The sequence below is a fragment of the Silene latifolia genome, chromosome Y, assembly GCF_048544455.1.
Source record: "Silene latifolia isolate original U9 population chromosome Y, ASM4854445v1, whole genome shotgun sequence".
In the NCBI taxonomy this organism is placed as follows: Eukaryota; Viridiplantae; Streptophyta; class Magnoliopsida; order Caryophyllales; family Caryophyllaceae; genus Silene; species Silene latifolia.
This window is the reverse complement of record NC_133538.1, coordinates 171,720,604-171,792,692: the sequence shown is the minus strand read 5'-3', so window position 1 is coordinate 171,792,692 and position 72,089 is coordinate 171,720,604. Positions and strand designations below refer to the sequence as shown.

At 41.2% G+C, this 72,089-nt stretch overlaps 2 protein-coding genes and 1 long non-coding RNA gene across 5 annotated transcripts; 1 reads left to right on the top strand and 2 right to left on the bottom strand.

Annotated features, from left to right (window-relative positions):
* Positions 1-24,861: 24,861 nt before the first annotated feature.
* LOC141633926 (electron transfer flavoprotein subunit alpha, mitochondrial-like) lies at positions 24,862-39,275 on the bottom strand. The gene is made up of 8 exons (XM_074446269.1): positions 39,066-39,275; positions 31,426-31,608; positions 29,178-29,389; positions 28,655-28,809; positions 27,929-28,087; positions 27,494-27,546; positions 26,340-26,480; positions 24,862-25,921 (listed from the first exon to the last, which is right to left on the bottom strand). Exons 1-8 carry the CDS (start codon positions 39,144-39,146, stop codon positions 25,844-25,846), a joined length of 1,062 nt encoding a protein of 353 aa, XP_074302370.1. The 5' UTR covers positions 39,147-39,275; the 3' UTR covers positions 24,862-25,843.
* On the bottom strand, positions 24,997-25,650 carry LOC141629417 (uncharacterized). Its single transcript, XM_074442422.1, has one exon. The coding sequence runs from the start codon at positions 25,648-25,650 to the stop codon at positions 24,997-24,999; it is 654 nt and encodes a 217-aa protein (XP_074298523.1).
* A 1,401-nt stretch (positions 39,276-40,676) lies between the features above and the next one.
* Positions 40,677-45,126, top strand: LOC141633927 (uncharacterized). Of its 3 annotated transcripts, XR_012538698.1 has the most exons (7): positions 40,677-40,737; positions 40,868-41,016; positions 41,335-41,389; positions 42,294-42,410; positions 42,506-42,578; positions 42,651-42,714; positions 44,801-45,126. It is a non-coding gene; the product is annotated as an uncharacterized LOC141633927 (long non-coding RNA). The 3 variants fall into 3 exon arrangements; XR_012538696.1 differs by lacking the exon at positions 40,677-40,737 and having other exon boundaries at positions 40,771-41,016; XR_012538697.1 differs by lacking the exons at positions 40,677-40,737; positions 41,335-41,389 and having other exon boundaries at positions 40,771-41,016.
* The last annotated feature ends 26,963 nt before the right edge of the window (positions 45,127-72,089 follow it).

Sequence of the window (72,089 nt, the reverse complement as noted above, 5' to 3'; positions counted from 1 at the left end):
TATATATATATATATATTGATTAGTTTCTTTTCAATGAATATATTCTTATAAGTAAACTCTAAACTTTTAACTAAATTCATAATTATGAATTTTTCATTATAAAATAAATTTGGTATTAAACTATAAACTATAAGTTGCTAAATTTTTCAATAATTCAATCAATACATATATATAAAGCGGGAACTTTTCGAGCGATATTAGAGAGTCAACTTTTTTAGAAATCCTAACAAGAGTAGATTTCGAAAAAAAATTAAATAAATAAAATTATCCTAATAAAAGTAGATTTCTTTGTATTTAAAACAAATTTTAATAAAATAGGATAATATAAGTAGATCAAATATATTTTAATAAAATTATTCTAATATAAGTAGATTAAAATCATCAAATAGATAATTGAAGTTCATAATAGTTCAAGTTATCGTATTTATTTTCCCCCACTTATGGTCTCATAGATTTTTAGTTTGTATTCTCGCATCAAAATTCAAGAAGTTGGCGGATAAAAGATGAATTTAATTTATTAAAGTGTTATGTTAAGATGATGTAGTGTAATCTTACGTAGTTACACGAAGTATGAATTACGATTTCATCAAAATGTAATCACTAAATAATCATTGGAGTGTGTGTATAGAAATCATAAACATAAATGCCTCCATATACGTTCAAGTTATCAATACATAAAACAATTCATTAATCTATATATGTTACTATTTTTGTTTAACTAATTTACTTTCTATAAGAATGTGGAGATCATTAGATGGAGGAATGAAATCGAGAAAAACTGAAGTAGAATTTGGGGGCTTAAACAACTCAAAGCTTTTGTGTAACAATGGAACAACTCATAGCGTTATTCATATGATGAATTGATGATCGGTTCTAGACTCAAGCATTAGTAGTATCATCTAATTTCATCTACTACAAAATTTCATATATACCGCCAGCATATATCCAAGTAATCTAACATTCTAACCATTACGAAATAGTAGGTGCTACATACTCAAAATACACTATGTAACTAATTATATGGTATATTAATGTCATAGACATTATTCATATATTATATCTCATATTTCATTATAAAAATTAACTGAAACCTAAAAAACGAGCTTAAAAGATAACTGCAAATTCGGAACCGATTAGTTAACCGATTAAATAAAAACTGCTTTTTAAACTAACCGGAAAGATTGATTTTTTGATAATATGGCATAAAAGGACATAGTAAGTACTCCATAGTTAATACTATAAATTGAAGTATTAAAAAAGTAGGTAGCTTATTTCTCACATTCTTCGCTTATTTTGGTAAATAATATATCCATCAAATACTTACAACAAAAAAGATAAATGAAATTTTGGTCAGATAAATTAAAGTTTATTTTTTTCGAAACAGAGCCTAAATATGAGATTTTTAATTTCATGATCTCTTGACCTTCATAATACCAAATTAATTTCTTTTTGATATTTTTTTTTGCCCATATTCACCTACTTTTGAACCTATTATTAGGAGTTAATCTCATGTTCCATTTTTAATTTTATAAACTTGATTAATAAAATAAATAAATATTGGTTCAGAATAAATATTAGTAATGAGGCATTGTAACACAAAGTACGTATATATCATAATCATGAGAAATAGAATAAATAGGCAATTGGTTCAAAATAAATAGCGTTCCATATAAGAAAATTGTTAACTATACAATAAGAAAAAAACCAATTTGATCGAAAGGAAAATTTATCACAATTGTCCAATTATATCTCTTTTGTCTTGGATGCAGCGAATATAAATAAAGTTTCAGAATCAAACTGTATTTTAAATCATGTCAACCATAGGTGTTAGCTAGACATGGGTAAATAAAATATCAGAAATATTTGAAAACTATAGAATAAGCGAGAATATAACATTTATATGGAACGAACTATTTTAAGATCTACACAAGTTGATCTATGGTTTTTAAACTTTTTACTTGTGACAACTAAGGGCATGTAATTTTTCTAATTAATATGGTTATGAGAAAGCCTACATTCGTCCTGTCCCCTCGCCCGTATGACATCCTTGCTTTTAGGAGTCGTTTTTTTCCTATTATTCGAGACTTGGTAGAGTATTTTAGTCTTGTTAGACTTTGGGAGCAAAATTCATTATCTTTTAGGAATTTCACACTAAATGTATGTTATCCTCTTCGCAATGATCCTATGTATTGCTTTTGCAGAGTCGTCAATACATTAGTTTGACCATGATTTTTGAAATATTAACGGTCAAAGTTATAAACGACGTTTGACCCTTGAGAAGCAATGGGAAAGATGTTTATTAAAAAGGGAAAACAGTATACATGATGAATTTTTTAACATAACTCATAACGGTATGTTCTACCAAGTGTGGTATGTCGGTTATATTGTTGAGGAACATCAACTCCGTAAGAGGACTATCTAAAGAGACATTGTCTTATTATCAATAGCTTTGGGAAATTTGAAATATAAAGGAAGATAATTACGGGTTCTAAAGTTGGCAAAAGGTACTGAACCGAGCATAGCTAGGAATGACTTCCTCGGATACAAAGATTCCTTTAATTCTTAAGCGGAGATAATATACATTGAGGCTATGCTACGCTAGACAATAAACAAGAGCCAGGGACGATCACTTATCATGTTGGAATTTATGTGTTGAAACCAGTTTTTAGTAATGACCACCTTTACGTAGAAGAGTCAAGAACAACGTCATCCAAGGGATTAAAGTTCTCATCGTGATAGAGACTAAATGTATCAAGGCCAAACGAAGAACATTATTTAAAAAGAAGTTTTCACAAATTTATCAAATTATGTGCCGTATTATATATTTTGCATGATGCTTTTAAGGACAAGTAATCTTAATTGTAAATAGTCAAAGACTATTTCTGTTAAAAACCGATGACGCATGAGATTATAAGAAAAATAACTCTACAATCCAATTATATCTGTGAATTTTATACAACTGATATAGTCAATACCAAATGCCAACATTTTTGTTGCATTTTTTGTGGGAAATATCGGTATACTTCATCAAGAAATTCGGATTATAACGAAATTATAATTATGAAATTACGAGTCATAAACGAAATTGCATAAACAAAAGTATAGAGATTAGATTTAACCTTTGGTCCTAGCAATTAGGCCTAAGAACAAATATCGAGATCGATATTCTCCTAATTATTGCACCCAAAATGCTCCAAGAAATGCCTTTCTTTTGCTAGAAAAGAACCCTAATTTCACTAATTATTTTTAGGGTTTTGATGAGAGTTTTTGTGGAAAAAAAATCAAGTGAGAAAAATTATCTCCCTCTCTCTCCTTATAACCGTCCAACAAGAGGAGAAAAGAGAGGAAGATTTTTTCTTCTCTTTTTTTTTTATTCCAAACCGAGAATCCCTCCAAAAATAAGGAGAAAATATCTTCTTATTTTAGGTTGGTTTTATATTGTATAAAATGTGTATATTTATCAAATGTCATTTATGTCGTCACGTATTTAATAAGTCCACACACAATAGTTTGTAGTCGATTTATTAATACCGATCTGTCAACATTTATTATGACAATGTCGTATAATATATACTTTAACTATAAATATCGCATATTTATAATTTGCTAATTAAATATAACCGTTTACGTTTAGTTACGAATTAACATCTTAATTCGTTTAAGCTAACATTATATACATTAATTAAATATGACAGTTTATATTCAATTTACGAATTAACAATTAATTCGTCTCAACTGATATTATTTAATTGTATTAAATAATCGTCTCATCACATTGACTAACTTTTTAGTCAAATACATGGACTAACCTTTTAGTCATATAAGGCATCAATGTGATTACATTTTCATATAATCACATCTCTCAAACACATCCTTTAGGTGTGACTTTTAGGGACCAGTTGATCACCGCCATCAGTATGATAATAACGTCAAACTTGTAGCAAGCCAACCGTTATTAGTAAACGTTAATCAACTGATAAAATACTAAGTATACCCTGTGAACCTTGAAGAGATTTATACATGTTATCACACTAACTGTGGAGGACACTAGCTCTAACAATCTCCCACTTGTCCTCACAAGTGTATGTGCGATAACCGATTCTCATATCCTTAATTTCTCCCACTCAATGTAAAACAATTTGCAAAATCTGTATTCACAAAGGTCGTATTTTACAAGTGATCAATATCAAGAGTAGTTTTCCCGACTAGAGAGTAACTTAACTGATAAACGAATCATCATTCGAGCATGGCCATGCATTTCAGTTACAACTCCTCGAGTGGCCTTGAGAAATGACTAAACCTGATAAAGGTTGGATATTTTCTTCAACTCGAATCCTACAGATATAAGCACAGTATGAAATGACCCAGTAAAAATCTGCTTAGCCTCCTGTTACGGTCGACCATGAGAAAGAAACCAAAGTCACCCAAAAACTGCCTTAATCTCAAGAGACAGCCGATAGTCAAAAGAATCGACTCTAGGAACACAATGGATGTCCAATCCACGACCTGGCACCGAATGTTTTTAAACATTTAGGCTTCCATTACGTTGTCACAATGTCCTACGAGGTATCGTTATAACTCGCATCTGTGATCGATCAGCCAACCGTTTGACTTATGGCTCGTTGAACCCACCATAAATCAACTTCACAATATAATAGCCAGAGTTATCAGCTCATGTAGGCGATTACGGACCAAAACAAATATAATGTAATTCAGTTCACTTTGTGGCGTTCAATGTTGTCGTACAATCCACATGAAAAACAAAATATGAAATAATACGATGAAGTTATAAATAGCATATGAAAAGAAAAAGTATCGAATTCATAAGCAATTAGTACAACTCAGGAACACGTTTAATTCCCATGGAAATTACGTGCCCTTCATGCTTATCATATTTCAATGGTTTAGTTAAAGGGTCCGCGATGTTGTCATCCGAAGCAATCTTGTCAATCACTATCTCCTCTTGCTCCACGTAATCACGGATCAGGTGAGCCTTCCGATGTACATGTCTAGACTTGTTGCTAGACTTAGGCTCCTTGGCCTGGAAGATGGCACCTCTATTGTCACAATAGATGGTGATTGGGTCATTCGAACTAGGAACTATGGATAGTCCTTGTAAGAATTGACGCATCCATATAGCTTCTTTTGCTGCTTCTGAAGCGGCATAGAACTCGAATTCAGTAGTAGAATCTGCTACAACTTCCTGTTTGGGATTTTTCCAGCTGACCGCAGCACTATTAAGAGTAAAGACGAATCCAGACTGAGATTTCGAATCATCTCGATCCGTTTGGAAGCTAGCATCTGCGTAACCGATTGCACATAGCTTAGTATCTCCTCCATAAGTCAATACCCAATCCTTAGTCCTCCGTAGGTACTTGAGGATGTTTTTAACAGCCATCTAGTGTGTTTCACCTGGATTACCTTGGTACCGACTTGTCATACTCAATGCATATGCCACGTCTGGACGTGTGCATATCATGGCATACATGATTGATCATATGGCTGATGCATAAGGAACACGACTCATGCGTTCAACCTCTTCAGGTGTCTTGGGTGACTGAGATTTGCTCAAATGCATCCCAGACGTCATTGGAAGGTTCCTCTTCTTGGAGTTGGTCATGCTGAACCTTTCAAGAATCTTATCTAAATAAGACTCCTGGCTCAGTGATAACATCCGTCGTGATCTATCTCAATAGATACGGATTCCCAATATGCGTTGTGCCTCACCCAGATCTTTCATCTGGAAATGGTCCTTCAACTATCCTTTTACCGAAGATAAGAGAGGAATGTCATTCCCAATCAAGAGTATGTCATCGACATACAATATCAAGAAAACAATCCTGCTCCCACTCGACTTGACATATAAGCATGGTTCCTCGATCGATCAAGTGAAACCATACTCTTTTATCACCTGGTCGAAACGATGATTCCAACTCCGAGAAGCTTGCTTAAGTCCATAAATGGAACGTTTAAGCTTGCACACTTTCTTAGGATTTTCAAGATCTATGAAACCTTCGGATTGTACCATGTACAATTCCTCCTCCAAATAACCGTTTAAGAAGGCGGTTTTCACATTCATCTGCCAAATTTCATAGTCATGAAAAGCGGCAATCGTTAAGATTATTAGAATGGAACACAGCATAACTACGGGTGCAAAAATTTCATCATAATGCAATCCGTGCACTTGAGTGAAACCTTTTGCCACTAGTCGTGCTTTATAGGTATCTGGTTGCCCCTCTACAGAATGCTTTATTTTGTAAAGCCATTTACACTGAAGAGGTCGTACCTTGTTAGGTAAATCAACAAGATCCCATACGTCATTCTCATACATGGAGTCCATCTCGGATCGCATGGCTTCAAGCCATAGCTTAGAGTCGGAACAGGTCATGGCACCTTTATAGGTAGCGGGTTCATTACTCTCTAGGAGCAAAACGTCATTTTCCTCGACCATACCAATGTATCTGTCTGGAGGATTAGACACTATACCCGACCTCCTAGGTTCCTGAGGAATATTAACCGTATCATTAGTTGAAGGAATAACTTCCTCCATCTGTTCCTCGGTTGTTGGTTCTTGAATCTCCGACAGCTCGAAGGTTCTATTACTTTCTTGTTCTCGAGAAATTCTTTCTCTAAGAACTTTGCACTAGCCGCAACAAAAACTCAATGTTCGGCAGGCGAATAGAAGTAATGACCAAACATTCCTTTTGGATAACCAATAAAGTATGTCTTGACCGATCGTGGGTTGAGCTTGTCTTCGTGTCTCCACTTGACATAAGCCTCGCAGCCCCAAACCCGAATAAAGGACAAGTTAGGGACCGTTCCCTTTCATATTTCATACGGAGTCTTGTCGACATCTTTAGACGGACTTCGGTTAAGTATAAGACCAGCTGACAAAAGAGCAAAGCCCCATAATGAATCAGGCACTACCGTGTGACTCATCATGGATCGAACCATATCCAGTAGTGTTCGATTTCTCCGTTCGGACACACCATTTAATTTAGGTGTTCCAGGTGGAGTTAACTGTAAAACTATTCCACAGTTTTTAAGGTGCTGATCAAACTCATTTGAAATATATTCGCCACCACGATCTGAACGGAGTGCTTTAACCTTTCTACCCAGTTGGTTCTCAACCTTATTCTGGTATTCTTTGAGTTTTTCAAAAGACTCACTTTTATGCTTCATTAAGTAGACATATACGTATCTACTCAAATCATCCGTGAAAGTGATAAAATATCTATAGCCGTCTCTTGCGGTGATTGACATAGGTCCACATACATCAGTATGTATGAGTCCTAATAGGTCATTAGCGCGCATTCCAACACCTTTGAAGGAAATTCGAGTCATTTTGCCGATAAGACATGATTCACACGTGCCAAACGATGAGAAATCAAATGTGGAGATAGTCCCACTCTCAATGAGTTTCTTTACACATTTTTCGTTTATGTGTCCCATTCGACAATGTCATAGATAAGTTTGATCTTTATCACCAACCTTTAATTTCTTATTATTCACATGTAATATATCTGTGGTTTGATCTAAGATATAAATTTCATTCATGGAAACTGCTTTGCCATAAACCATTTCATTAAAAGAGAAAATAAAGCTATTGTCCTTTATTGAAAATGAAAAACCGTCTTTATCAAGTACGGAAACAGAAATAATATTCTTAGATAAACTGGGTACATAGTAACAGTTATATAAATATAACTCAAAACCACTAGGGAGCTGGATTACGTATGTTCCCTTTGAGACTACAGCAACTCTTGCTCTATTCCCGACTCGCAGGTCCACATCACCCTTTGCGAGGAGTGTGATGTTTTTTAGGCCCTGCAAATGATTACACAGATGAGAACCACAACCAGTATCAAGTACCCAAGTTCTGAAACTTGCATGGTTAATCTCAATCATATGAATATAAGATGACATACCAACAGGAGTGACGCGGCCTGCTTTTATGTCCTCACGGTACACGGGACAGTTCCTCCTCCAATGCCCAGTCTTTTGACAATGGTGGCACTCAACATTACCGTCCTTGCTCTTTGCCTTGCCTTGTGAGCCACTAGTCTCACCGGGCCCACTCTTACCGTTTCCTGACTTCTTAAACTTTGGCTTTCCTACAGTTAGGTCGTCGTGAGCTTTGCCCTTACCCTTATTCTTGTTGGAAATCATGAGAACATCTTGCTTCATGCTCCCACTCAATTTCATATCCTTCTCGGTCTATACGATAAGTGAGTGTAGCTCATGAGAACTTTTCTTCATGTCATTCATGTAGTAATTTGCCCTGAAGAGGGCAAAACCATCATGAAGTGAATGAAGCATACGGTCAATGACTATGCTCTCACTGATTTTGCAATCAAGTGCCTCCAGTTTCTCGACATTCTCAATCATGTTAAGAATGTGTGGGCTAACCGGTTGGCCCTTCTGGAGTTTCGCATCAAAGAAGCGACATGTATGATCATAAGTAACGATTCTCGGTGCTTTTGAGAACTCATTAGTGAGCGTGGTGAAAATCTTGTTTGCACCTTAGGCAATGAAGCGTCTTTGCAAATTGGTTTCCATTGAAAAAATGAGTACGTTCTTTACCGCACCCGCTTCCATGACGAAATCACTATAAGAAAGTGACTCGTTAGCTCTTGCATTGGGGCCTGGGTTTGGTGGTATTGGCTCAGTTAAGTACTTGAGCTTACTGTCAGCAATGGCAGCATTCCGTAATGATGCCTCCCAGTCCGCAAAGTTGGACCCGTCATTCTTCAGTCGTGTGGACTGATTCATGTGGTCCATGAAATTTTTGAGCCAGGACTCGCGTGCAAGTGTGGCACTTGGCATAGGGATATCATTATTTCCAGCCATTTGTTGTAAGCACTATTATCAATATAAAACGAATTCTACACTGCGAAAAGAAGAAGAAAAATATAATAAGCATACTCATCGTTATGATTTAAGTCTAATGCAAAACTGTTATAATGCGAAGACTCATGCATTTATACAATTGACCTCCCTCAAGAATTATATAAATGATCCCAAGACTCAATTATCTGTAAATTGATAAGCCAACCTCTTGGCTAATTCTACTATTAGAATTCTTGGTTGATAAATTTCTGTAAATTCTATCTATAGTCCATCATAATCACGAGAAACTCTTCGGATTATAATGTTGAGGTAAAATAAGTCAACACAAACTACTTACCCAACGTAGAAGGGGTCACATGGAGAGTAAGGTCCTATATGCCTGCCGACGAAGAAGGGATTCATAGTTGTTTACCCTTATAAAGACTAGTCTCAATTTTAGTTTTAGAGGAAGATCCCATCAACTTTATTTTAATTCATTTTAAGTGAACTAATATCTAGTATGCGAGAATGAATAAACTAAGATGATGGCTTAAAATAGTGTGACATCTTTATGTCCATGATAACTAACATTCAAACTATATGAGTCAATTTTCATGCATATAAGTAGGTGGTTTGGTTTAGGCGGAATATGATGCACTAACTATCATGCGAGGAAAAGCAATAAGAATGGAAAAACGTAAAACAAAAATAAAGTCCTAGTGTGGCCTATCTATCAAAATGAACATAAATACAACTTTGGAATCCTTCCTAGGACCCGAGAAGCTTGTCTTGATGTTTCATCTTGTTCCATGTAGCGGGAGTGAGCAATCCAATCTCCATCTTTAGTCTTCTCAAAATTACAATTAATAAATTACAAAATAAACTTATTTACATTCTAATTTCAAAACCATAATACTAAAGAAAACCAAAGGAGATTCGAGATCTCAAAATTACATCAAGACTATGTTTCCATCATTACGAAAACATAATCAACTAAGGCCACACTAGGTAATACATAAATTACAACCGATTGCAAAAATACGTTGATGGGGCATATTCTGCACCCGCTGACCGAGTCAACATATTGAGCAAGGTCAAAGATATCCAAAGCAAGTCAACGTCTTGGACAGCCTAGCCGACGCAGCCTGTCGGCCTGTCCCTTGGGTCTCGGCCATTCAACTAGCCAGCCGGGACACACATCCGCGTACTCACATCCAAGACCCCTCGGCATGGAGTCAACAGGGCCCGCCGGCCTGCCATGGGTCCCTCGGCCGAGGGTAGAACAGTCTTTCCACCTGCTCTGCCACTTGGCCACTTGGCCGCTACGTGACAAAAGGTGAAAGTCTATAAATACTCCTCAACCCTCATTGAGGAAAGGATCCGCAAAGAGTCAATTAAACATACTAATATGGTATAAACTCCCTTATCTCTCTACAATATACATTGTGCCAAGTAACACACAACTTAATCCCTTTGAGTTTACTGACTTGAGCGTCGGAGTGAGTTCGCTCGGTACCAAGCCGAGCCCTCAGTTTGTTCATCGTTTCAGGAGAGGCCGAAAGGAAGAGTCAAGCAATGTCATCATTCTACAAGCTTACGTGGTAACAAATCTGCTCTGGAACTACACTCGGAACAATTGGCGCCGTCTGTGGGGAACACACTTACTAAAAGCTGATTAAATCTCTTACAAAAAAAAAACAAAACAAAACCCACCTATCAAGCTAAGAAGATGTCAAAACAACAAGAAGCAATTGTGACCGACGAAACTGCATTCTATCAGGATGACACAGTCCACAATTCTGAGATCGGGCGCTCCCCCACCGGCCGAGTGATTGAGCCGGTGAAGTACGGGATGCCCTCTGAACCAGAAACACCGCTGCCTGCCGGCCAAGTCACTATCATGGGACATGTGGTCGATGCAGCAAAACTAAAGCTACTCCTGGACCTGATGGGTAATACGCCGATCACCCCCGCCGCAATGACGGTGACGGCAGCACACCCACAGGTGAACAGGGCCCATAAAGTGACCCCGAACAACTTGTCCGGGGCAATAGAAGGAGCCCTGCATACTAGGACGCCGGCGGTGCCCGTGGTGCTAGTGGCAGACCGAAGTCCTTCCCCCACTTACAGGAGGACAGCGTCGCCACCACAGCAACGAGGCCACCCCCGAAGAAACGAAGAAAGAAGTCCGACTCTCCAAAGTCGGACAACAAGAAGCCCTTCCCGCCACGGGGAGAGAATCCTGACTAGGAATGCGAGAAGCCGATCGCCACGTGTCATTCGGCACGTGGTCAGACAGCCCCTCAGTGCCTACGTCCTCGGAGTCTCCGTACCGACCAAACTGAAGCTGCCGCCCCTATCGTACAAAGGGGACAGTGACCCAACCGACCACGCCGAGGCTTTTGAGTCTTACATGTCGGTATGGGAGCAGCCTGATGAGGTCTGGTGCCGAGTCTTCCCAACAACCCTTCATGGAATGGCCCAGAGTTGGTACAAGGGGCTGCCTAATGATTCGGTATACTGTTATGCCGACCTAAGAGACAACTTCGTAGCCCAGTATTCTTGCAACAAGAGGAGGGCCGTGGAGACATCCGATCTCCTCACTATCCGACTAGGGGAAGACGAGTCCCTCCGGAGCTACATGAAGAGATTCGACGCAAAAGCTCAGCAGATCCGTGAGCTAAACAGTGAATTGGCGGCCTTCGCACTGATGAAAGGCCTGCCGAAAGGCGACCTCAAAAATGAGCTGATCAAGTGCGAGGTCCTCAACCTGGACTCCGTCAGAAGGATGGCGGACCAAGCCGTAAAGGTGGAGGATTACCACAAGACCTGGGTAGGCCACGGTGAAGCGGGCACCAAGAAAGGAGGAGCCGCCGGGAGAATATCGATGAAGGTCATCGTGACAAGATGTCGGTCACGGCCGAAAGATCTAACAGAAATGAGCTCGGCGGGTGCCGGGGAGTTCGGGACCATACACCCAGGTAAGCGGTACCACGGTCTCACCCCCCGGTCAAATCACCGGCCGAGGTCTTTGCCCGAGCAAGAGTGAAGGGCGTAAATGGCCAAGATCCCCAAGACGAGGGCGGAGGGCGACGCAAGCCAATTCTGCGATTACCACGGCCGGCCGGCCATAAGACCGACGATCGTCGGCATCTCAAGAACGCCATCGAGGAGCCGATCCGGAAGGGGGCCCTCAACAAGTACGTAGCGGGAACCCGAATCCGGCTCCGACGGGGCGAATAGAAATCGGTGTTCCGAGGATAGGAGTGATCCGGTGGTTATCGGAGGTAACGAGAACGGAGGGTCCGCTAATGGGCACAAACGGCACCTAAATGAGCTTTACCAAGCCATCAACTTTGTGCCCACCACAGCGATCCCCGCTTCCACCGTCCCCGATATAACCATCGGAAAGAAAGACTACGAAGGAGTCGTAGCCCCACACAGCGGACCGCTGGTGGTCCACCTTGACATAGCCAACCACTTGGTTAAGAGGTGCCTAATTGATACAGGCGCCTACACAAACATCATGTTCAGGGAATGCTTCCTCAATCTCGGTCTGAAGATTGAGGACCTGAGCCCCTGTACCAACCCACTATACTGACTTTCTGGGGCCGGCCTTGTACCCCGGGATCAATCAAGTTCCGGTGATGTTTGGCCAGGAGGATACTGCCAAAAATGTTTGGTCTGAGTTCGTGGTCATTGATGGTTCGTCCGCCTACAACGTTCTGATAGGCCGAGTCACTTTGAGCGAGGCCGATGCTGTAATGTCCATCCGGGCCCTGACATTGATGTATGTCTCGGACCGGGAGGAGGCACAAAAGCTCGTCTCAAAGGACGAGAAAGACGAAATTGTCAATGTCCAAATATCTGCCAGAGGGTGTAACATGCAGTCCCTCAAAGTGGCGAAGAAATCAGAGAAGGGGAAGAGCCCATCCTTACGACAGGAGAGTGATCCGATGAGCACCAACAGCGTCAGCATGGTCGAGGGGGCCGAGATCGAACAAGTAGAAATTGACCCAGGGCGCACCGTAAGAACGTCGGTGTCGATGCCCGGGAGCCAAAGTTCGAGCCGACCTCCTAGACCGTTGAGAAAGAACAAAGACGTCTTCGCGTACTCCCGCCGAGATGACAGGAGTGAGCCGAGAGGTGATCGTTCACAAGCTGAACGTGCTCTCCAAAGCTCGCCCGTCAGCGAGAAGATGAGGAACTCCTCGGCCGAGAAAGATGAGGCCATCAAGGCCGAGGTAGACAAACTATTAGAGGCAGGCTTTATCATGCCTTGTACTTACCCTGAGTGGCTAGCAAATGTTGTAATGGTGAGGAAGTCATCGGGGGGTGGAGGATGTGTGTGGATTTTACAAATATTAATAAAGCATGTCCTAAAGATTGTTATCCCTTGCCTCGAATAGATAGTTTAATAGACGCAACGGCAGGCTACACTATGCTGAGCTTGCTCGACGCCTTTTCAGGGTACCATCAGGTATTCATGGCCGAAGAAGACATGCCTAAGTGCGCATTCATCACCATACACGGCACATACATGTATAAAATGATGCCGTTCGGTTTGAAAAACGATGGCGCAACTTACACTAGGCTGGTGGACAAAGTGTTTCAAGATAAAAAAGGGTGAAACATCGAGGCTTACGTCGACGATGCTATTGTAAAAAGCAAGTCTGACGGCGAGCACTTGGGCGACTTGAGCGAAACGTTTTGTTCACTAAGGAAATACAAGATGAAACTTAACCCAATGAAATGCAACTTCGGTGTCCGGGCAGGTAAGTTCCTCGGCGTGCTTGTCAGTGCCAGGGGAATTGATGCCAATCCAGAGAAAGTCCAAGCAATACTGGACCTTCCGGAGCCAAGGAATCGGAAAGAGGTTATGATGTTGACCGGGAGAATGGCGGCTCTCGTCCGTTTCATCTCTCGGTCAGCCGACAAAAGCACCCCATTCTTCAAAGTGTTGAAGGGGAATAAAGACTTGGTGGGGAGGAACAGAGCACGGCTTTCAGCAACCGAAAGCTCATCTTCAAACTCTCCCGACCCTGTCTGTGCCGATCTTCGGGGGAGACGCTATATCTATACATAGCGGTTACCTCGCCCACGGTCGATCGTAATCATCAGAGAAGAAGACAAGCAGCAACACCCAATCTACTTTGTCAGCCATACACCGTTGCCCGCCGAAAGAAATTACCCACTGCTTGAAAAAGCAACCTTTGCTGTCGTCGTTGCCGCAAGGAAACTAAAACCTTACTTCGACGCACATCCCGTGACGGTGTTAACCGACCAACCATTGGAGAAAGCATTGGAAAAATTTGAACAATCCGGGCAGCTCATCAAATGGGCAAGAGAGCTATCCGGCCGGCATTCAATACAAGCCGAGGCCCTCGATAAAGGGGGTGCACTTGCGGACTTCCCCGGCCGAGTGCACATATCAAGAGGAACCAAACCCCGGAGTTTGGGAAGTATACACCGACGGGTCCTCCACGGCAAACACTCAGAAGCCGGCATCCTTATCATCAGCCCAAACGGGGACGAGTTTGAGTACGCCTTGAAATTTACCTTCTCGGCCTCAAACAACGAATCCGAATACGAGGCGGTGATAATCGGAGTCGAGCTAGCTAGAGTCGCCAGAGCAGAGCACATTGTGTTGAAGACGGACTCACTATTGGTTACTAACCAAATCAGAGGAGAGTTTGAGGCTCGGGACGACGGGATGGTAAGATACCGGGAAAGGGTAAAATCGACACAAAGAAAATTGAAATCTTTCCAAATCCAATGCATTCCTGTGTCCGAGAACAACCGAGCCGACGCTCTCTCAAAACATGCCAGTTCTACCATCAAGAATGTCGGTAGGACGTGTCTTGGTGGATATCAGGAATGCTAAAAGCATCACCGAGACCGTCGGCATGGTGGGCGACATAGAAGCCGAGACGACGTGGATGACTCCGATAATGAAGTACAAATCGACAAATGAGTTCCGGAGGCACGCAGTCTCTCCCGAAGATAAGAAGGATCGCCGCAAGGTACTTAGTGTTTGAAGGAGAGTTGTATAGAAGGTCCGTAATAAGGCCACTTCTGAAATGTGTCGGCCCAGCCGACGCAGAGCTCATACTGACAGAGATTCATGAAGGCATCTGTGGACATCACATGGGGGCAAGAACACTAGCCCACAAAGCTCTCCGAGCCGGCTACTTCTGGCCTACCATGCTTGAGGATTCCAAAGCTAAGACCAAGAAGTGTAAAAATTGTCAAATGCATGCTCCGGTGATACATGCACCTTCCCGAGACCTGCAACCGGTGCTTAGTCCCCTTCCTTTTGCACAGTGGGGGATGGATTTATTAGGGCCATTTCCAATGGCCTCTGGAGGAAGAAAGTACCTGATCGTCGCCGTCGACTACTTCACCAAATGGGTCGAAGCTGTCGCGGTACCTGCCAAGACGACGGCGGCCGTAAGAAAGGTAATCTGGGAGAACGTCATAACTCGATTTGGGTTACCCCAAGTCATGGTGTTTGACCACGGCCGAGAGTTTTGGAGTGACATAGTGATGAACTGGCTAGAAGAGCTCGGTATCAAGTTTGCATACTCCTCCGTCTGCCACCCTCAGAGCAACGGGCAGGCAGAGGCAGCTAATAAAACAATCCTAAACGGGCTGAAAAAGAAAGTTGAAGATCTGAAGGGAAGGTGGGCTGATGAACTACCCGGCGTCCTATGGTCCCTTAGAACCACGGAGAAAGAAGCAACGGGGTACAGTCCATTCCACCTAGTCTATGGGTCTGAAGCCGTACTGCCAATCGAAGCATCGGTGCCGACATTCAGAAGGCAAACCTTTGACCCAGTCGAGAATGAGCAAGGCCTGAGAGTCTCCCTAGACCTGGTCGAAGAAAGCCGAGACACGGCACGGCTTAACTTGGCAGTATATCAAAATCGAATGAGAAGAGCATACAACCGAAGGGTCCACAAAAGAGACTTAAGAGTAGGAGATCTAGTCCTAAGAAAGTCAGCCGCCACCAACAAAGGAAACATCCATGGCAAAATGACAGGCAACTGGGAAGGACCCTACAAAGTGGTTGAAGAAATGAGGCCGGGTACATACCGGCTGACAGACATTGGGGGAGTGCCTCTAATGAGCCACTGGAACACCGACAATCTTAGAAAATACTTTGTATAGCGGCGGAGGTGTCCGAGACCGTTCTAGGCACCCCAACGCTTGATTATATCTAATGAAGAATGTTCCAAGTTTTCTATCAAAGTGAAATGTCCCTCCCATAGTCATACCAAGATATTTACAACAGCAGTCAAAACGTAAACTCGATCACCTAGGCCAAAGCCGGGGGTGACAAGGGAAACGCGACTTGCCCCACAGCAGTTGATTCAACATGCTTAGGAACGTATAAGTACGGTTGAGAAACGCAAATCGGACGCCTCGGCTAGACCGAGAGTGAAAGAGGAAGCGATCAACACGTCTACAGATACGAACGCTGTCGCGCCGTAACCCCGATTGCCTCGGCCAGACCGAGAGTGACGGGGACACAACGACCGATACGCTAACATGTTCACAACGGCGGTTGGGAAACGCAAATCTGACTGCCTCGGGCGGTGGAGGAAGCGACCGACGCGCCAACATGTTTAAAAAACGTTAAGTACAGTTGAGATACACATTCTAACTGCCTCGGCCAAGCCGAAGGTAGAAACGAAAGAAAAGCGCTCAATTAATAACGAAGGAAGACAACTCAGACAAAAATGAGAAAAAGACCTCGGCCAAGCCAGAGGCAAAATAAACAAACTCTTACTGAAAATGTTTACAGGAAATACAAGGAAGAAGTCGACGGCCGTCCCCATAGGGATAGCCTAAACACTACCTACCAAAGTTTACAAAAAAAGAAGGAACAGCAAAAGGGTACAGACATAAGACATGAAGTGCCAAAAGATGGCAGGGAGGAAAGGCTTAATAGTTGGCCCCGAACAGTGGCTATCCGAGATGCCGGTGAACCCGGTGACGACCGCCCGTCTCCCTATGCTCGTTGCCTGCTCGCCACCGGCGACATCGAAGCATCATCTTTGGTGGGCGACCCAGAGCGACTTGGCGGCTTCAGCTGCCTTTGCCATCTCAGCTTCTTCCCTGGCCGCCTTCGCCTTTTCGGCATGGGCCGCCTTCTCCGCAGCCTCCTCTTCCTCCTTCTTCACCTTTGCCTCCTCCGCAGCCTTCTCCTCTGCGGCCTTCGCCTTAGCATCAAGCTTATCATCAAACAGCTCGTCAAATCTTTGCCACGGGAAGGAGCCTTCAGGAAAGAGCTCTTCGATCACTTCCCTGGCAGCTTCTTCGGCCAGGTCCCGGTATTGGGCGCACATGTTAGGGAGGACGACGCTTTGGAGCGTCTCAATGTCCTTATCCCTCTGGGTGAGGATTGCCTTTGTGTTCCTGTGCGACTTCACCTGGGCCGTAAAAAGGGACTTCCATTCCTCCCTCTTCTTGGCAGTGAAGTCGACGGCAGCCTGAAGGTGGTCACGCTCCTCCAGCAGCTTAGCGGCATCAGCCTCCGCAGCCTCAACCTTGGCTCTCTCAGCAAGGACCGCCTTTTCAGCGTCCTCCCTAAGTTTTCGCTCGGCAAGGACCGCCTTTTCAGCCTCGACCTTGGCCCTCTCGGCTTCCTTCTTCGCAACAGCGAGCTCAAGCCTGAGCCGCTCAAGCTGTGGGGCAGCTTCGGCCATGACCTTTTCTTGCTCCATAATATGAGCACCGGCCATGTCAGCCCACTTCGCTAGCATCTTCCTAATCAGGGCGGGGGAAGGCTTCTGGGAGGAGGAGATGACGGCGGCATCTTTATCACCCGTCTGCGCAGGTCGCTTCTCAATAATCCGTTCAGTAGGACCGGTAGACGGCGGCGGTTGATCTACAAAAAATGCGAACAAAGCATCCATGTCAACATTCATTGACATGCCGGAGAGCCTGTCATCAGGAACGCCTAATGAACCAGCTAAATCTGAGCCACAGGTTAGATCCGTACCAGTCCTGGGCTTCTTAGACAGAGGGCCGGCTGGCCCCATTTCTTTGCCGGCCTCGGTAGCGAGCGATGTGCAGCGAGCGATCTCTTTTCTCTTACGTAAGAGAGGAGATTCCTCTGCCACGGTGACCTCCTCATCGGTAATATCGACGACCACCACCGTCTCCTTTTGGACTGCAGGGATTGGAGGTTGAACTGAAGTTGACGCCGTCGCCGCCGAAGACGTTGCTTTTCGCTTTCGGCGCGGCACGTTACCCGCAACCTTCGCCTGGGCCGCCGTCACATCTAGGGCCTTCAACTGCTGATCCATGAGGTCGTTTGGCGCCGGTCTGCGATCACGTGTCTGGGCCTTAGGATGCAAATCAACAACTTTCTTGTCCTTGTCAAGTCCCATCCTCTTGAGGATTTCCTCAGACAGATCCGGGCCAAAATGGTCTGCAAAGGAAACGAAGCAAGAGTTAAGTAAAAGAAATAAATCAAAGTTCAAAAACAGAAACATTAAAAGCAGAGATGGGCCTCACACCGACTCCACTCACCCTGTTCGAGGGCCGGTATGAGGCCGACGTGCGTGAGCGACTCATCCCGAAGAATGATCTGCGTCGGGGCATCCATCCCTTCGGCGTCCCATCCTTCTCAGCCTCAAAAAGCTTTATTGCCCGCCTTTCGTCCTCATTGAGATGGACCCTAAAGGCATCCATCTTGAGCTTACTCCGGGAGACATATTTCTCACGCTCCCCCCGACTCTCACACCGCAAATTGACGCAGTCTTTGGAAGGACCAAGGCGTGGATAATCCTTCGGAACCTCGACGTATACCCACCGCCCCTTCCAGTCCTTACAAGATGTAATTTTGGACACGGTAACGTAGCCCGGCTCCGTCTGCACGCTGTACCACCCCGTGCCACCGGGGGTTGATGGCCGAAGATGATGAAGCCGGCGGAACAAGTTAACCGTTGGGGCCTCCCCCTTGAAAAGACAGAGCCACACAAAGCCAACTATAGTCCTAATGGCCAACGGATGCAGTTGGGCCACGGCGACGTTCATAGCTTTAATTATGGCCATAACGTATTCATTCGAGGAGGAAACCGGAGCCCATACTCCGTGTGTCCGATGTATACGCCGATACTGACCCTTGGGAGGGCAAATGACGCCCGACCTTCCTCAGGAATAACAATTCTATACTCCCTGCCAAAGGAGTAATGGTGTTCAAAAAACTCAGAGCCAGAGCAACTGGCGAACTTGTTTGTCCAAGCACGATCCAGACTGATCTTACAGGCGTCGCCGTGATCCAAGACATGTGGCCTCTCCTCATTGGAATGAGTCCTTTCAACATCACCACCTTCATCATCAACATCATCATCATCATCCGAGAAATCCTCCAAATACTGATCGTCAACCTCAGGAGAAGGAGACCTAGGGCCCCCGGACCTTATCGGGATGGCGGCCAGCACCTCCTCTTCATCAAGACGCGACGGGGAGCCCCCCGACGCAGGGTTACTAGGTCCAGCATCAGCAGAAGACATGAGAACAAATACTTAACAAATAAGAGTTGAAAAATTTGTTTGTTTACCTTAGAAAAGTGTTACGCCGAGTAACGCTTTGAAGACTAGAGAGAAGTTTCGTCAAAGAAGGCTAGAAAGAAGAAATTTTTTGAGAAAATGAAATTTTGATGGCCAAAATTTCAGGCTAACTGCTCTATTTATAGAGCAAAGCCCATGAAACGGACCAATCAGGGCAAAGCCCATGAAGCGTCAACCAATCAACGCCGAGCCACGTGTCAAGCATGCAGCCATGGAATGTCAGTCGACAAACAGTTACAAAACTTCTTCAACACGCTCCTTGAGAATGCCAATCGACGTATCTTCTTCAACACGCTCCTTGGTATCTACTTGCCAAAACGGCCCGCTGATTCAACCAAGCTTGGCAAAGACCGGGTCGGGGGCAATCAAAAGCACACGACACTCACAACCTCGGTCTCGGCCAGCGCCACTTTCTTTTCCACATTTGATGCCCTTTACACATCCATGTGGAGGGGGGATACGGTACGGCCTAAGCAGAACCAAGCCGAGGTAGAAGAGGCTGGGGCAGAAATTTTTACTTGCGCAGAATACGCTCAACACTCATCGAAGGTCCATACCACCACGACATAGACTACGCTGGGGGCAAATTGATGGGGCATATTCTGCACCCGCTGACCGAGTCAACATATTGAGCAAGGTCAAAGATATCCAAAGCAAGTCAACGTCTTGGACAGCCTAGCCGACGCAGCCTGTCGGCCTGTCCCTTGGGTCTCGGCCATGCAACTAGCCAGCCGGGACACACATCCGCGTACTCACATCCAAGACCCTTCGGCATGGAGTCAACAGGGCCCGCCGGCCTGCCATGGGTCCCTCGGCCGAGGGTAGAACAGTCTTTCCACCTGCTCTGCCACTTGGCCACTACGTGACAAAAGGTGAAAGTCTATAAATACTCCTCAACCCTCATTGAGGAAAGGATCCGCAAAGAGTCAATTAAACATACTAATCTGGTATAAACTCCCTTATCTCTCTACAATATACATTGTGCCAAGTAACACACAACTTAATCCCTTTGAGTTTACTGACTTGAGCGTCGGAGTGAGTTCGCTCGGTACCAAGCCGAGCCCTCAGTTTGTTCATCGTTTCAGGAGAGGCCAAAAGGAAGAGTCAAGCAAAGTCATCATTCTACAAGCTTACGTGGTAACAAATCTGCTCTGGAACTACACCCGGAACATACGTAAATAAACCATTCAACAATTCATACAACTAAATAAAAATGCATCAACTATAAATTAACCATTCAAGACATAATTCCTTAATTATGTAGAGTAATTTATCCAAATCACCTATTTTAAAATTATCAAAATTATGTGACAATTCCTCAATTACTCACAACAATTCCAATCTTAATTCACATTAACTTATAATATGAATTAATCTAACATTATTTTAAACCTCTTTAAAATAATTTCGGTATCTAAAATTTGTGAACTTTTTCACAATAAACAATCATACATTATAAATGTAATGTATAATTATTATTGGCAAAAAACAAACATAAAAAGCGAATTTTTTTTTCTCTCTCGACATTGTGCCCTAAAAAAAACAAAAAAACAGTTTTTTTTTTCTCTTTTCTCGACATTTAGCCCTAAAACAAAAAAAACAGTTTTTTTTTGTTTTATTGCTTTTCACGAAAAAAAAACTTTTATGTGAACAATTTGTTTAATGTTGCTACTATAACAAGATTGGCATAATCATCAATGTTTAATTTAAACATAGATCCAAACTAGATGATTCAATTTAACCTCTTAAAAAGAATATCCAAATTATGATTAAAACGATCATCACAATTGATTTGAACATTATTAAATTAACTTGTATGCCAAAACTATATAGCAAAAACAAATGAACATCAACAATCAAACCCGATTTCCATTTACATTTTAATTTAATTTTTATTAAATCAAAACATCTACAAATTTATCATATTATCATCTTAACATATTAAAACAACAATATTAATAAATCAAAATGGAAATAAGGCATCAAAAACAAAAACAAAAATTGTCTCGACAAAAAAAAAAAAAAAATTAATTCGGCCGAAACCTTTTTTTTTCTTTTCTTGAAATTTTGTTAAATTCATTTATGAAAATCATATAAAATAATTTCATGGCCTATGCTCTGATACCACTTGTGGGAAATATCGGTATACTTCATCAAGAAATTCGAATTATAATGAAATTATAATTATGAAATTACGAGTCATAAACGAAATTGCATAAACAAAAGTATAGAGATTAGATTTAACCTTTGGTCCTAGCAATTAGGCCTAAGAACAAATATCGAGATCGATATTCTCCTAATTGTTGCACCCAAAATGTTCCAAGAAATGCCTTTCTTTTGCTAAAAAAGAACCCTAATTTCACTAATTATTTTTAGGGTTTTGATGAGAGTTTTTGTGGAAAAAAAAATCAAGTGAGAAAAATTATCTCCCTCTCTCTCCTTATAACCGTCCAACAAGAGGATAAAAGAGAGGAAGATTTTTTCTTCTCTTTTTTTTTTTATTCCAAACCGAGAATCCCCCCAAAAATAAGGAGAAAATATCTTCTTAATTTAGGTTGGTTTTATATTGTATAAAATGTGTATATTTATCAAATGTCATTTATGTCGTCACGTATTTAATAAGTCCACACACAACAGTTTGTAGTCGATTTATTAATACCGGTCTGTCAACATTTATTATGACAATGTCGTATAATATATAATTTAACTATAAATATCGCATATTTATAATTTGCTAATCAAATATAACCGTTTACGTTTAGTTACGAATTAACATCTTAATTCGTTTAAGCTAACATTATATACAATAATTAAATATGACAGTTTATATTCAATTTACGAATTAATTAACAATTAATTGTCTCAATTTGATATTATTTAATTGTATTAAATAATCGTCTCGTCATCACATTGACTAACTTTTTAGTCAAATACATGGACTAACCTTTTAGTCATATAAGGCATCAATGTGATTACATTTTCATATAATCACATCTCTCAAACACATCCTTTAGGTGTGACCTTTAGGGACCAGTTGATCATCGCCATCAGTATGATAATAACGTCAAACTTCTAGCAAACCAACCGTTATTAGTAAACGTTAATCAACTGATAAAATACTAAGTATACCTTGTGAACCTTGAAGAGATTTATACATGTTATCACACTAACTGTGGAGGACACTAGCTCCAACATTTTTGTGAGGGGAACTGATGATTAATCACTCCTCATCTAAATTAACACCCGAAATTTTGTTTGCTCTCATTTTCTGCATGGTTTGACTTTTTGATAAATTTAATAGTTTTCTATTACCAGACCATGGTAACGTAAACCAACGTTTCAGCGTTGCCATAAAATACTAACTTGATAAGTCAACGATTTTAAATGATGTCATAAAACTAATAAATGATGTTGCCCCGTGCATTCTATGCAATAGAATCACAGATATTTTTTATTGTTGTTTAGAGACTAATAGTTCTAATGGAATTCAGTTTGGATTTGATGTTGCGAGAAGTTTATAAGGAGCAAATACTCTTATAATCAAGGTAAAATTATGTTTAAGAGATCCAACATTTTCTTTAAACACAATATATATAATTATGATAATTGTTGTTTTACGTAACATCATTCAATTTTACATTGTTGTAGGTTAAAATAATTTACAAGACTCATAAAGGTTTGTCTCCGTTATTAAGGATTTATTTGGTGAGCTGTACCATGTTTACAAAGAGAGCGTTTTTTATTGAATTAAAAATCAGTTGTGCCTGCGACAATAAAAAAGCAAAGTACATATTATAACTAAATCACTTGATGTTATAAGTACTATTGAATGTCAAATTTTTATGGTAAAAGAACTAATAATTCATCAATCAACTATACCAACCATGAATTTTTTTTCATCAATGATTCAACATAGTTGGACATTATTGTTAATTTAAAAATATATTTTTACAAATAATCATAATAGGAGCTCCGTGCATCGCACGCGCTTTCCAACTAATAATTATTATTGCAGATAATAACTTGACACATACTTACTATCAGTTTCGTGACAGAAAACAAATTCATTAAAAAATCACAACTTAACTTAATTCTCTTTGATTAGTTTTCCATTTCTATTTTTTTTGTTTCATATCAAAATACAATGAGGTGAAATATTAAATATTAATAGGCTGCAAAAATAAAAATTACAAATAATACACTAAAATAAAATTAAAAATTCTATATACCGTGCATGCATTACGCGAGGTCTATACTAGTACAGTATTAAACAAATCGGAGTTAATCAAAAATTCAAACTTGTTAAAAAAGAAAAGTTAAATGCACATCTGGGGAATCAAACCCTGGTTAGTACAGTGGGAGGGTAGTATGATACCACTACACTAGATGCGCTTCGTTGACTAAGATTCATCAATTTCATTATAACTATCAAGAGAATAGTAGGAATTCTCTTACAAGGCTCCCTCTTCCTTTAGAATTTAAACCCGGCAAACAGGTCGGGTTCGTGTTTGTGTCACCCTTAAATAGGTCATGACCCCCTCAACCCTAACCTGACCCAATTAGATAAATGGGTCACATGCGTCAACCCTAATCCAACCCATTTATTTTTTCAATAACCCAGCCCGACTTGTGTAACCCATTTAATTTTTAACAGGTCAATTTCAACCCATTGAACCTGTTTAACTTAGCTAACCTGTCCAACCCATATAATGCATTTCAAAATTAAAATTTACAGCAAAATAAATTCAATCTTAAATTTATTAAGAAATACCAATAATATAATGTTAATGACTTGCCTTTGATTTTAAACGGGTTGAGCAGATCAATGGATGTATCATAACCCGATTATAACCCATAAATTATGGGTTATTCGTGTCGGGTTCATGTCGCAAGAACTCAACCCTAATTCGACCCATATAAGTTCGAGTCGTGTTCGTATCGATCCAATTACGTAAACGGGTCGAAACACCTTGACCCTAACCCGCTATTTTCGTGTCGGGTTCGTATCGTGTTTTCGGATCGTGCCAATGGTTGCTACCTCTAATTTAAATGATACGATACATTTATGATCCGACTAATCTGGTTTCTCAATCCCACGCCCCACTGTATATAATTATTTTTCGGAAGTTCCTTGGAGAGTTTGAAGATATATATAGCAGAAAAGGTTTTACCGCAGTAATCACGTAAACGATAAGCCGCATTTATGAAGGTTTTACCCCAGTAATCGTGTGAATAATAAGCCGCATTTACGAATCCACTGTTACTTTTGTATTATACTAGTCTGAATGTCTTGTTTGTCCTAATACGCCTAAGAAAAAAATTCAAGGATGGAGGATTTCGAGATTTGTTATGTAGCCGATGTTTGACAAAATCAAAAGGCTAAACCCTGTTGAATAACAAATACCGCATGTGTGAAGAATTTAGATTTCATATGAAAAATCAAGCATCCGGCACTCTGTAGCTCTCACTAATGTAACATACAATGCTAACAAAGGGTGCACAGCTTGTCATTTTTTCATTAATGTCACTTTGCAATATTTTTTTTTTTTTTTTTTTTTTTTGACAGCTGTAAAGAAAGGTACCCTATCTAATCATAGCCTTATAAGCAAGGCCATGAGCAAGCAAATTAAAAGATCTAGGAATAAAACTAAATGATAAACAATGGAAAAAAGAGCAAAGAAAGCGAATATCATCAAGGGTTCCTGAAGCCGAGTGGTGAGCTTGTTCAATCCCTGCAAGATGACCAATAATCGGAAGACAATCTGAAGAAACTTCCAAATGCCAGTATCCGGAGCTCTTTGCCCACAAAAGAACCTCTTTGACACCCAAAGCCTCAGCCTGAGTAGCAGAGTCTGCCACAATAACCTTACTAGCCTCAAAGAATATACTCCCGGTATCCGTCAACGCGACCCATCCAATACCTGCCTGACGAACAGATTTCCAGCTCGCATCAACCATAATTCGAATGCGTTCACAAGAGGATGGCGTCCCAACAACATGAAATGGGTTACTATCTCGGATCCACACAATGCCATTTTCACCCACGTCATTCTCGTTTATACCAGAATCATCCTTTGCCTTAGTCACCCAATCCATAGCTTGGTCAGCCGTCCTCACCAGTAAATTCCATGAGTTAAAGAACATAATGGGGTGGAAAGGCTCCTCCTTAAACAAAATCCTATTTCTGGTACACCACAAGCACCACAATGTAGCAAGGAACCAAACGAGGACCCGCATCGCTCAATTTATCGATATAGCGAATCCAATTAACGACCAAATTCGCTAGTCGAATAGAAGCGCTTCCCAGCGTACGTATTCCAAGATCAGAACACGTCCAGATTCTACTAGCCACCTCACAATCACTTTGCAATAACATTATTCAGGATTAATTCAATGAGAGACTAAGTTATCATGTGCAATATGTTATTGTTTATTTTTTCTCGGGAAGCTTCTCCAGCAACTCTGGTATGATCTCAAAAAGGTCCCCAACCAGTCCGTAATCCGCCACCTGCAATATCAGCAAACAAATGGCAAAGTTATTATTCCATCTATCTAACTATTATTGTCACTGCTTGACTTCAGTGGTTGAACACAGTAACTTTAACCTATATTTTAAAATGACAAAGTCAGTACAGTTAAAGCTGAAGTTGACGTCTCTTCATCAATGTAGCTGTGTGCTGCTATTCCAAAGCCCAAACCACCCAATTAATAGGGAAAAATGAATTGGTGAAAATGTATATCATGTAGCATGGATACACACTGATATCTATTGGGGATTAGGGGTTCAATGGTTTAACGAATCGATATTTCTCAAAAGCAGGGGAGTGTTGTTAATTTGTCATCTAGGAAGAAGGGTCATACACATATTTGCTTTTACTATACCCTGTGCGGAAGAACGGCCGCAAATTTGGGGCAGAAGGCATTACCTGAAAGATAGGCGCATCTGAATCCTTATTTACAGCAACAATGACTTTGGAATCTCTCGTGCCTGCTATGTGTTGTATTGCTCCGGAGACACCAAAAGCCATATATAATTCTGGCGCAACGATCTTTCCTGTTTGCCCAACCTGATAGAAATATGACAGAAATAGAGCCTAAAGCTGACCTGTAGCTTACAATAGGCTAAAAACTGTATAATCTTAAAAGGAAACATTGACGCGCAAGTGATCTGAGCTTCTAAAGCCGTTGAGGGGTCAGGGGTTGTACATCACACACATTACTCATGACGTAATTTTGAACCTCATTGGTATAAGAAACTGCCCTTTTGGCTCCCTTTGAACCGGAAAAAGAAACAGAAATTTTGATGTTATATTTTGAACATCTCCATCAGAACCGAGTCAAAATGCTACATCGAAATACTGACTCTTATATCTTGCTTCACTGCATACAGGAAAATAACTGGTTGCAAATGAAGCTAAGGGTCCGTTTGGATTGAAGGAATTGGAGAGAAGGGGAGGGGAGGGAAAGGGAGGGATTTAATTTCCTTTATTTGGATAAAAAATATGGGAGAAAGGAAATGGAAGGGGAGAGAAATGAGAGGACTTATTTTCCCTTCTATAGAACAAATTATAATCTTTCCAAGGGTGGCAAGATTTGGAAAGAAAACATTATGTGGACTCTAATTATACCACCACCATCCTTCAATCCTCCATCCATTCTTCATCTCCCTCCTTCCTCCCCTTCCATTTCCCTTCATAATTTTTGTTATCCAAACACCCAAATCCCATTTGCCCTCCCCTTCTCTCCCCTCCCTTCACCTCCCCTCACTCCCCCTCCCCTCCCTTTCCCTCCTAAAATTGTATCCAAACGGACCCTAAAGGATCGCAGACAAAGCTAGTGGTAACTCCGAAGTACTTCAATTTCTATTGGTGGTATGCCTCCAGATATCATGATGTTCTGTTGAATTATGATGGATAGAAAATTTAGCGTTTCAAAGGTTTTGAGGTCTACAACTAAGTGGATGCTACCGTGTTAGCTTTGCCACCCTTCGCATACACAACACCATCATTCAATAGGTAGAGATATCACATGATACCACATGCTCCTATTATAAAGTAATATAATAGACACATCATCTAACCTGTAATTCATTGGGAATGAATCCAGCATCAACAGCAGCACGTGTTGCTCCAACTATGTAAAAGCAAAAAAGGAACGTGTTATATTACGAACTTAGAAGGAATTAATAGAATATGAATAATATTCACATTCTATTAGAAATACCAACAGTGGATAAATGCAACATGAGGCATTCAGTGCTACAAGAAACACGACGTCCACTTTCACTGGTATTTTCTGAAACAATACACAAGTCAATACTTTTTAAAAATATGATAACTTACAAAAAAGTAGTTTAAATAAATAAAAAATGACAAATTTACATGATATCTCAGATCTCTACATATATTAGGAGAAATTAATTGTCAAAATTGAAAATGATTGACCAACAAAGTTGACTGCGGATAATGAATTTGGGATGATGGTAGTATAATTATGCAAAAACATAGAAAGGCACCTGCTGCACTAAGTTTCTCAGCAAGCTCCTCTATCATTTTAAAATTCTCAGCACTTTTCAGACCCCATCCTCCAGTCACTACAATGCGGGCATTTCCAAGATCTGGGCGCTCCGTATCTTGGGAGCTTTGCTTGACATATCGTGATTTATCTAAAACATCTGCAAATGAGGCACTAAACTAACTGTTATGGCAAATAAGAGCTCACAGAAAGTCAGAAAGTACAATCTGGTTGTTAAAACTATTGACTTCATTGCTGGGGAAAAAATAATAACAATGAAGAATTTGAATATGCTGAATTGCTGGCTACTTGGCTTGGTGCATAAGAGCTAACAGAAAGCATAGTCAGAAGGCTAGACATGCTGACTTTATGCCTGAAAAATGTAGATAGACACTGCAAGTTTGCTCCTTGCTATCAGTAAAAGTCTTCTTATGCACATATAGAAATATACTGTAGTCTATAATCGGCCAGACGGACACATCGTAATACTTTAGGCAGAGGGCTGGACATACACTATAAAAGGGCAGCCCGGTGCACGATGGCGTCCCCGCCAGGGAAGGGTCCCACCATATGGGTGTAATTGGGGCAAGCCGTTCCTTGCCATTTTGACAAAAGGCCGCTCCAAGGACTTGAACCCGTGACCTCAGTCACAAAGCAACACCTTAACCGGTGCGCCAAGGCTCCCCTTCGGCTGGACATACACTATATAGCATGAAAATGCACATACCTTCACTAAAGGTTGAGAGATCGACCTGATGAATGGGAGCAGCATTAGCCCTCGCTCCTGATGTAATAGGAAAGGAGGTAGAACGGACCGTCAACATGCATGGAGACTCCCCAATGTATCTCACTGTACAAAGAGCATTTCCAGCGTAAATAGGCCTGCACAAGAATGCTTATATAAAACAAATATGCTTTGTGATGACGATTTACCTCTCTGTCAGACAAGGATTACCTATTTTTATACAAATACATAATAATCAATACGCTATATGCACTTAACAGAACATTATACATAGATTTAAGCAAACACCATGATACAAGTAACCGCAAAGTGATCCACGATTTGCTGAGGGGTTGAGCAAAAACGGTAACCCGGTCAAGGTAAAAGGCAGCAACATCTACTACTAAACAGATTTGGCAACCAAATTTGATGCGCATATTTGGTAGCCCACTGAACGAGCCAAAACCTGAATCTTATTCTCTAATTGTGAGGGATGGGCGGAAATGAGAGGAAGAAGGAGAAGCACCTCACAAATTGATAAGACCCAGATATCACAGTTACATCTGTGATAGGAGACACATCTAAAAGTGCAGCCGCACGTGGCAATAAATTCTTCCCAAATGAACCCGAAGCAGCAAGAATATGTGAGTATCCACCTGTCTTCTGAACTGATTCAAGTAGTTTTGCCCAAGCTTCAGCCAATGGATATTTTAATTTATCTGAATCAGCCACAAGTACCTGCAAGAAGTATGACATTAGCGGCACGATATGGGGCATACACATTTTACTTCACTCACGCCCCACCCCCTTTCTTTTCCAACAAGCTTGAAGAGCAGATCCTGAATGAACTAAGAGTATTCACGGCCAGCAAGTAGTCAAATAAATTATCTGCTAGTGTGCTAGTTGCTAGGTTTCAAAAACTTTAGAACCTGACAGCATCATGTCAAATAATAATACTATAGTGATAATGATAATACCACTATAAGAGATCCATATAGCATCCATATAAAATTCTAACGTTGTGGATACTAGTATACTACTACCTAGGACATAGGAAGGCAGAATATTCTTTTTTTTTTCTCAAGATCTTAGGTTAAGGATAAGGGAAGTTAAATCATCAAATCAGTGGCGGATGCGCTGAACAAATTTTTAAGAAATTGAAAGTAAGTCAACATAAATATTAGTTTCTCTATTTCATATTATCATTTATACATTAACATACATAGTCAAATAAATAAATAACTTGATCGCTGAAAAGAGAGATGAAAGACTTGCACCCGCAATGACATGTTTGAGACGAAATTACATTGGACGGTATCACGGTAAGTCATCCGAGCTCAGCCGTTTTAATGTTATACAAAAACTAGTGTCAATAATTCAATATACACAACACCAATATTATATATCATATAGACGGAGTCAAATAATTTTATGTAAATACAAATCAATATCGCAGTACATACCTGTTTCGTAAATTTTCATGAATATCAACATTATAAAAAACACTTCTTTAAAACATTAACAATCCTACATGGTTCAAGTAAATACTAACAATAACATTATAACAAGACCATAATCAAAAAAAATATTTTTTGATATTCTCCAATGGAAAAATGGGATTCAAGAGCAACATATCATATTTGTTTAGGTCCATTATTTCCTTCTTCACTACAGAGTAAAACAAAAGAAAAAGATCACCCCCAGGAGTCCAGCCTCAGCAGATAGCCAAACAGGGAGTATACTTGGATGTTTTTGACAGGTCAAGGGGACTAGACATTAATAAAAACGGACCTTTTTTTTTTAGGAGTAAGATACTCCGTATATAATATTAAAGGGACACCAAGGGAGTGACAGTGTGACACCCATGTACAAAAGATATCAAGTAGATGGCTCCCCTCTACAAAAAGACCGAACGGCCATATACAAAATGACACCTTAAATGTGACTCCCTTATACAAAATGAGAGGTGGATAATTACTCACAAACTACAGAATTTGGCGGTTAAGGCATGGGGACAGGGGGTCTGGCCCGGCCCGGACAAAGGGAAATCCGACATTGCTTCAAAACAGGTTATTTGACGAATATATTAGCGTGGCTCTTCTAACCAACATCAAGTCTACAAAAAGTTCCTAATGTATGTCATTTTTGTAAATGTACCAAAAGTGAAGTAGCAAATTGCAGAGACTGGTCAGCCAAAAAACTGCTAAACCCCTGAAAGAAAGATTTTGGCGAAGTGTGTGTAGTAACCTCTAACACTGATAATAGACACTAGTTTCCTTAAAAAGGAAAGTCAACCTTATGAGCTTGAACTACAGCGTGCCAGGCAACATCAAGCTAACTGTGCATTTACATAGACGGAACTCATAAACATATCAGTTCAACCAAACCCTGGAAAAGTCATTCACAGAAACGGCAACCTTTCAGAAATCAGTAAGGGGCTTTCCAATAAATACACCAAGGAAGATGACAATTCAAAATATATTTTCTCTCAAATCTCTGTCAATTCCTTTGAATCGATTTTTCCATCTTATAAAAAGTATATGCAATTTTTACACTAGAGTTGCCCGAACACAAATGTCTTACAGCAGAAATACTTTTTTAGAGACAAGTGTAGACAAGTGTACAACTATTAAACAAAAAGCAAACTTATAAAATAGATTTCACTCTGGAAACAAAAAAGCAAAAGACAATAAAGTCTTCATTGGGTACAGTAGATTACTATCTACATCACAGATGCAGACATAATCAAAGCAGTGAACTAAATTTGTAAATACCTGACTAACGAGAGGATGACATGAGGCAGCGTGTGTAGCAGCTTCTTGAAGAGAAGGGCCAGACCCAGCCAATAACACCGAGATTGTATTATCCTCACTTAATGACTTTGCAGCCTCTACTGAACTAATAGATGATGACTTTATGTGACCGCTTTCATGTTCCGCCAAGACCAGTGTGCTAATCTATTTTGTATAGAGAAGATTATAGTCAACAACGGTGTCTAAGCAAAGTATATATTGACATAAGGATTTATTGGACTTGGATATAGGGCATTTATTTCATCTCATAAACTACGGGAAAGAGCCTAAAAACTGACTCATACACAGAAGAGTGTTACAACCCGCAATAAAGAGCCGTGTTCATCAGACTCATTAGTTATCATTACAAAAGTGTGATAAACCTGATTTATGAAGAAACTTCAAAAATACAATGACTTTAACATAAGAAAAAGAACCAGCTATCCATAATCCATCCTAGCATGGCCAAAATGTCGATTGTTCATATTGATTCCCAATTCCAATATTTTCATGTCCAAGACACATAGTATATGTAACATCATTGAACAACAATATTTTAATTCACTTTCCTCTGAATCAGCAGTCAGAATGATCTCGTTATTTCTCCATCGCATCCCCACTTAGCCCATCCTTGGCCTACTCAGCCAAACTCTATACATATTTACCCAACCGGATTTCAAGTCTAACAAACCCGCTAGCTTCAAATTAAAGTAGTAATGTAAGTCTGTAACATTTTACTCACAATTGAAAAACAGCCATTCATAAGACCCAAAATGTAACACACTACCAACCAAACTCGTAATACTTTGGACAAAATTTTCCATGGTTCTTTTCCGATCTTAATTGAGAGCGATACCATCACAGTACATTCAATTCGAGAAAGCTTGGAACATGCATTTCTACAACCTTACAACTTTGTGTTATGGGTCCAGCCCACTTTTGGTATTGTGTTATGTTTTTAGGCCCAAATTTAAGGCTTTTGTGCAACCTTTTTTGGAAGCATTTTTTTGTTGTTGTTGGCTAAAATAGATAGCAACTTTGTGTGGCTCATAACACTCACAAAAATCTGAAAAAAGAAGAGATAAGGCAGAGAGATTGAAGAAAGGAGCTCAGCACGTTTTTCATAGGACAGCCCACACTAAACTGTCGATTGCTGGAGTTTCAACCGTTGGATCATCCCGAAACTTTGCCAGCTTGTTCCTGACATCCATGGCCACATTCTGACCGTTGGGATCGTCATTTTGAGGTCTGGTTTGTCTGTAATTGTTGCTGGACAGATTCTGCAATTTTGGTGATATTCTTCACTTTTGCTCTCTTATTTATAAGCTCTTATGTATGAAATTGTTGGTGGGTCTTGAAGCCTTTGTAGACTGAAATTTGGGTTTCTTTTACCCTCAATTTTATCATTAATGAGAGAAGAAGAAGGGGGTGGACTCCTTAAAAGTCCCGTGGTTTTTATCCTTCACACCGAAGGGGTTTTCCACGTATAATTCGTGTGTGTTTTATTTACGTTTTCTGCTCTTTCTTTATTGTTCATAATTTTCTGTCCATTGTTGGGTTTATACTTGGTGATTTGTTAGGGTAAATTGGATTGGTGTTCTAATTGGGTTGTTTGTGTTGAAATTGATCCTTGTGGGTGGTGGTGTTGTTGAGTACAACCTTGGTCCCTTCAATTGGTATCAAGAGCTTTAGGTTAATTTAGTAGAAACCATGGATGATAGTAGTGGGAGTTCCATGGTTAAATTGACATCAACCAATTGTTCCATTTGGAGAACTATGATGGAGGACTTGTTATATTGCAAGGACTTGTTTGATCCAATTGAAACAATCACCGATTCTGATGGTAATATTGCCAAACTTAATAAACCGGAAAAAATGGAAAGTAGAGAATGGGCAAAGTTGAAAAGAAAGACTTTGGGGACTATTAGACAATGGGTTGATATTAGTGTTTTCAACCATGTGTCTCAAGAGACCGACCCATATGAATTGTGGACGAAATTAGAAGGTCTTTATGAAAGAAAGACGGCTCATAACAAAGCTTCATTAATCAAGCGACTTGTTAATTTGAAATTGAAAGGTGGGAAGTCAGTGTCAGACCATCTTAGTGACTTTCAAGATATTATTAACAAGCTGACTACTATGAAGATTATTCTTGATGATGAATTGCAGGCTTTATTTTTATTGATTTCCTTGCCGGATAGTTGGTTGGTTGTGACTATCAGTAACTCCGCTCCGGATGGTGTGCTCTCTTTAGACGTGATTAAAGAAAGCATGTTTAATGAAGAGATTAGAAGGAAGGAGATGGGGGTTGATAATTCACATGCTCTTGTTATCGAGAATAGAGGAAGAAGCAAAAGTAGGGGTCCTAACGGTCGTGGTAACTCAAAATCAAGGTGATACGAATGCGGAAGCGAATAACTGACTTTAACAAACTGAAAACTTGTCACATGATAAGCGTGACAAACTAACAACAATTAACGAAATAAAACAGGATATTTAGTTCGTTATTCGACCATGAATGCGAACTAATGGTGCCTAACAAACGAACTATCCTAACAAACGAACTACCTTGTTCGATTGCTAAACGGAGATTTGAAGTACCTTCTCAAATCTGGGATTTTTGATCAAACCTTTGATCGATTTCCTGGAACTTACTTTTATTAACTATCTTGACTGATGAAAATAACGTACAAACCTTCTATAAATAATAACTATCGTCTCCTTAACCTACGAGACTCCTAAGCTAAGTAAAAGATAAATAAAATACTTAACTTAAATGATAAGTTATAAACTAACTAAATCTAACCCAGTGTTTAGTGTTTAGTGTTTAGTGTTTAGTTTTATTCTGATTCTAGTATTATTATACTCGACTCTGACTATTACTAAACTGAACCCGCCTACAATTAACTTAGTTATGGGCCTTCACTGATCAACACCACGCTTGCTAATAGAACTTGCCCAACCCGTGTTCGATCCTTGCCCCTGCTCTGAATTTAACACCACGTCATCATCGAATATTGTATCACAAGGTCGAAGTCTAAAGAAGGGAAAGAGACTAAGACATGTTTTTATTGTAAGAAGACTGGCCATATACAAAAGTATTGTTACCGATGGAAGGAGCAAGGTAAGAAGAGAGATTCACATAAGGAGGGAGATGATAAAAATACTGCAGCAACGGCTTCCAAAAGTGACGATGAGGTCTCTTTGATTTGTGCGACTAGTGAGTGTCATCATGTTGATGGTTCAGATTCAGAATGGTTAGTAGATACGGGTGCTTCATACCATTGTGTTCCAAAAAGGGAATATTTCTTGAACTACCAAGCTAATGATTTTGGTAGTGTCAAGATGGAAAATCAAAGCTCAGCTAGCATTAGCATTGTTGGTGTGGGCGATATTCGTGTGAATTGTTGGTGTGGGCGATATTCGTGTGAAGACAAATGTTGGGTGTATGCTTACACCGAAGAACGTGCGCCATATTCCCGATCTACGTCTAAATTTTTTATCTGGAAATGTCCTTGATCAAGAAGGCTTTAGACACACCTTTGGAGATGGTAAGTGGAAATTGTCCAAGGGTTCACTGAGGCGAGTTGTGTTGCTCTCTGTACAAGACATATTTGTGTATATGTTCTGATGAGCTGAATGCAGTTGAAGAAAAGAATTCTCCTAACTTGTGGCATAAAAGATTGGGACATATGAATGACAAGGGGATAAAATTTTTTGCTGGAAAATCATTTATTCCAATATTCCTGTTGATAAAAATGTTACTCTTGATCCTTGTGACTATTGTTTAGCTGGAAAGCAACATCGGGCTTCCTTTTCTAGGAAGTCTTCTAGAAAGAAAGACAAGCTGGAGTTAGTTCACTCTGATGTTTGTGGTCCTATTGAAGTGGAGTCTCTTGGTGGCAATAGATATTTTGTCACTTTCATTGATGATGCTACTCGAAAGACTTGGGTGTATATTCTAAAGACAAAAAGCCAATATTCGAGATCTTCAAAAAATTTCATGCCATGGTAGAAAGGGAGACGGAAAGAAAGCTGAAGCGTCTTAGATCTGACATTGGTGGTGAGTATACTTCTCATGAATTCAAGAATTATTGCTTACACCATGGCATTAGACATGAGAGGACAGAGCCGGGCACACCTCAACACAATGGAGTTGCAGAAAGAATGATAGAACCATTGTGGAGAAGGTGAGATGTATGCTTAGAATGTCTGATCTTCCTAAGACATTCTGGGGTGAAGCTGTCGAGTGCGCTGTGTATTTGATTAACCGGGCTCCATCAATTACCGGGCTCCATCAATTCCTCTTGGTCTTGACATTCCTGAGAGAGCATGGAAGGGGTGTGATCCGACCTATTCACATCTTAAAGTCTTTGGATGCAAGGCATTTATGCAGGTGCCTAAAGAACAAAGACCAAAGCTTGATTCCAAGACTAATCCGTGTGTCTTTGTTGGGTATGGTAATGAAGAGTATGGGTATAGACTCTATGATCTTGAAAAAAAAGGTGGTGAGAAGTAGAGATGTAGTATTTTTTTAGCACGAGAAGGGTGGAGTATGAATTCAAGGTACACTTCTACCTCAGATTTGACTACTAATACTACTTATGATATTTCTTCTCCCACTTCCATTTCTATTGATCAACCAACAAATGAGAATGTTGAGTTAACACCTGATGATGTTGGTGAGGTACAACCTGATGATGTTGGTGAGGTACAACCTGATGGTGATGTACCGCAAGTTGCTGACAACGATGGTACTTTTCATGAGTCATCATCCGATGAAGAAGAAAACCATGAAAATGAGAATAATGAAGAAGAAAATCATGATGAAGAGGTTCATGAGCAGAGGAGCATTCTACCTCTCAAGCTGAGGATACACATGTTAGAAGGGGAACTAGAGAGCGTAAACATTCAACAAGGTATTCAAGCTCAGAGTACATTCTTATTAGTGATGAAGGGGAGCCGGAAAATTATCAAGAAGTGTTGTCTCTTGATGATAAAAATGTGTGGCTCGATGCTATGAAAGAGGAAATGGATTCATTGAAAAAGAATGAAACTTATGAACTTGTGGAGCCTCCCAAGGGCAAGAAAGTCTTGAAAAATCGATGGGTTTTCAAGAATAAGAAAGATCGCGAGAAGATTGTGAAGCGGAAAGCCAGGCTGGTGGTAAAGGGATGCAACCAGAAAAAAGGCATAGACTTTGATGAGATCTTCTCTCCCGTTGTCAAAATGACTTCTATCAGAACCGTGTTGGGTTTAGTTGCAAGTCTCAATCTTGAGTTGGAGCAGCTTGATGTGAACTCTAAAAACTGCTTTTTTACATGGTGACTTGCACGAGGAGATCTACATGGAGCAACCTGAAGGTTTTGAAGAGAAAGGGAAAGAAAAGTGTGTTTGTAAGCTAAAGAAGAGTCTTTATGGGCTTAAACAAGCACAAAGGCAGTGGTACCAGAAATTTGACTAGTTTATGACCAGCAATAGTTATAAACAAACTTCAGCTGATCCTTGTGCATATTACAGAAAGTTTCCCCAAGGTAACTTCATCATCCTTCTTTTGTATGTAGATGATATGCTGATAGTTGGACAAGATTTAAAGATGATTCAAGGTTTGAAGAAAGACTTGTCCAAGTCATTTGACATGAAAGACTCGGGTTCAGCAAGGCAAATCTTAGGCATGGAGATTTCTCGTGATCGGAAAGCTGGAAAATTGTGGTTATCACAAGAAAAGTATATTGAACGGGTGCTTGAAAGGTTCAATATGAAGCATGCTAAACCAGCTTGTACACCATTAGCTACTCATTTCAAGCTCACTAAGGAAGCTTGTCCTAGAACGGAGAACGAGAAAGAAGGTATGTCATCTATTCCTTACTCTTCTGCCGTTGGTTCTCTGATGTACGCTATGGTGTGTACGAGGCCATATATTGCACATGCTGTCGGTTTAGTGAGTAGATTCTTATCCAATCCGGGTAAGGTTCAGATACTTGCGGGGCACCTCCAAATTGAGCTTGTGTTATGGAGGTGGCAAACCTATACTTGAAGGCTATACTGATGCGGACATGGCGGGTGATCTTGATAATAGAAAGTTTACCACAGGTTATGTGTTTACTTTTTCAGGGGGAGCCATTTCATGGCAATCCAAGCTACAAAAATGTGTAGCATTGTCCACTACTGAGGCGAAGTATATTGCAGCCATGGAAGCAAGTAAGGAGATGTTATGGCTTAAGAGGTTCCTTCGAGAGTTAGGTTTGAAGCAAAGTGAGTTTGTGGTATTTTGCGACAGTCAAAGTGCAATGGACTTGAGCAAAAATACCATGTATCATGCTCGGACCAAGCATATTGATGTTAGATATCATTGGCTACGAGATGTAATTTAGGATAAGCAATTGAAGCTGAAGAAAGTTCATACCGACAAGAATGGTGGTGATATGCTGACAAAGGGTGTTCCTGTAAACAAGCTTATGGTTTGTAGTAAGCTTGCGGGTTTGAGTTTCAAATGACCGTGTTTGGTGTGAATCTTCCCCGTAATGGGCTGGATGGGGGGATTGTTATGGGTCCAGCCCACTTTTGGTATTGTGTTATGTTTTTAGGCCCAAATTTAAGGGTTTTGTGCAACCTTTTTTGGAAGCATTTTTTTTTGTTGTTGTTGGCTAAAATAGATAGCAACTTTGTGTGGCTCATAACACTCACAAAAATCTGAAAAAAGAAGAGATAAGGCAGAGAGATTGAAGAAAGGAGCACAACACGTTTTTCATAGGACAGCCCACACTAAACCGTCGATTGCTGGAGTTTCAACCGTTGGATCGTCCCGAAACTTTGCCAGCTTGTTCCTGACATCCATGGCCGCATTCTGACCGTTAGGATCGTCATTTTGAGCTCTGGTTTGTCTGTAATTGTTGCTGGACAGATTCTGCAATTTTGGTGATATACTTCACTTTTGCTCTCTTATTTATAAGCTCTTATGTATGAAATTGTTGGTGGGTCTTGAAGCCTTTGTAGACTGAAATTTGGGTTTCTTTTACCCTTAATTTTATCATTAATAAGAGAAGAAGAAGGGGGTGGACTCCTTAAAAGTCCCGTGGTTTTTATCCTTCACACCGAAGGGGTTTTCCAAGTATAATTCGTGTGTGTTTTATTGACGTTTTCTGCTCTTTCTTTATTGTTCATAATTTTCTGTCCGTTGTTGGGTTTATACTTGGTGAGTTGTTAGGGTAAATTGGATTGGTGTTCTAATTGGGTTGTTTGTGTTGAAATTGATCTTTGTGGGTGGTGGTGTTGTTGAGTACAACCTTGGTCCCTTCACATTCAATTCGAGAAAGCTTGGAACATGCATTTCTACAACCTTACAACAAGGGCAATGATACAGATGAACTAGAGAAACTGTTTCATTGTGACATAAACCCACTTAAATACTCTCCCCGTCTTAGTCAATTGTTTACTTTTCTTTTAATCTCTACTAGGGCTATTTTAATCAAAGGTAAAGAAATGATTGAAAACAGCAAAGACGACAACAAACGATACAGTAATTAACAAAATGAGTAATTAGGAATCAGAAAAGCAGGATTAAGTAGCAAAGATTGGGGTGCATCAACTAATAATCATATGAAACAACGATATATTCTTACAAATCGTGAAGCAGAAATGTGATGGAGAGAAAACCAAGGTTTGTGAAGTTGGATATTTCTAAAGATGGCACCCATTGCCATGGTTTTCCAGAAGAGAATGCGTTGCTATGGAAATCGGGAGATTTAAGAAACAAGGAAATAGAGCTAAGTAAACACCATGTCATTAACCTTATCGTGTTTTCTTCCTCAAACTAACCTTTTCAGAAGACAAAGGAGCCGTGTCATTAACCTTATCTTGTTTTCTTCCTCAAACTTAGATCAACTAACAAGGGATTATTCTAGTTTAATCAGAGGTCTTGTGTTCGAGCCCTAGGAACGCAGCAGTTTTAAAACTCATGAGGGAGAGCTTTACCGCTCTGGTGGTCCTACCCGGCTCGAATCCGAATTAAACCGGATGGTTTACACCAAAAAAGAAGACAAAGGAGTATGTGTTTTAGGCAAAATCTTGTTTAAGACGGAATTATTCTGTTAGATTTAAACGGGTTAAATATGCTAAATGAGATAAAAGTAAGATGTATAGGGACTAGGGTTACTAAAACATTTGTCTAGTTGCTGGCAAGGGTGGACTTTAATAGTTAAAACTTCGGTGAAATCTCCAAGAATCTCAACAAGTCGGCAAAACACCCTTTAAGGAAAATCAACGACATAATAGACCACTATCATGCCAGCTAACTTAAACGAATCGTTGAGTTACCGGAATGAGCTCGGTCAAGAACTCGATCAAATTGAGTTTTGAGCTTTAACTGAACTTAAACAAACTAAGCCAATTTAGAGCACAACAAGACAACAAGGCACGGATCTATTGACATCCCCACACGTTGAGTGAGTGCTTATTAAAATTGCAAGTCGATGTATTCGGGTAAAGCGTTTGTACTATTCATTCCTATGTCAATTGTTGTACATTTAAGATTATACTGATACGGAGTACAGCATATAATTTGTTTTTTCTAACGAAACGCACATAATAGTCGCATTACAATAGAGAGGAGGAGAGATTTGAACCTGGGACCTATCGTCCACTAGACTGATAAGGAGTCTATATAGGTGAGAGAACTGATTCTTCAAATAATCTATCTTTTCACCTTATTTCTAAAACCCTTCTAAATGTCCAAACTTTGGAAATTCTCTCTATGAGGAACAGTAGAGCAGTAACTCCCGTGCTCAGCGTGTGCTACACAGTGATCTTGTCCACTTGCGCCCTTCTCCCTCTTCTACAACTGTTGCAAATCTGCAACTGTGCCCTTCTCCCTCTTCTACAACTGCGGCTAATTTTTTCTTCATCGATTTGATGTTGCTCCGTCTTTCTTCGTTTCTTCATCACTCATTTCTAATCCTTATCTCATCTTCATTCTCTAAATTGCTTCTCTTATATATTTATTTCATCTTCATTCTTATTCTAATCCTTATCCCATCCTCATTGAATTGCTTGATATCGATTCTCTAAATTGCTTGATATTGATTAGTTATTCAATCTCAATCATCAATTATTGTTACCCTTTTACCTCATCAAACAACAAAACCCCATTTGCCAACCCCAATAACCATATCCTTGAGACGGCGAAATCGGGGAGATGGTTCATTGTTGGGGGATGAAGATGATGAAGATGGTCATATGTAGGGCTACAACTGTTGGTGTGTTTCTTGTGCTATGCATGTGATGAACAGCAACCATGTATTCTCTCCCTTTCTCAGCCACTCATTATTTCCCTTTAGTCTCCTCTTCATTATTTTCCGACATTCATTCATTCTCCATTTCTCTATCTCTTACTTTTTCCTTATTTTGCCTTTTCCAAACTTCCCAGGTACTCCCTTCAATTGCCCATCGGTATTTTGGTATGCTACCGGTGCGGGGTCCATCAATTGGTTGATGATCTCTGGTTGAAGAAACAATTGATGATCGATTACACTGGTTGCCGTTTCCCCTTCGTCAGCCCGTCCTGGAGATTCCAAGGTGATTTTATTTAATTATTGTGTTTCTTAATTGAATGTTTTCTATTTTAGATGATTGATTTTATGGTTTTATAGGTGGTTTAATCAGTTTTAGAGTTAATTTTTGGGTTTTTTTGGGTTGGCGGATACCGTTTCTTAGCTTATTGTTAATATATAAGAACCATTGATTGCTTTAATTGAACACTTGCTCACTGCTCCTTCTTTGTTCGGTGGTTTTGTAGCCTGGGGTTTGACAACTATAGTGGTTGTATGATAATCTGATCATTGCTTTTTCCATTTCTTTGTCTCATTTTGTGTTTTACCTTTCTTGATTGGACAGATCATTTCTTTTTTTATCTGTCCTTCACCTTAGCTACTGCTGCTTCTTTTTCCGGGTACGATTCTATCGCTGACTGATATTTTTTTTAATTACCCAGATTTTTTAGAGTGATTTATAGATGATTATACAATTCCCCCAGTTTTACTAGCCTCCACTCATTTCCTCCTTTCCAAAGTATCCTCTCGCCTCTCCAGCTACTTCTCAAGAAACAAGAGAATTTATTATCAATTTAGGTATTAATTACAAGTATTTTACTTTTGTGCTTGTTCACCTACTTACTTGTGATTCATTTGAGTAAATTTCTCAATTATCCGTTTGTTTTAAAGTCGCTTTTATTGGGTTTTTTTTTTTTGCTTATTTCAGTCGCTTTTATTTAAGTTGGAGCCGATCTGATCTGGCTAATTTCTATGTTATTATATGTAATTATGTTATGCAGAATCGAAACAAGATACGCAATACTTCCATTTTTATTATTTTAGGCATATCTTTCAGTCTGTTATTTCCCTTTGTTTCATTCAATAGTTGTAGTTCTCATGATGGTATGGTATGTTTTGTTGACTGGCATAGTGGCAGTATTAAGGTAAAAAAGTATCATGTACTCAGTTGTATAGTTGGTATCTTGAGTACTTGACCGATCAATGTCCCCCGTCTCTGAATATTTGATTTCCATAATTGGCAATACCGGAGTTATTTCCGAGTTGTATCATCCTCTGTTACAGAATATATGAAAATGTCTGTCACTTGTAAGTGGTTTTCATAACATATAGTCTTTGGATATAATCTGAGCGATCTCAGTAGAACGGGATTGCCAACTTTGAATTTCAGCCACCCAACTTTTTTTTACCATCTACTTCCGCTAGCCTTCTAAATTTAATGTTATATTGTTTGTTAATGAATGGTATTACATGCTTAAACAAGTTCCTTTATAATGTGATTAAATATGTTGGTTTAATTTGTAGGTACACAGATGGCGTGATGAGAGACGCTTGCTGGAATTGTTTATACGTGCACTCAGTTAATTATGGAGTTAATTATGGCGTCGGACGAGGCTTCTACAGGGATCTTCTGTAGGTGGGGTAAGTTAACTGTGGTAATCCCTATAAACAACTGCACATAAAATGTAAGTCAGATGTGTGTTTATTGGTTGTGTTAATTTTTTCTGGGTTGATAGGCCTGGCAAATGGCGAACTGATGGCAGGCAAATGGGGGTGAGCATGCTTCTACTGGGATTGTCTATAGGCCAGGTAAAGTACTTACTATTACACGCTAAAACAACTGCCAAAATAACATTATGTAATTTATTGGTGTATTTGTAGATCTGAAAATGGCGGGATTTGAGCCAAACCCTTGCTGAACTCGGTTAGTACAACCCTTAACTAGGTTAGTTTCACTAATTACGATTATATGTTTCATCGATTGCATTCAATATATAAAAAAGGAGGTCATTTAATTGATCGGTGTATTTGAGGGTCTGAAAATGGTGGAAATATTTGAGTCAAATCCTGGTTTGTCCTCTATTAGTACAACCCTAAGCTATGCGAGCTTAATTAGTTTCAATTATGGGTTTTGGCGATTGCATACAATTGGTTGGTTTATATGCGGGTTTTGGCTGATGTCTTGGTTCGTCCCTTGGTAACCTTAAGTAGCTACGATGATACGCGTAAACAAGTGTCAAAAGAATGTTATTTGGTGGATTGTTATATTTATTGTGTTCTTTTTGGCTAAGGATCTACGGGTTTGAGAATTGCGTTTGAGAATTGCAGAACTTGAGGCTAACTCTGGGTTCCTCCCAGTAATACGGCCCTAGAATGAGTTTCCTTAATTAATTACGAGTCCAGGTGAAGAAGAAAAGAATAGCGTATGTACCAATGTACGTGCTTGATTTGTTAAGATTGAGAGGGAGGGGGTGGATAGATGGGCGGGGTTAGAGGGATGAAGGGTAGGAGAGAGATGAGTACAGAGGGAATTGTGTTACATTGAGATAGTCTCTACTTTATTTTTATTTTGTTAAGTTTGAGCGGGAGGGACGGACGGAAGCAGAAGTAGTCTATGCTTGACTTTGTTCGATTGAGGGGCGAGGGAAGTAGATGGACATATAAAGGGAAAGATCGTGTCTCCCTGCTTGGTTTTGTTCAGATTTAGAGGGATGAAGGGACGGAAAAAGGGAATTGGAGGGAGGGAGAGGATGTCTTTAATTGATTATATTCATATATAGAGAGGGGATGTCGATAGAAAGAGAGGGGCAGAGAGTGAGAGTAAGGGATGGGAGAGCGCATGTGCTTCGTTTTATCAATAGTGAGAGAAAGGGAAGTGATGGATAATTGGGTGGAGTTGGGGGAGAGAGAAAGTAGGAGGAAGGGTGGCGGACAGAGGTAAGGACAAGGAATGCAGTGAGGGAAAGATAATCTCTGTTCTGTTTTCTTTTCTTGAGATTGAGGGATAGGAAGGCAGAGAGCGGCATGTTTGATTTTGTTCAGATTTAGAGCCGAGAGAGGAAGTGGGATAGATAGAGGGAGATATGGGTTGTCTAGATTTATTATTATTCAGGATGAGAGAGATGGCGGAAGGGGGGATTGGAAGGCGGAAGAGGAGGTTATTTTTTAGTGTTGAGGTTTAATTAGAAGGAAAGAGAGGAGAGGTGTATTAGGGATAGTTTACTGTCTTTAGGAGAAATAACATCAGTTTGATATTATATTTTAGTAATTTTCTTGGTATTTGTTCTTGGAAATGAAATAAAACAATAAGGAAGCGAACTAACTGATAGACATTAAATGTCGATGTAGAACAGGAGCCATGTCGTGGAAAATTTCACAGGAGGTATAGGGTCATTAAAAGGCAATTAATTATCTTAATGAATACAGACTATTAATAGTCAATGATTTTGGTGTGGAGGCACAGGGGCAGAGGGTGAGGGGAAGGGAGGAAGGGCGTTTGTGCTTGGTTTTTTTCCCCGTATTGAGAGGAATGGGGAAGGAGAGGTAGATGGTCAGGAGTGGGGGAGACCGATAAAGGGATTAAGGGAGGGAAGGGAGAGGTAATGGAAAATAGACTGACTATTAGAGAAGTGATTGATCATTAAACCCAAAATAAAAAATATTGATAGAAGTAAATGTAAAAACGAGTTGGTAATTCCCAGTTTTTTTTTTCACATGTCATATAGTCTTGTTTTTGTCATAAAAGAAAGTATAACATAGTTCACGAAACCTAAAATTCTCTTTATATATGTTGGATATATCTATAGGATTCAAGAATCAACCAAATTTTGGCTTAGCATTTGTGCATTTTCATTGGTTGTTCAGACCGTCTTGTTCTTTCGTTTGTTTGAATTTATTGTTGGTAATTAAGAGGAGCTCAATATGTTCAATATATGGGTAATTGAGGGTGGATTAGGAGTAATGTTTTTGGTTTAACAATGTTCTAAAGTTGAGTAATGGGTAGAATAATTGAGTTTAACTGATCTTGATAGGTGAAATAAAGACCTAACACGTATCTTAACGAGTGCTCTATTCGGTTCGGGAAAAAATCGAAACAATCAAGAGGGTGGTTTTTTCATACAAGATGCCGTTAATGGTAAGTTTTATGATAAAATATTGAGTCTTTGTCCGTAGTTCAATACAATCGGTGTTTAAGCTACGCATTAAGTTTATTACCGTTTCTCAAAACATAAGTTATCTTATAATCATTTTGTTCAAAAGTTTCTCAAAACATGTCGATTGGTTTCTTGTTTTCAAAAGTATCCTCTCCCTAGATTGAAGATGTGCATTTGCTATTACAATATTTTCTACTTTGTTTTCTTATTATGACCTAAAGGCTCTACATATCTTTCTTTTTTATTTAGTATCTACACAATATCTGAAATTTTCAGAGTTGAAGAGATAAGAAAGTATAATTTTATGGTAATGTTGGTGGACACAAAATCACATATTTGATGCCTAATTCAATGTGGTTTTATTAGCAACATTCAGATGTATTGTTACTGGTATAGATGCCGCACTGCGGTCTTTCTATGATATGTTGTGTCCTATGTCTTACACAACACTTTAGTGTCTTCAACACTTCTACATGTTGAACTTCGTAAACTTTAACATTCAAAAACTTCATATAGTAGACGAGAGATTTGTGCGGTTTGATTGTTTGGTTGTTACCTTATTGACATCCTTAATTAGGGTTTGATGCCTTTTTAACCCATCATCTTTACTTTTCTTTGGTGTGTTACGATATGACTTGCACCATGTATGGACACGGGGGGACCACGAGGGCGCTTGGGAAAACAAGCGTTTGCATTTGTGGAGTCGCCACCAATTTATTGTGGAAAATTGAAAACCGTTCGAATACCTCGTGTCATGTCAAGACACAAAGTAATGACATAGACACTAAGAACTCGTTACCCTTAGCATTCTATGTCTAGAATGACTCTCGTGGATGCCAATGAACACGGATGTTCACAGATATCTGGAGTAAGGGGTGAGGGTACGTATTAGGAAGCTCTTTTGATCGAACATCTAATCCCGCCCGCCTCGATAGCGGCCTCTACTAATGATTAGAGAAATTATTCATAGTCGATATGTTGTCGATTATATGCATGCAATGCAACATCCAACGTTTTAGTCCTAGCATGTGAATTATACTATGTCGGTTAACAAGGAATTTAGTAATTAATTATGTCGAAGTTGGAATTTAGATTGATTACATGTAAAAGCCATACAATTAAATCATACTCCCTCCGATCCAGACAAATGGTAACATAGGGAAAAAGTGGTTATTTAAGAAAAGGATGAAAAGTGAGGGGTAAAGTAGGAAAGTTTGATTGGGGCCACATGAGTTTAGGTGAATTAAATAAGTAGTTGGTGAGTGGGTGAGTGGATGATAAAGTTATACTCCCTCCCATCCAGACTAAAAGTTACATTTGACTTTATTACGCTTGCCGATGCGTGTTTTGCAACGTGAATATCTTTAGTTACACATTATGAAAAATTATAAAAACTTGATATTCTTATAGCATTCATGACGATGAATCAAACAAGATCTCGCACGACTATGTTTTCTCTTATACATTACTAATAATATCAAAGATTCTCTACAATCATAAATAGTGCCAAAAAGTCAAACGTAACCTTTGGTCTGGATGGGAGGGAGTAATTAAGTAGTGGATGTAAGGGTAATTTAGTATTTTTCATGCCAAATATGGTATGTTACCATTGGTGTGGTTCATCCATTTTAGGTAAGTGTTACCATCTGTCTGGATCGGAGGGAGTACAAGATAATAAGAAATATTACAAAGAAATAAATTATAATGGATATTTGAATTTGCATCATAAACATGCCCAAAAGAGTTTTAGAAATAAAAGAAAAGAAAGGAATAAATGTAATAAGGAAAATTAGAAAATTGGGAAAAATATGGAAATTGGAAAATTGATTTAAATAAGGAAAATTGAAAAATATGGAAATTTAGAAAATAAGGAAATTTGGAAAATAAGGAAATTTGGAAAAAATAAGGAAATTTGGAAAATAAGGAAATTTGGAAAATAAGGAAATTTGGAAAATAAGGAAATTTGGAAAATATGTCGAATTATGGTGATAATAAAAAATAATAGTTAATTAAAATCCTAATTAGAAACCCTACGTCAAAACGAGAAGAGTTCAGAGGCAAAAGCTAACTTAGAACAGGCGCAGCATCTGCTGCGTCCTCTGGAAGAGGTGCAACACTTTCTGCGTCTGTTCTCCAGTTGAATTCTGACTGAATTCTGACTGTGAAAGTCAGACCCGCGGGTTGTTAATGTTCGTTGGTGAATTTAAGGGCGATTATTGATATTAGACTCAAGTTGAAGTGATTTAATAGATTGCATACATACTAATATTGTTATAAGCTGATGAAAACGGATTGAAACGAATTATTATAAGTTAGATATTATTTACGATGTCGGAAGAGAGTTTATATACGAACTTGAAATTAGAAGCGGAAATTAAAGATTAAGAATCAAAGACGAAAACAGAATTGAAACATGTATCAAAGACGAATTCAAGGGACTTGATATGAACAAATCGAGCCTCTTAAACCCGGGTTTAAATAAGATGACGAAAACCCGCAAATATTGATTATAAGGGATCTAAGTCGGAAATAAAACGTGATAAATATTAATAACATATTAAAAATTATTATGTACAAAGAAAAGAGAAGAAAATAAGAAAGTAAAATAAAAGAGACGAAGTCAACAGAAAACCGAGGAACAAGAAGAAGAGCAAAGCAATGGCGACCCTGGAAGAGCGCGGCAGATGTCTTTGCGACTTTTCGAAGAGGCGTAGTTGTTGCTGCGTTTCTTCTCGACATCTGATTACTGCTAATCCGTAAAAACGGTTTAATAAAAGGGTTTTTAGAAGTCGATTTTAAGCATGCTTATGACATAAACTCGTACATTAATTAATTACAATAAAATAAAATACATTAAATAAAATACATTTAATAAAATTGGGATTTTACACCCTCAGACTTACATGTTAGCGTCGCGAGATTTAACTAAATCGGTTTTTAGTGGTAACTCGACTCGATCTATGCAAATATGAAAGTGCCCTTGAAAAAGGATTTTAAAACAAATTGATTAATTGATTGAAGTGGAGTTGGTCAAATTGGTCGGTCGTGCAAAACGAGACTGGTACTCAGAAGGATCCGAGCTTTCGTGGTCGAAAGTTAAAACACGTAGACGTCAATAGGCAAAGAGCGCGGTCTTAGAATGCAAAGGGAGAAGAGAAGGGCGGACACTCGCGTGAGAAATATGAGGAACGAAGGCTCCTATTTATACTAATCACACGGAGGAATTAGGGTTTCGGTAAAACTTTGGAAACAAATCTCGAAAAGATCTTAAAATACTTAGAAAGGAGCTGGGGAAGAGGTGCAACAACCACTGCGGCTCTTGGAAGAGGCGCAACAGGTGTTGCGTCCTTTCCCCAGAAGTTTCCTCCTGCGGAAGAAAGATTTTCCGCGTTTCTATTATGGAATTGCGGTAGATCTCAACTTCCTTATTGCTTAAAATATAATTTCGGGATATATTTTGCCAAAAGATTAAAAGATTGAAATATGGAATAGAAATATCCAGAACATTCCAGAACATTCTGACTCGGCATTTTAGACGGTTTATTAGAAAATGAAAACGGTTTTTGACCCGGACTCCAAATGAACTCTAATTACTGTCAAAACGACCGTAACAGCGCATATATGACGACCAAGGGGTAGACACAAGTATTTGAGCTATCACTTGACAATAAACTTATGAATTGTCATAAATCGTTCCGTGTACCAAACATGCGGCCCAATCATCACTGGGTGGTTTGCGGGAGGTGCAGAAATGAGGTATCTACAGAGCCCCCACTTTGACTGAGGCTTGGACAAGGCGAAAGTCAAAGTATAGCCATCAGGTCAATCGAAGATTACAACCTGAAGACTATGGCGACGCGAGGCGGTTCAAGGGGTCTGAACCAAGGACCTGTCATCGGGAACATTTTAGAGTCTGTCCACTATCGAGGAGGGTCGTTTAAAGTCAATTAGACTACGTAAGGAAGCTCGCCAGCCATAAGAAGAGACCATACTTGAGACTTCTTTCTCAAGATGTTTCCGGATTTGCGTAGGAGCTAAGGTTAAGACCTAAAAGATATGTAAGGATTTTGCTAGGGTGTGGGGCCCTAAAGAAAAACATCGACGGGAAGGAGGCCAAATATAAGTTCAACCTAAGGGGTAACCAAGGTTTGGGTGTAGGAACTCTAAGAAAAGGTGATCCTAAAGGAATATGATCCTAAAGAGAAAAGGTGATCCTAAAGGATTATGATCCTAAGGGTAGAAGTGTATGAACTCTAGGGAGTTTGGGAACCTAAAGAGCTAGGCGTGTGAACCTGGGTGTACGAACCTAAAAGGAAGGCTGGTATGGGAACTTAAAGGCTTATGAACCTAAGAGGAATGGGGATCCTAGGGTTAAGTTTAGGAACTCCTGGGTTACTAATTCTTGTTTTAAACGCGTGCGTTTAAGCTTTCTGAGGTGTTCCGGGTGTAATTCCGGAGCAGGGTTGTGACCACTTGAGCTTGTAGAATGATGTCGTTGCTCGTCTCTTCCTTTCTCTCTTTTCTGTAAAGATGAACAAACTGAGGGCTCGGCTTGGGGCCAAACGTACTAACTCCGACGCTCGAGTCAGTAAACTTAGAGAGATAAGTTGTATGTTTTACTTGGCAAAGTATATTGTAGAGAGATAAGGGAGTTTATACCAGATATTCAGTTGGTTTCTCAATGAGAGATGTGGAGTATTTATAGACTTTCACCTTTTGTCACGTAGTGGCCAAGTGGCGTAGAAAGGTGGAAAGACTTGTCTTACCCTCGCCGAGGGACCCATGACAGCCGACGGGCCTGGTTGACTCCATGCCGAGGGGACTGGATGCGAGTACACGGATATGCCTCTCGGCCGACTAGTTGCCGAGCCGAGACCCAGTGACAGCCGACGCAAGGCTTTGCCGGATTAGGTTGTTTTTCTTTTGACTTGTTGTCTTTTAGCTTTGACCTTGGTCAATATGTTGACTTGGTCGTGGTGTAGAATATGCCCCATCAATTTGCCCCAGCGTAGTCTATGCCGTGGTATGGACCTTCGATGCGTGTTGAGCGTATTCTGCGCATGTCGAACTTCTTCCTCGGCTTGGTCCTGTTCAGGCCGCACCATATCCCCCCTCCACATTGTTGTGTAATGGACATCGAATGTGGAAAAGAAAATGGCGTTGGCCGAGACCAAGGTTGGGAGTGCCGTGTGCTTTTGATTGCCCCTCACGGTCTTCGCCAAGCTTGGTTGATCGGTGGCCGTTGGAAAGTAGATACCAAGGAGCGTGTCGAAGAAGATTTCTCACTGTATGTCGATTAACCTTCGTGGGTCGCATGCTTGACACGTGGCTGGTATTGATTGGTGGACGTTTCATGGGCTTTGCTCGATTGGTCCATGAATGGGCTTTGCTCTATAAATAGAGCAGTGTGCCCCTCATTTTCTTTGTCAAATTTCATTTTCAAGAAAAATTTCCTCTCTCTAGTTTTGAAGAGTTTTCTCTCTCTAATTTTTGAAGCGTTACTCGGCGTAACACTTTCTTTCAAGGTAAAAACAAATTCTTCCCCAACTTTTATTTGTTAAGTATTCGTTGCCACCATGTCTGCCGCCGACGCTCGCTTTAGTACCTCAACCCGGGGCGAACCGCCGCATCCTCGATGAACAGGAGCCACTGTTTGTCCGCCGGTAGGGTTCGGGGTCGCAAGTCGCCTTCTCTGAAATCGACGAGAAATATCTCGAGGATTTTGATGATGATGAGGAGGAAGAGACCGATCCGATTCAGAGAGGCCACATTACTTGTGGCACGGTGAAGCCCGCTCGATTAAACTCGATCGCGTTTGGACGAACAAGTTCGCTTCGTCTCCGGCCCGAACTTTTCAAGACCACTACAACTTCGGCGGGGGTATAGAATTATTGTCCCTGTGGGTGATCAGCGATCTGTTGCCCTCCGAAGGTTGTATAGGCGTGTATATTAGACATCCGGAGTATGGGCTCCGTTTTCCTCTTAATGAACACGTCTCGGCCATAATCAAAGCCATGAATGTCGCCGTGGCACAACCGCACCGTTGGCCATTAGGACGATTATTGGCTTCGTATGGTTTTGTCTCTTTAAAGGGGTGGCCCGAACGGTGAACCTTTTCCGCCGGCTCCACCATCTTCGGCTGTCTACCCAAGGTGTCATGGGGTGGTACAACATGCAGACCGAGCCGGGTTACGTGACCGTCTCCAAGCTGACATCCTGCAAAGACTGGAAGGGGCGGTGGGTATATGTCGAGGTTCCGGAGGACTATCCACCGCCCTGGTCCTTCCGGGCGCCGCGTCATTTCATTTGTGAGAGTCGGGGGAGCATGAAAGATATGTCTCCGTAATAAGATTAAGATGGACGCCAAGAAGGTTTATCTTAAAGACGACGAAGTGCGGGCAATGAGCATGTTTGAGGCTGAGAAGGATGGCACGCCCAAGGATGGATGCCCCGACGCAGATCGTCCTTCAAGACGAGCCGCTTTGTCACGTCGGCCTCACCTAGGCCCTCGGCCCGGGGTGAGTGGGGTCGGTATGAGGCCCCCCTTTGCTTTTATGCTTCAATATTTGAGCCTCGGTTTACTTCTTTCGCTTAACTCCTGCTTTGTTTCTTGCAGATCGATTTGGCCGGGATCTCTCTGTCTCCATCCTAAGTAAGTTGGGACTTGACCAGGACAGGAGAGTTGTTGAACTGCACCCTAAGGCCGCGTCGCGTGATCGCAAGCAGGCCCCGCACGAACTCATGGAACAGGCGTTGAAAGCAATGGATGTGGGGGCGACTCAAGCAGAGATTGGCGGTAACGTGTCGCGCCGGAGACCAAAAGCAATGTCTTCGGCGGCTACGACGTCAACTCCAACTCTATCTCCAATCCCCATAGTCCAAAAAGATAAGGAGGTCATCAATGTTGACGAGGACCTCACCGTTCTGGAGGGTCCTCCTCCTTCAAATAAGAGGAAAGAAACAACTTTCGCTTTGCTGCTCGTTATTCGAGGCGGGGAAAGAGGAGGGGTCAGGCCCTCAATCCAAGAAGGCTAGGACTGGTACGGATCTAACCCATGGCTCGGATTTAGCAGGTTCCTTATGCATTCCTGATGACAGGTTTTCTTATATGTCGATGAATGTTGATATGGACGCTTTGTCTGGGTTTTTTCTAGATCAACCGTCGCCAGCTGTTGCTTCCACCGAACGGCAATTGGAGAAGCAGCCTGTGCAGATGGGCGACAAAAATGTCGCCGCCGACACCTCGTCCGAGAAGGCTTCCTTCGTTCAGCTTAAGGCGGACGGCATTAGGTTGGCCAAAAGGCTGGTGAAGTGGGTCAAGTTGCAGCACTCATCTTATTGAGCAAGAAAAGCTCGTGGCTCAAAGCGCCCTTCGCTCCAACGGCTTAGGCTTGAGCTTGCCGCTTCTAGGAAGAAGGCCGAGAAGGCGAGCGGGACTTCCTCGCCGAGCGAAAGCTTAAGGAGGACGCTGAGAAGGTGGTCCTGGCTGAGAGAGCTAAGGTTGAGTCCACGTTGGCTGATGCCGCTAAGTTGCGGGAGGAGAGAAACAAACTTGAGGGTGGTTACAAGGCCATGGTTGAGCAGAGGGAAAGATGGAAGACCCTGCATTTGGCCGAGGCGAAGGAACACAAGGGCACAAAGGCTATCCTTGCTCAGAGGGAGAAGGATATTGAGCTGTTGAAAACCGTCATCATCCCTGAAATGTGTGCCCGGTACCGGGACCAAGCTGAAGATGCAACAAGGGATGCGATTAAGGAGCTCCTTCCTGAAGGCACTTTTCCGTGGCAAGATTTTGACAAACTCCTGGATGAGAAGGCGGCTGCAGAGGAGGCCAAGGCCGCGGCCGAGGCGAAGGCGGCGAAGGCTGCTCAGGAAGCTGCGGTCAAGGCGGCCCATGATGCTAAGGTGAAGGAGGCTAGAGAGGAGGCTGAGAAGGCAAAGGCACGTGACGCTGCCAAGTCGTCCTCTGGGCCGTCCACCGACGGTGATGCTGCTGCTGCTGCCGGTGGCGAGCGGTAACAAGCATAGGGAGACGGGCGGTCGTCACCAGATTCACATGGCCTTTCGGACAGCTTCAGCTGTTCGGGGGCCAACTTTTGAGCCTTTCCTCCCTGCCATCCTTTTGGCGCTTCAAGTCTGAATGTTGTAATTTTTGTTGTTCCTTCTTTTTTGTTAAACTTTGGTAGGTTGAGCTTAGGCTATCCCTATGGGGACGGCCGTCGACTTTATTTTGTCTCACTTGTAAACATTTTTAATGAAGTTTGTTTATTTGCCTTCGACTTGGCCGAGGCTTTGATCTCATCCTCCATTCAGTTGTCTTCTTACGTTTTTAAACATATTGAGCGCTTTTTTCGTTTTACCTTCGGCTTGGCCGAGGCAATTGGATTGCGTATCTCAACTGTACTTAAACGTTTTTAGCATATTGGTCGTGCCCTCTGCTGCACCTGAACGGGCCGAGGTAGCAAGGTTCACGTTTCCCAATTTGCTCAGCAACATGTTGGCATGTCGGTCGCTTCCTCCTCCACTCTCGGTCTGGCCGAGGCGGTCAGATTTGCGCTTTCCAACTGCTGTTGTAAACATGTTAGCATATCGGTCGTTTCGCGTCACTCCCGGCTTTGGCCGAGGCAATCGAGGTTACGGCTCGACCGCATTCGTATCTATAGACATATTGATCACTTCCTCCGCCACTCCGGATTGGCCGAGGCGATCATTTTGCGTTTCTCAATTGTACTTATACGTTCTTAAGCATGTTGGTCGCTTTCATGAGTATCAACCGCATTTGTAGTGATTTGCCGGTTTTGGCCGTGGCGTCTACTTTGGTACGACTACGGAGGGGGCAAGCATTTCGATGGAAAACTTGGATCACTCTTCATAAGATATAATCACGCGTTGGGGTGCCCACAACAGTCTCGGACACCTCCGCCGCTATACAAAATATTTCCTAAGGTTGTCTGTGTTCCAATGGCTCATTAGAGGCACACCCTCCATGTCGTCGGTAGGTATGTCCCCGGCCTCATTTCTTCAACCACCCCGTAGGGTCCCTCCCGATTGGCCGTCATCTTACCATGGATGTTTCCTTTGTTGGTTGCGGCCGACTTTCTCAGGACTAGATCTCCTACTCTCAAGTCCCTTTTGTGGACCCTACGGTTGTAGGCTCTTCTCATTCGGTTTTGATATACTGCCAAGTTGAGCCGTGCCGTATCTCGACTTTCGTCGACCAGGTCTAGGGAGGCTCTCAGGCCTTCTTCATTTTCGATTGGGTTAAAGGTTTGTGTTCGAATGTCGCACCGCCGCTTCAATCGGGCCGGACGGCCTCGAGACCCATAGACTAGGTGGAATGGACTGCACCCTCTTGCTTCTTTCTCCGTGGTTCGAAGGGACCACAGGACGCCGGGTAGTTCATCACCCCATCTTCCCTTTAGATCTTCAACCTTCTTCTTCAACCCGTTTAGTATTGTTTTATTAGCCGCCTCCCCCCGTTGCTCGAGGGTGGCGGACGGAGGAGTATGCAAATTTGATACCGAGCTCCTCCAACCAATTCATCACCATGTCGCTCCAAAACTCTCGGCCGTGGTCAAATACAATGACTTGGGGTAACCCAAAACGAGTTATGATGTTCTCCCAAATCACCTTTCTTACGCCGCCGTGGTCTTGGCAGTCCCGCGATGACCTCGACCCATTTGGTGAAGTAGTCAACGGCGACAATCAGGTACTTCCTTCCTCCGGAGGCCGTCGGAAATGGTCCTAATAAATCCATCCCCCACTGTGCAAATGGTAGGGGATTAAATGCGGGTTGCGGAGTCTCGGGAAGGTGCATGTACACGGAGCATGCATCGACAATTCTTGCACTTCTTGGTTTTTGCCCGGAATCTTTCAAAGCATGGTAGGCCGAAGTAGCCGGCTCGGAGAGCTTTGTGGGATAGCGTTCTCGCCCCCATGTGGTATCCGCAGATGCCTTCGTGGATCTCTGTCAGTATAAGCTCCGCGTCGGCTGGGCCGACACATTTCAAGAGTGGTCTTATTACGGACCTTTCCGTACAATTCTCCTTCGAACACTAAGTACCTTGCAGCGATCCTTCATATCTTCCGAGACAGATGCGGTCCTCGGCATTTTTTTCAGCTTGTATTTCATTATCTCGGAGTCATCCATGTCGTCTCGGCTGATGTCGCCCACCATGCCGACGGTCTCGGTGATGCTTTTCGCATTTCGATATCCACCAAAGACGGTTCGATCGACATTTTTGATGCTTGAAGCGGCAAGTTTTGAGAGAGCGTTGGCTCGGTTGTTCTCGGACACAGGGATGCTTTGTATTTGGAAAGATTTTAATTTTGAGGTGTCGCTTTTACCCTCTCCGGTACCTTACCATCCCATCGTCTCGAGTCTCATACTCTCCTCGGATTTGATTAGTCACTAAGAGCGAGTCTGTTTTCAACACAATATGCTCCGCCCGGCGCCTCTAGCTAACTCGACTCCAGTTATCACCGCCTCATATTCGGATTCGTTATGTGAGGCCAAGAAGGTAAACTTCAAGGCGTACTCAAACTCGTTTCCGTTAGGGTTGATGATAAGGATGCCGGCTCCCGAGCTGTTCGCCGTGGAGGACCCGTCGGTATACACTTCCCACACGCCGGATGTGATTCTTCTTGATACGTGCACTCGGCCGGGAAGTACGCAAGCGCTTGCCCGTTTATCGAAGGCCTCGCTTGTACCGAATGCCAAAGCCGGAGAGCTCCACCGCCCATTTGATAAGTCTAGGATTTTTGAATTTTTCTAATGCTTTCTCCAACGGTACGGTCGGTTAAGACCGTCACGGGATGTGCGTCGAAGTAGGGTTTCGGCTTCCTTGCGGCAACGACGACGGTGAGGGCTACCTTTTCGATTAGTGGGTAATTTCTTTGGCGGCAGTGAGTGTATTCTTCGATAAAGTAAATTGGGTATTCTTGCTTATTTTCTTCCCGACGATTACAAGACCGACCGTGGCCGAGGTAATCGCTAAGTATAGATATAGCGTCTCCCCAGCGTCGGCCTGGATAAGGTCGCGTGCGGAAGATGGGCTTTCGGTTGCACGAAAGCCGTGCTCTGTTCCTCCCCCCAGCTAAAGTTTTTATTCCCCTTCAGCACTTTAAAGAACGGAGTGCTCTTGTCGGCCGACCGAAAGATGAAGCGGGCGAGAGCCGCCATCCTTCCGGTCAGCGTCATAACCTCTTTTCGATTTCTCGGCCCCGGTAGGTCTAGTATTGCTTTGACTTTCTCCGGATTGGCATCAATTCCCCTGGCGCTGACAAGCACGCCGAGGAACTTGCCGGCCCGGACACCGAAGTTACATTTCTTTGGGTTAAGCTTCATTTTATATTTCCTTAGTGAACAAAATGTCTCGCCCAAATCGGCTAAGTGCTCGCTGTTAGACTTGTTTTTTACAATAGCATCGTCGACGTAAGCCTCGATGTTCCGCCCTTTTTGAATTTGGAACACTTTGTCCACCAACCTAGTGTAAGTTGCGCCAGCGTTCTTCAAACCGAACGGTATCATTTTATACATGAATGTGCCGTGACTTGTGATGAATGCGCATTTAGGCATATCTTCCTCGGCCATAAATACCTGATGATACCCTGAGAAGGCGTCTAGCAGGCTTAGCATAGTGTAGCCTGCCGTGGCGTCAATTAAACTATCTATTCGAGGCAAGGGATAGCAATCTTTAGGGCGCGCTTTACTAAGATTGGTAAAATCAACACACATCCTCCACGCCCCTGACGATTTCCTCACCATTACAACATTTGCTAGCCACTCAGGGTAAGTACAAGGCATGATAAAGCCCGCCGCTAATAATTTGTCTACTTCAGCTTTGATGGCCTCATCCTTCTCGGTCGAGGAGTTCCTCATCTTTTGCTTGACCGGCCGAGCGGTGGAGAGTACATTCAGCTTGTGAACGATCACCTCCCGGCTCACGCCTAGCATCTCGGCAGCTGAGTATGCGAAGACATCTTTGTTCTTCCTCAGCAGGTCTAGGAGATCGCCCGAATTTTGGCTCGGTCGACACCGATTACGGTGCGCCCGGGTCAATTTCCACTTCGGTCTCGGCTCCTTCGACCATGCCGACATTATTATTCATCGGTTCGCCCTCCTGCTGCAAGGATGGGCTCTTCCCTTTCTCCGATTTCTTCGCCACTTTGAGGGATTGCATGTTGCACCCCCTGGCAGACACTTGGATATTGACTATTTCATCTCTCTCGTCCTTTGAGACGAGCTTTTGTGCTTCCCCGGTCGAGAGACGTACATCAATGTCGGTGCCGGATGGACATCACCGCATCGGCCTCGCTCAAAGTGACCCGGCCTATGAGAACATTGTAGGCAGACGAACCATCGATAACCACGAACTCGGATAAAACATTTTTAGCCGCATCCGCTTGACCGAACATCACCGGCGATCGATTGACCCTGGGGTACAGGTAGGCCCCGGAGAAGTCGTATAGCGGGTTAATGCGAGGGCTCAGTCTCCAATCTTGAGGACCGAGATTAAGAAAGCACTCCCGAACATGATGTTCGTGTAGGCGCTGTGTCAATCAGGCACCTTTTGACCAAGTGGTTGGCTATATCCAGGTGGACTACAAGCGGGTCGCTGTGCGGGGCGACGACTCCCTCGTAGTCCCTCTTTCCAATGGTTATATCGGGGATGGTGGAAGCGGGGATCGTTGTTTTAGGCACAAAGTTGATGGCTTGGTATAACTCATTTAGGTGCCGTTTGTGCCCATTAGTGACCCACCGTTCGTTTCCCGATGACAACCTGGATTACTCCCATCCGTTGGAAAAGCGATTTTCTATTCGCCCGTCGGCGCTTGTTCTGGGCCTCCGGCTACATACTTGCTAAGGCCCCCTTTCGGATTAGCTCTTCGATGGCGTTCCTTAGATGTCGACGAGTTGTCGAGTTTTATGGCCGGTGTGGCCGTGGTACTCGCAAAAGCGGCTTGTGTCACCGTCCCCCTCGCCTTGGGGGCCTTGCCCACTCGTCCATCATTCTTGCTTAGGGTAAAGACCTCGTTTGGAGATGTGACCGGGGGTGAGACACTGTACCGCTTCTTGTAGTATGGTCCCGAACTCCCCGGCGCCCGCCGAGTGCTGTTTCCTATTAGGTCTCTCAGGACGTGACCTATTCCCGTCACGGCGACCTTCATCTATGTTGTCCCGGCGGCTCTTCCTCTCTGGGTGCCCAGCTTCTGTTGGAGGTGGTGTCCTCCACAAATTAGTGTGATAACATTTGTAAATCTCTTACAGGTTCACAAGGGTATACTTCGTATATTTAATCAGTTGATTAACGTTTGCCTAATAACGGTTTGCTTGCTAGAAAGTTTGACGTTATTATCATACAGATGGCGGTGATCAACTGGTCCCTAAAGGTCACACCTATAGGACGTATTTGAGAAATGTGGTTATAGAAATATAATTACATTGATGCCCAAAATGACTAAAAAGTTAGTCAATGTGTTGATGAGATAATTATTTAATAAAATTAAATAATATTAAGTTGAGATTTAATTAATCTGTCAATTCGTAAATTAAATATAATAAGTTATATTTAAATTAAATATATATAAGGTTAGTTTGGACGAATTAATCTGTTAATTCGTTGTTAAATATAATCAGTTGTATTTAATATTAACAAGTTGAATGTGTCATAGTGGTAATAGTGAGGGTCCACAAGCTAAGAGGTCATGAGTTCGATCCTCACTAGATGACAATTTAACACACATTATATATTTTTGGAAAGACCAAAATAAGGAGAAAAATACTCCTTATTTCGGTTCACTTGGCCGAAATTAGGGAAAGTTTTTCTTTTCCTAATTGACTCCAAGTTTCGGTCTGTATAAAAAGAAAGGTAGAGAATTATTTCTACCCTACTGCTTTTTCTTGACCTTGCCTCCTCTTTCTCATCACAAGAACACAAAGACAATTAAATTTTACAGAAAATTTTAAATTGATTTCTAGCATAATCAAAGGGCATATCTCAGATCGTCTTGGGTGCAACTAATAGGCGAATATCAATTTTGATATTGTTCTTAGGCCATACTTGCTAGGACCGAAGGTTAATTCTAAATCTTTTTACTTATGTTTATGTATTTTATTTTATGACCTTAGATCATCTTTATTAAATCGTTATAATCCTTCTAGTTTAAGGGAAGTATACAGATTTATTTCCCACAAGTGGTATCAGAGCACTAGGCTACGATTTTAATTTTGATGATTTTCATAAAATTTGTATGTGAACAATAGGATTTTCGAAAAAAAAATTAGGGTTTCGGATTTTTTTTTGTGGTTGGAAAATCTTTGTGCCGTTTTTTCCTGCCGTTTTTTTTCTTTCAGTTTGATGATTTTTTTCCATTCTATTTTTCATATTATAGTTTATAATCAGTTAAAATTATCATATGAAGAATTGGTAGTTTTCATTTAATGCAGATTAAGTTAAAATTAAATGGAATCGTCATGTTTATGATAAAAAGATTGTTTTTGCTATATAGTTTTTGGCATATAAATTGATCATGTTTATTATTTCATATGCTAATCATGTTCTAATAGCAAAGGTAAACAATTTAGTTATCAAATCTTGTTTTAGGGCATATTGCCGGAAAAAGAAAAAAAAAGGGAGGCCGTTTTTTTTAGGGTTTAGCGGAAAAAAAAACTTTATTTTAATTTTATTTTTGGTAAACCGAGAAAAAGAAAAAAAATTAAGAAAGTTTTTTTTGTTGCCTTTTTGCCGAAAAAGAGAGAAAAAAAATTTATGGAAAGTTTTTCCTTGTTTTTCCTATTTACCGAATTAAAATAGGAAAGGGTTTTTTTTAAATTCAGCCGTGACAGCTGAAAAAAAAAAATAAAAAAAAAATATATATTTTTTTGATTTTTTTTGGCCGAGACATATTTAAAGCATTGGATTTTGTTTTTTTTTTTTTTTTTTTTATTTTGGCCAATTAGTTATTGTGAATCGGTTCACAATTTAATGATACCGAGTTATTTTAAAGCAGTTTAAAATTTTGACGGATAGAATTCATATTACAAGTTTAATATGGATTATGTATGAATTAATGTGATTAAATTGCGGAATTGTCACTTAATTTAATTTAAATAGGTGGTTTGGATAAATTAATCAACATAATTAATTTATTGTATTATGTATGTTAAATTTATTTTAGTTGATGCTTTTAATTATGTTGAATGAATCGAGAATGAATTTTATTTACGTATTTAATTTTGCAATCGGTTGTAATTTGTAATACTTAGTGTGGCCTTAGTCAATTATGTTTTCGTAATGAAGGAAACATAATTTTTATGTAATTATGAGATCTCGAATCTCCTTTATTTTAGTTTTGGGTTTTGAAATTAGAATGTAATTAATAGGTCAATTATGTAATTTTAATTATTGTAATTTCAAAGAAGACTAAAGATGAAGATTCAAGCTCACTCCCGCTACATGGATCAAGATGGAACATCAAGACAAGCTTCTCGGGTCCAAGGATGGATTCCAAACTTGTATTTATTGTTCATTTTGATAGGATAGGCCACACTAGGACTTTACTTTTTTTTTACGTTTTTCATTTTATTGCTTTTCACTCACATGCTAGTAATTGCATCATATTCCGCCTAAAACCAAACCACCTACTACTAAAATGCATGAAAATTGACTCATATAGTTGTTTGTTAGTTTTCATGGACATGCAGATGTCACAGTCTATAAGCCATCACTTTAGTTAAATCATTCTCGCTGCTAGATTATAGTTCACTTAAAATGAATTAAAAATAGTGATGGGATCTTCCTCTAAAAATCGGAAATTGTGATTAGTCTTTATAAGGGCAAACATCTATGAGTCCCTTCTTCGTCGGTAGGCCTAATATGACCCCTTCTACGTTGGGTAAGTAGTTGTGTTGACTTAGTTTACCTCAACATCATAGTCCGAAGAGTTTCTCGTGTATATGATGGACTAAAGATAGAATTCGTAAATTTATCGACCAGAATTCTAACGGTAGAATTAGCTAATGGTTAGCTTATCAATTTCTGAGAGAATTGAGTCTTGGGGTCATTTATATAATTCTTGAGGGAGGTCAATTGTATAAATGTTTTTGAGTCTTCGCGTTATGACATTAGTTCATTAGACTTAAAATAAAAACGATGCATGCTTATTATTTTATTCTTCTTTCGCAGTGTAGAACACGCTAATTATCAATAATCTTTGTTACCACAAATGGTCGGAAATAACGCAATCCCAATGCCTAGTGCCACACTAGATCGTTCATCCTGGCTAAAAGTATTCATGGACCAAATGAATCGGTCCACGCGATCAAGAATGATGGGTCCAACTTTGCGGACTTGGAGGCGGCACTACGGAATGTCGCCATTGCGACGGTAAGCTCGGGTATTTAATCGAGCCAATGGCCAACCCAGGCCCAAATACAGGAGCCAACGAGTCACTCGCTTATAGTGATTTCGTTATGGAAGCGGGTGCGATAAATAATGTACTCATCTTTGCAATGGAAACCAATTTGCAGAGACGCTTCATTGCCCAAGGTGCAAACAAGATTTTCAACACGCTCACTAACGAGTTCTCAAAGGCACCGAGAATCATCACATATGAGCATACATGTCGCTTCTTTGATGCGAAACTCCAGAAGGGCCAACCGGTTAGCCCACACATTCTTCACATGATTGAGAATGTCGAGAAACTGGAGTCACTGAATTGTAGAATCAGTGAGAGCATTGTCATTGACCGAATGCTTCATTCTCTTCACGATGGTTTTGTCCTCTTCAGGGCGAACTACTACACGAATGACTTAAAAAGGAGTCTTGATGAGCTACACTCTCTTCTCGTACAGACCGAGAAGGATATGAAATTGAGTGGGAGCATGAAGCAGGATGTTCTCACGATTCACAACAAAAGTAAAGGTAAGGGCAAGGCTCATGGCGACCTAGCTGTAGGTAAGCCAAAGTTTAAGAAGCCAGGAAACGGTAAGAGTGCGCCTGGTGAGACTAGTGGCTCACAGGGCAAGACAAAGAGCAAGGGCGGTGACATAGAGTGCCACCATTGTCACAAGACTGGACATTGGAGGAGGAACTGTCCCGTCTACCGTGAGGACATCAAGGCAGGCCGCGTCGTTCCTGTTGGTATGTCATCTTATATTCATATGATTGAGATTAACCATGCAAGTTTTGGAACTTGGGTACTAGATACTGGTTGTGGTTCTCATCTGTGTAATAATTTGCATGGCCTAAAGAACATCATACCTCTTGAAAAAGGTGATGTGGATCTGCGAGTCGGGAATGGAGCACGAGTAGCTGCTACCTCGAAGGGAACATATGTAATCCAACTCCCTAGTGGTTTTGAGTTATCTTTAAATAACTGTTACTATATACCCAGTTTATCTAAGAACATTATTTTTGTTTCCGTACTTGCTAAAGACGGTTTTACATTTTCAATAAACGATAATAGTTGTATTTTCTCTTTCAATGAAATGATTTATGGCAAAGCAGTTTCCATGAATGGAATTTATATCTTAGATCAAACCACGGAAGTATTACACATGAATAATAAGAAATTAAAGGTTGGTGACAAAGATCAAACCTATCTATGACATTGTCGAATGGGACACATAAATGAGAAACGCGTAAAGAAACTCGTCGATAATGGGACTATTCCCTCATTCGGATTTTCTGCATATGGCACGTGTGAATCATGTCTCATTGGCAAGATGACTCGAATTTCCTTCAAAGGTGTTGGAATGCGCGCTAGTGACCTATTAGGACTCATACATACGGACGTATGTGGACCTATGTCAATTACCGCTAGAGATGGCTATAGATATTTTATCACTTTCACGGACGATTTGACTAGATACGGATATGTCTACTTAATGAAGCATAAAAGTGAGTCCTTTGAGAAATTCAAGGAATACCAGAATAGGGTACAAAACCAACTGGGTAGAAAGATTAAAGCACTCCGTTCAGATCGGGGTGGCGAATATCTTTCAAATGAGTTTGATCAACACCTGAAAGACTGTGGAATCGTTTTGCAGTTAACTCCACCTGGAACACCTCAATTGAATGGTGTGTCCGAACGGAGAAATCGAACCTTACTTGATATGGTTCGATCCATGATGAGTCACACCATAGTGCCTGATTCATTATGGGGTTATGCTCTTTTGTCATCTGCTCTTATACTTAACCGAAGTCCGTCTAAAGCTGTCGACAAGACTCCATATGAAATGTGGAAGGGAACGGTACCTAACTTGTCCTTTATTCGGGTTTGGTGCTGCGAGGCTTATGTCAAGTGGAGACACGAGGATAAGCTCGGCCAGCGATCGGTCAAGACATACTTTATAGGTTATCCAAAAGGAACATTTGGTCATTACTTCTATTCGCTTACCGAGCATCGAGTATTTGTTGCGGCTAGTGCGACGTTCTTAGAGAAAGAATTTCTCGAGAACAAGTCGAGTAATAGAACCTTCGAGCTGTCCGAGATTCCAGAACCAACAACCGAGGAACAGATGGAGGAAGCTGTACCTCCAACTGATAATACGGTTAATATTCCTGAGGAACCTAGGAGGTCGGGTAGAGACTCTCATCCTCCGGACAGATACATTGGTATGGTCGAGGAGAATGATGTTTTACTTCTAGAAAGTAATGAACCCGCAACCTATAAAGGTGCTATGGCCTGTTCCGACTCAAAGCTATGGCTCTAAGCCATGCAATCCGAGATGGACTCCATGTATGAGAATAACGTATGCGATCTAGTTGATTTACCTAATAAGGTAAAACCTCTACAGTGCAAATGGCTTTACAAAATAAAGCGTTCTGTAGACGCGCAACCAGATATCTATAAGGCACGACTTGTGGAAAAAGGTTTCACTCAAGTGCAAGGATTGCATTATGATGAGATTTTTGCACCTGTAGTCATGCTACGTTCCATTCGGATAATCTTAGCAGTTGCCGCATTTCATGATTATGAGATTTGGCAAATGGATGTGAAACCCGCCTTCTTAAACGGTTATTTGGAGGAAGAGTTGTACATGGTGCAACCCGAAGGTTTCATAGATCCTAAACATCCTAAGAAGGTATGCAAGCTTAAGCGTTCCATTAATGGACTTAAACAAGTTTCTCGGAGTTGGAATCATCGTTTCGACCAAGTGATAAAAGAGTATGGTTTCACTCGATCGTCGAAGAACCATGCTTATATATCAAGTCGAGTGGGAGCAAGATTGTGTTCTTAATATTGTATGTCGATGACATACTCTTGATTGGGAATGACATTCCTCTCCTATCTTCGGTTAAAGAATGGTTGAAGAACCATTTCCAGATGAAAGATCTGGGTGAGGCACAACGTATTTTGGGAATCCGTATCTACCGAGATAGATCACGATGGACATTATCACTTAGTCAGGAGTCTTATCTAGATAAGGTTCTTGAGAGGTTCAGCATGACCAACTCAAGAAGGGGAACCTTCCTATGACGACTGGGATGCAGTTGAGTAAGGCTCAGTCACCCACGACGCCTGAAGGTATTGAGCGCATGAGTCGTGTTCCTTATGCTTCTGCAATAGGATCGATCATGTATGCCATGATATGCACACGTCCAGACGTGGCATATGCATTGAGTATGACAAGTCGGTACCAAAAGACTCCAGGTGAAACACACTGGATAATGATCAAAAATATCCTCAAGTACCTACGGAGGACTAAGGATTAGGTATTGACTTATGGAGGCGATACTAAGCTACGCTTAAGAAGGATTCTGCAGATGCTAGCTTCCAAACGGATCGAGATGATTCAAAATCTCGGTCCGGGTTCGTCTTCACTCTTAATGGTGTTGCGGTCAGCTGGAAGAGTTCCAAACAGTGTTGAGCAGATTCTACCATCAATCCGAGTACTATGCCGCTCGGAGGCAAAGAAAGGAAGCGATATGGATGCGTCAATTCTTACAAGGGCTTTCGGTAGTTCCTAGTTCGAATGACCCGATCACCATCTATTGTGACAATAGAGGTGCCATCTTCCAGGCTAAGGAGCCAAAGTCTAGCAACAAATCTAGACATGTACTTCGCAAGGCTCACCTGATCCGTGATTACGTGGAGCAAGAAGAGATAGTGATTGACAAGATTGCGACGGATGATAACATCGCGGATCCTCTCACCAAACCGATGAATTATGATAAGCATGTAGGGCATGTTAATTCCATGGGAATTAAACATATTCCTAAGTTGCAGTACTTAATTATGGATTTGATACATTATCTTTTACATATATTATTTATAACTTCATCGTTTTATATATATAATATTTTGTTTTTCATGTGGATTGTACTGACAACATTGAACGCCACAAAGTGAACTGAATTACATTATATTTGTTTTGGTCCGTAATCACCAATGTGAGCTGATAACTCCGGCTATTATATTGTGCAGTCGATTGATGGTGGGTTCAACGAGCCATAAGTTAAACGGTTGACTAATCGATCACAGATACGAGATTATGACGATACCTCGTAGGACAACTTTTTGTGACAACATAATGGAGTCCTAAATATTTTATAACATTTGGTGCCAGGTCGTGGATAGGACATCCATTGTGTACCTAGAGTCGATTCTTTTGACCATCAACTGTCTCTTGAGATTAAGGCAGTCTTTGGGTGACTTTGGTTTCTTTCTCACGGTCACCGTGAATCGGGCTAAGTAGATTTTTTCTCGGGTCATTTCATACGTGCTTACGCCTGCAGGATTCGAGTTGACGAAAATATCCATCCCTTATCAGGTATAGTTATTTCTCAGGGCCACTCGAGGAGTTGTAACTGAAATGCATGGTCATGCTCGAATGTTGATTCTTTTATCAGTTAAGTTACTCTCTAATCGGGGAAACCACTCTTGATATTGATCGCTTGTAAAATACGACCTTTGTGAATTCGGATTTGCAAATTGTTTTACATTGAGTGGGAGAAATTTTAAAGGATATGAGAATCGGTTATCGCACAAACACTTGTGAGGACAAGTGGGAGTTTGTTGGAGCTGGTGTCCTCCACAAATTAGTGTGATAACATTTGTAAATCTCTTACAGGTTCACAAGGGTATACTTCGTATATTTAATCAGTTGATTAACGTTTACCTAATAACGGTTAGCTTGCTAGAAAGTTTGACGTTATTATCATACAGATGGCGGTGATCAACTGGTCCCTAAAGGTCACACCTATAGGACATATTTGAGAAATGTGGTTATAGAAATATAATTACATTGATGCCCAAAATGACTAAAAAGTTAGTCAATGTGTTGATGAGATAATTATTTAATAAAATTAAATAATATTAAGTTGAGACTTAATTAATCTGTCAATTAAGTAAATTAAATATAATAAGTTATATTTAAATTAAATATATATAAGGTTAGTTTGGACGAATTAATCTGTTAATTCGTAGTTAAATATAATCAGTTGTATTTAATATTAACAAGTTGAATGTGTCATAGTGGTAATAGTGAGGGTACACAAGCCAAGAGGTCATGAGTTCGATCCTCACTAGATGACAATTTAACACACTTTATATATTTTTGGAAAGACCAAAATAAGGAGAAAAATACTCCTTATTTCGGTTCACTTGGCCAAAATTAGGGAAAGTTTTTCTTTTCCTAATTGACTCCAAGTTTCGGTCTGTATAAAAAGAAAGGTAGAGAATTATTTCTACCCTAATGCTTTTTCTTGACCTTGCCTCCTCTTTCTCATCACAAGAACACAAAGACAATTAAATTTTACAGAAAATTTTAGATTGATTTCTAGCATAATCAAAGGGTATATCTCAGATCGTCTTGGGTGCAACTAATAGGCTAATATCAATTTTGATATTGTTCTTAGGCCATATTTGCTAGGACCGAAGGTTAATTCTAAATCTTTTTACTTATGTTTATGTATTTTATTTTATGACCTTAGATCATCTTTATTAAATCGTTATAATCCTTCTAGTTTAAGGGAAGTATACAAATTTATTTCCCACAGCTTCACTGTGGCCTACCCAGGTTTTGTGATAGTCTTCCACCTTTACGGCTCGGTCGACCATCTTTCTGGCGGAGTCTAATTTGAGGTCTTCGCACTTGATCGGCTCGTTTTTGAACTCGCCTTTCGGGAGGCCTTTCATCGCGCAAGGCCGCGATTCGGTGTTCGGCTCACGGATCCGCCGAACCTTAGCGTCGAATCTTTTCACGTAGCCCGGAGGGACTCGTCCTCCCCCGTCGAATAGTTAGGAGATCGATGTTTCCACGGCCCTTCTCTTGTTGCAAGCATACCGGGCTATGAAATTGTCTCTCGTGTCGGCATAATAAAGATATCGAGCCATTAGGTAGCCCCTTGTACCAACTCCGAGCCATCCCGTGCGGGGTCGTTGGGAAGACTCGGCACCACACCTCATCAGCCGCTTCCATACCGACATGTACGACTCGAAAGCCTCGGCATGGTCGGTCGGGTCGCTATCCCCTTTGTATGATATGGGCGGCGACTTCACTAGTCGGCACACGGGGATTTCGAGGACATAGGTACCGAGGGTGTCGACCACGTGTCGAATGACACGCGCGATCGGCTCCTCGCAACCTTAGTCCGGCTTATCTCCCTCTGGCGGGAAGGGCTTCTTGTCCGACTTTGGTGAGTCGGACTTCTTTCATTCCTTCGGGGATGGCCTCGTTGTTGCCGTGGCGACGCCTGTCCTCCCGCGAGTGGGGGAAGGGCTCGGTGCCGCCACCGGCAAAGACGGGCTCTGCGGGCGTTCTAGCACCTTGACTCCTTGATCGCTCCGGACAAGTTGTTGGGGCCACTCTATGGGCCCTGGTCACTGTAGATGCGCTGCCGTCCCCGTCGTCGTGACGGGGGTAATCGGCGTGCTACCCATCAGTCCAGGAATAGCTTTAATTTGGCCGCATCGACCACATGTCCCATGTGATGACTTGGTCGATGGCGGGGTGTTCGGCTCTTTCGGCATCCCGAACGCCGTGTCGCTGACTCGCTAGGTGGGGGATCGCCGATCTCGAGTGAACGTGTAATCCTGGAAGAATGCAATTCCTTCACTCACAGTTTCTTGTTGCTTTGACATCTTCTTAGCTCGCTGAATGGTTTTTTTTTTTGTTTTTGTTTTTTAATGTAGGTGACTAGCTTTTAGTATCTATCCCCACAGACGGCGCCAATTGTTCCGGGTGTAATTCCGGAGCAGGCTTGTGACCACTTGAGCTTGTAGAATGATGTCGTTGCTCGTCCCTTCCTTTCTCTCTTTTCTGTAAAGATGAACAAACCGAGGGCTCGGCTTGGGGCCGAACGTACTCACTCCGACCCTCAAGTCAGTAAACTTAGAGAGATAAGTTGTATGTTTAACTTGGCAAAGTATATTGTAGAGAGAAAAGGGAGTTTATACCAGATATTCAGTTGGTTTCTCAATGAGAGATGTGGAGTATTTATAGACTTTCACCTTTTGTCACGTAGTGGCCAAGTGGTGTAGCAGGTGGAAAGACTGTCTTACCCTCGGCCGAGGGACCCATGACAGGCCGACAGGCCTGGTTGACTCCATGCCGAGGGGACTGGATGCGAGTACACGGATATGCCTCTAGCCCGGCTAGTTGCCGAGCCGAGACCCAAGTGACAGGCCGACCGGCTTTATCGGTTAGGCTGTTTTTCTTTTGACTTGTTGTCTTTTAGCTTTGACCTTGGTCAATATGTTGACTTGGTCAGCGGGTGCAGAATATGCCCCATCATGAGGTATGAGAACTCCAAAAGGATTTATGGATTTATGAACCTAAGGATGGTTGTGTGGGAGCTTAAAGGCTTATGAACCTAAAGGAAGCCATTTTGGGATCTAAGAATCTAGGGGGTGTGAATCCTAACTTTGGGTTTACGATCCTAAGGAAGGAGGCGCTGGTTTGGGAACTTCTGGAGAACGACACCTTTAGTGAACTCCGTAGGGAAACAATAATATTGAGGGTAGCAGGACGTCGGTAGAAACTGCTGGGAAATCTGCTTGCGTCGGTCTCAAGCGAACTCTGGCAAAAACTTGAGGTTGAATCTGCTTGCGTCGGTCTCAAGCGAACTCTTGCTGGGGAATGGCTCTGTCTAGATTGAATCATTTCTGGGAAATCTGCTTGTATCTGCTTTCAAACAAAATCCGTCTCTCGAGAAGTGCAATCGGCTGTCATGAACTCTCGCTGGGGAATATATTGACGATTTAGGAACATCTTGATCATCATGGGAAGAACGTATACTTGAGAGAAACCCCCAGTTGGAGAGAGCAATGCTTCTGATACTTACCTGCATGGTTAGTAGCCACACAAGAACGCAATCTAATAGGCAATTAGCGCATAAACACATGAGGAAACACACAAGTTTTGAAAATTATTTTAAAAAAAGATGGAATTTGTTGCTTGTAATGCGTTATGCATATTCAATGGGCTCCGGTCACATGACTTGACACGACATCGACTCACTAGGACGCATACCTTATACGGACGTGAAATGTAGACTTAGGATTGACTAATGCGACACATGGATAACTCTGATACGATGCAGGGATAACTTTGCCTAAATATGCGCAACCCCTATCCAAGTATGGTTGGTAACGCATATCAGTTCCAAAAGGTAGAAGGATTGCAAGAATGATGGGGGCATATAAAGGCAAGGCGTGAGCCATGGATCGGCTGTCTACTTGGACATCTTTTGACATCATTTACTGTAAAAGAGACCCCTCTTGAGGCACGATAACTTTAAGAATCGATCTAAGACCCTGTCATTGTCCGGACCAAGTACTAGTTTGACTCTAATGAGAGAGGAGAATAAAAGAAGGGTGGCATCCTCGGAAAAGAAGCCCCCAGGATGAGAATATGACTCTGGAATTTGGTAAAAAGGAGACTAGGCGACAAAAAGGATCCCCCAGTAAAGAGGTGTTGGTTGTGGAAGGGATGTTAATTGAGGTTGGAAGGTTGAAAATTGGGATGGTTGATAATTAAGGTGGTTGAAAGTTGATAATTGGGATGGTTGATAATTGAGGTTGATAGTTGATAATTGAGGTGGAAAGTTGGGATGGTTGTGTCCTTGAGGACTGCCTACGTATTCACGTGAAGTGAAATCAAACCAGATCATAGTTCTGAGGTTTGGATAATTTTATTTGGGTGTTGTGGTTGTATCCTTCTTGTGTAAGAAAGGACTGCCTACGTATTCACCTGAAGAGGTGAAATCAAACCATGCTCGTAGTTCATGTGTGTGCCTAAGCTTATGTTATTAGGGCCTTAAAGTGCATGGGTCAGGAGATTATATTCCTTTGGTGACTCGATGAACCGATTTGAGATAACTCCCTCTGATCATAGACCAAAGAGGTATAATTAAGTTTGTAAAAAAAAAAAAAAATTCCTTGTCGTGTGAGCACACTTAGTGGACCCTAAGGATGATATGGGTATGTCCCGTTATAGGTAGCAAAGTATTTGAAGACTCCGTGTCTGGGTCAAGGTAAAACTTGATTGGATATTTGAATGTGGAGCTTGGACATAAGAGGGTTTGATGAGCAAATCTCTGGAGCTTGATTTTGTGGAGTTAAGGCTTTATGGGGTTATGGCTTGTAATATGGCTTGGAAATGGAATCTCTGGCTTGATGTAGCCTGAGGACATAAATGTAGCTTTAAATGACGTGGGTTCAAGTTTCCATGTCTTGGCCCTAAAGGATGGGTATACTTGACGAGCTTGAGGAGATTCTCAAAATTCCTAACTATCTCCCTATAACGGTCTCAAGAAGGTCTTAGGGTGTGTGATGCGTGAAAGGTGCTAGAAGACCATCTTCATTGATGTCTTGATTCTATATAGAATTCAGCAGTATTCCGTTCAGCATTTGATTTCGTATTCATTCTTGATTCAGACTCAGATTCTTGGTCTGGAATATATCTCGAATTTTGCTCAGATTCTTGATTCAGGTTTTATTTTTTTTTGAAGATAACTTTGACTTTGGGTATTGACATGGCTTGCTTGATTGAGCCTTGTTCTTTTGACTCTTTTGTCTTGGATTATTGAGCCTTTGTCTTTGATCATGGCTCGTATCGTCTTGGATTTGTTTGTTACCATGGATTCAAGTCAGACTATCACCTTTAGTGTGAAACGGGTTGGTCTTTAGTAACACGGGTTGTTTATTCTAGGGAATAGGCTTGCCTTCCGTCATGGATCATTAACAAGGGAAATGGTTTGGATTCGTCCTAGAATCTCTTGAGATAGGCTCGTCCTAAACTGGGGATATAGCAAGGTTTCTATTGCCAGACATGGAATAGGTAAGAAAAGAACACGGAGTTTCAGGTCCTCAACAACATAGAACGGAACATCATCTAAATTCACTCACATCGACTGTCATGTGTTGTTGTTCGTTTTTTTTTTTAAAAAAAGTTTCAAATCAATTCTTGTTGTCATAGGTAAAGGAAGAAATAGAATATGTGGATTAAAAAGTGTACTTTTATTGAAATGAATAATGAATGTATTTAACATAGACATGAGAAGACACGTGGCTCGTGGGACAGCCCCCAGGTTGTCACTAGGAATGGAAATGGACCAGAAGAAAGACACTAGAACAAATATAAGATAGAAAGCCTAAGACTCGGACTCGGACTCGGACTCGGACTTTGACGCAATCTTAGATCCAGACTCGTAATCATCGGCCCACGCTTGAGCATTTTCTCTTCCAGCAACTGGCTTCGGCATCTGACTTTGAGCAGTCACCCATTTGAACACCTCGTCCTCATCATTGGGAATACTAGAAGGGTAAAGGCCCAAGAGACCTTCTTGTCTTTGAAGAGTAAGACACCCATGAGAGTTATTCTTTTCTCTTAACGAATTGAGGGTCGATAAAGATATCTTGCCGCGATCGAACATATAGTGGATGGTTTATTTGAGTTTGGAACATTCTTCAGTGTCGTGTCCATTACCCCTATGGAATAAGAAATATTGAGAACCATCCCAGAAGCGACCTCTCCTCTCGTACTTAGGGTCTGGGGTTGGACCGATTGGTTGGATCAGTCCTTTGGCAAAGAGTCTTTTAAAGGCGACCGTATAAGGCACGCCTAAATTGGAGAATGACCTTGAATGCCGAGTTCCTCTTTCTGGTGAAGGTTCTATAACCTTTACGTCGGTAATGTAGATTGTTGATTGTTGGG

What these genes read in the sequence shown, in the direction of transcription:
- LOC141629417 (XM_074442422.1), bottom strand. Translation starts at nt 25,650, where the DNA reads ATGCGGGTCCTCGTTTGGTTCCTTGCTACATTGTGGTGCTTGTGGTGT.
- LOC141633926 (XM_074446269.1), bottom strand. Translation starts at nt 39,146, where the DNA reads ATGGCAATGGGTGCCATCTTTAGAAATATCCAACTTCACAAACCTTGG. An exon ending in ACATTTCTGCTTCACGATTT is followed by an intron (nt 31,609 to 39,065) that starts GTAAGAATATAT and finishes TATACAAAATAG; the next exon opens with ATTAGCACACTGGTCTTGGC. An exon ending in TGAGAAACTTAGTGCAGCAG is followed by an intron (nt 27,547 to 27,928) that starts GTGCCTTTCTAT and finishes GCTTTTACATAG; the next exon opens with TTGGAGCAACACGTGCTGCT.